We start from the raw sequence: 56,612 nt of genomic DNA, 5'->3' as shown, positions 1-56,612 counted from the left end.
CTACACCCACAGACATCTTGGAACATACATTCTCCCTCGTGGTGATGAGTTAGAAACCCACTAACATTCTGGCAGCAGACAGATTCCCCGGAAAGGGATATTTGGTTTAAAATTCATGTTCCAAAATTAAGTATTTGTCGTAGATTTATTCATTTCTCAGGTACCGTGACTAAGTCAGTAGGCCTCTGATTTTGGTGAAGTATATGTAGCAGGTAGAGAATGGCAGACACTGACTCAATGAGCAGATTAAAACAGAATATCTTACCTGGGGGTTCACGTTAGAGAACCACAGGGTACCAACAGGAGGCTTCCAAAGGACACTGGAGCAGAGCCTCTCTCACAGGGTGTAATTTGAAGTCAGGTGTGAAGAGGGTAAGTTCCAGAAGGGCCAGAGAGTAGATGGCTTTACCTCTCAGTCCAGGGTCACCCTTGAGGTCAGTAGCTATGAATTTAAAATGGTTCCAGGATTTTCAATCAGTATTGTTTGTTTGTTTGTTTGTTTGTTTGTTTGTTTATTTAAACACCATTGCTGTCTTCAGACATACCAGAAGAGGGCATCAGATCTCATTACAGATGGTTGTGAGCCACCTTGTGGTTGCTGGGAATTGAACTCAGGACCTCCGGAAGAGCAGTCAGTGCTCTTAACCACTGAGCCACCTCTCCAGCTCCCAGTATTGTTTTCTAAGGGAGAAGTAACTCGCTGGTACAGTACTTGTCCTGTATGTGCAGGATCATATGGTCAATCCCCAGTAAACAAAAAACCTAGGACTAAGACACCCACTTTGGTCACACTGTGATATCTGATATTACAGTATTATGTATGTGTGCACGTATCTAATACAATGATACACACATCATAACACGAACATACTTTTTTCTTAAAAGTCTTGCATTGAAATTACACAAGAACCCAGGGATTTAAGTCCAGAGTTTATCAAAGCAGCTAAAGGTAACCAGTTGCTTCTGCCAATCCAGGAAAACCTGAGTTGCAGTTTTCATGGCCTCAGGATAAACAGGGCAACTGCCCGAATGTCTGAACCAACCTGGGTGTAAATTCTGAAGCGGAGCCTCCACACACTCTGCTGGAACATCCTGCTTACCTTAGGATAGGGAGATCAGAAGTAAGTCCATTCTTCCTCCCCTCAGAAGGAGACAAGCAAAATTACAGTGCAGGAAAGAGACTGCACTGACAGACACACGACAGCTCTGACAGACACACAACAACCACTGACATACACACAACAGTACCATCAGACATACAGCAGGCACTGACAGACACACAACAGCACTGACAGACACACAACAGCTCTGACAGATACACAACAGCACTAACAGACACACAACAGCTCTGACAGATACACAACAGCACTAACAGAAACACAACAGCTCTGACAGACACACAACAGCTCTGAGAGATACACAACAGCACTAACAGACACACAACAGCTCTGACAGACACACAACAGCTCTGAGAGATACACAACAGCACTAACAGACACACAACAGCTCTGACAGACACACAACAGCTCTGACAGATACACAACAGCACTAACAGACACACAACAGCACTAACAGACACACAACAACCACTGACAGACACACAACAGCCACTGACAGATACACAGCAGCTGCTAGAAGCTCCCCTGCACCTCCCTGGATAGCCAGCCCTCTGCCTGCTCGGCTAAACACAACCATTATAGCATTATAGAGCAACAGTGGTGGCCAGAGCAGTAGGAGCAGCAGAGCAGTATAGGTGCATCCTTCCCCTTTTGCTTGAATGCTCCTGCTTGGCCAGGCCAGAGATCTCTGTTGATAGTGTCTTGTGCACAGACAGGCATACTCATATAAACAAAATAAATAAATCTAAGAAGAGGAGGAGGAGGAGGAGGAGAAATGGAGGGAGATGCCCTCAGATAATGGTGACCAAAGAAGTCACGCAAATTTATAGAAGGCAAGATATACTTAGGACTAACACCTCAGAAGATACAAGGAAAGACATTACATGATGTTGAAAGGCTCAATCAGCAGACATGGTGGTTTGGAATGTCCCTCATAGTCTCCAGTATTTGATGCTACCATGCTGGAGAAAGTACATCACTGGGTTTGTGATTTCTCAGCTTCCTGTTCCTGCCACCATGCCTGCTACTTACTGCCATAATGAACTCGTATTCTTCTAGAACTATAAGCTAAAATAAAAAAATTTCAGAAAGTGCCTTGGACATGGTATTTTATCACAGTAGCAGAGAAGTGTGGGATAAAAGGCTGTTTCACAGCAGGTGATTGTGGTTTGCCTCATGCTCTAGCAGGGGCATGATTTTTGCCAGCTGCAGATAGTTTAATTCTGGGGACTCTGGAGAGGGTATAAATGGGAGAGCCCTGAGACTCCTGAGGAGACTGCTGCTCCCCCTGCTGCTTCCCCGCTGCTCCAAGTTGCTATTGTTGCATTTTTGACAGGTGGTCATGAGTAAAGAGACAAGAAGAGGAAATCCTGACAACGAAGATTGGACTTGCCCAAGGAAGCCGACACCGCTAATTAGCAGTAACTAGTCTAAAAAATCTATGGCCCCTTTCCTTTTAACCTTCTTTCTCTCCTACCTAGTGTTGGGGGCTTGGAAATGTTTAAGGCAGAATAAAGGTTGGAATGGAGATGAAGCTATAAGAACTCAATAAAGTAGCTTTAAAAAATAGTGCCAACAAAGTTCAGAAAGCTGAGATTATACTAAGTATCATTTGAGCATAATGACAAGAAATTAGAATTCGAAATCGGGGGGAACCCTAGAAAATCTGAAAATATGTAGAAATCATACTCTTGAACAACCAGGGGCTCAAACCAAAGGAGAATTCAGAGAATACCTCAAAACAAACAAAAAGCAAGCACAGCACATACTGCATTAGTTATATGTCTGCTGCTGTGGGAAACACTGGCCAAAGGCCACAGGGGAGAAAAGGGTTCATTTCACTCTACAGTTGTAATCCGTCATGGAGGGAGTCAGGGCTGGAACCTGGAGGTAGAAACTGAAGTACGGGCCATGGAGGAGTACTGCTTACTAATTTATTCCCTGTGTCTTGCTCAGTCTGCCTTCTTATACCACCAAAGACCACCTGCTCATGAGGGTGGGGAGAAATCCCCAGGGAGTTTGGCCTTCCATACCAATCATTAATCAAGAAAACACATTACAGTTTGCCTACAGGTCAACCTGAAGAAGGCATTTTCTCATCTGAGTTTCCTCCTCCCAGAGGAGGAACCAACCCAACCGAGACACACACCAAAACTTAGAGGACACAGACAAAGTAGTAATAAAGGAAATTTACAGCATAGGATACCTACATTTAGAAAGAAGAAAGCTGTGTGCGCCTATAATCCCAGAACTCAGGAGGCTGAGGTAAGAGGCATGTGGAGGTAAGAGTTGAGACTAGCTGGGCTACACGCGATGGCTTCAAGGCCAGCCTGGAATATCCACCAAAACACTGTCTAAATAAATGAATAGATAAACCAAATTTATAATGCAGCAAATTACCAAAATAATAAGTTAATCCCACAACTAGTAGAAAGAAGGAAATTAAAAAGATTTCATTAGAAATAAACACAAGTAAAAGAGAAAAGAAAATTAGGTGGGCTTTTGATAGAGCCTGCTAATCTTCAGCAAATTCCCCGAAACCACACAAGGAAAGAAGAGTCTCCTCCACAAATGTTGTTTTTAACACTATGTATCTGTATTCTTTGATCTTATACCACATACAAAATTAACTCAAAAGGGACCTAAGATGTGAAATCCAGGGAAAGCTCACAGAGAAAAACACAGCGGGGAAGCTTCTCAGGTTGGACTCGACAGTGGTGTATCAGAAACGACACCACATGTACAGGCAGAAAGTACAAATACAGACGAATGGGACCACATCCATTTATTTAAAAGTCCAGCAAGGTGAATGACACACGAGCAAGCTACAGAATGAGAAAATAGTTGTGAGCAGCCTGTCTGGCAGGGTGTGTGCTGGCTTGTCCCTACTGTCAACTTGACATAAGTCAAAGTCACCTGGGAAGAAGGAATCTCAGCTGAAGCACTGCTTCAGTCAGGCTGGCCTGTGGCCATGTCCATGAGAGACTGACTCATGATTGATGTGGGAGGGCCCAGCCCATTGTGGCTGGCAGCATCGCTGCATGGGCAGGCTTGGATTATACACACAAACTAGCTAGGCATGAGTCATGGAGTGACCCAGCAACACGAGATCCTCTATGCTATCTGCTTCATTTCCTACCTTGAGACCTTCCAATGGAAGTCCATAACCTATAGGTTGAAATAAACCCTTTCCTCCCCTATGCTGGATAGTTGTTTTTGTTAATTTGTCACAAACTAGAGATACCTGGGAAGAGGAACCCTCAATTGAAGAATTACCACCATCAAGTTGGCTTGTGGGCTTGTCTGTAGAGTGTTTACTTGATTGCCAATTGATAGATGAAGGCCTAGCCCACATTGGGCGGGGCTACCCCTAGGCAGGCGGTCCCGCGTTGTGTAGAAGTGTCTGAGTGTGACCCGGAAGCAGGCTGGCAAACACCTTTCCTGCACGGTCTCTGCTTCAGTTTCAGCCTCTAAGTCCCTGCCTTTGTTTCCCTCAGTGATATATTGTGACCTGGGAGTTTCAAGAACAAAATAGACCCTTTCTTCCCCAAGCTGCTTCTGTCAGTGTTTTTATCATAGCAAGAGAAACTAGCAAACCCCTCAAGTTGCTTTGGTCGAAGCGTTTTATCATGTTAACAGAAACCAAACTGGGTCAAAGTGTTAACATTTAAAATACATACGGGATCCCTACAATTCAACGACAACAAAAATTAAACCTGGCTTTTAAATGGGCAAATAACCTAAATAAACTTCTCTACAGAGAAGGTGAATCCATGGGCAGAGCGCACACCAGCAGAGGCTGACATTGGTGGTCATCGGGAAAGGACAGGCATAAGTTACAGCATCATATCACCTCACAACTACTAGGACGGCCATTACTTAAAAGCAAACACAAGCAAAACCAGAAAATAACCAGTGCTGGAGATAATATGAAGAAATTAAGTTGTAAGAGCCAGGGGACCAAGAAGTCCACTGTGAGAGTGTGTCCAGGAGCAACAGGGAAGCTTCACCCATGATACCACAGCACTACAGCTGTCTAGACAGGTCCTGAGGGAGCACACCAGCTACCCTGGATATGCTAACATGGAAGGGAAATCCCAGGGGCCCCACCTGTAGACCAAGAGTTGCAGTCGCCTAAAGATGCCTGAAAGAGAGAGAATTAGTTTTCCTCAGGGGTCAGCCCCATGATTGATTAGGTAATACCAATTGGCAGCCCTGAAACCATAGACACACAGCAGCACTAAACAGAATGAGCAGGCTGCATTTCTACATGTACGTATGTATAGATTGTAATGATAATAATCAAAGAAAATAATTTTTAAAAATGGGGCTATGAGTTTGAGAGGGAGTGATGGGAAGACGGGGAGAGATTGGAGGGAACTTGGGAAGGAGTGGAGGAAGAAAGGGAAGGAGCTAAATGATGTATATATTTTTATTAATTATTTAATATAAAAAGGGGGGAAAGAAACTAGAACAGTTAGGAATATGTAGAATGACCCTGTCTCAGGCTGGAGAGATGGCTTAGTGATTAAGAGCATTGACTTCTCTTCCAGAGGTCCTGAGTTCAAATCCCAGCAACCACATGGTGGCCCACAACCATCTGTAATGAGATCTGATGCCCTCTTCTGGTGTGTCTGAAGACAGCTACAGTGTACTCATGTACACTAAATAAATAATTTAAAAATTTTTAAAAACCAAAAAAAGAGAAAGACCCTGTCTCAAAAAAGAAAACAAAAACTAAGACAAAAAAACCCTTAGAACAAAACCACCATAAGACCCATTAATCCCACTTCTGAGTATTTATCTGAGAGAATGAATAACACCCTGTAGGCATATATTTCCCACAACCTACTTTAATAAGTGTGCAACCTCCTCTCTAGCCCACCACCCACCAGAGGTAATGAAAAAGAAAGGTTATTAGAATACAGGGGAAGTAGACCTGTTTAGAAATAGTTCTTTGGGGCGATTCCAATCTTCATTGTTCTCAATCCAATCCAGTAGCAAACACCAAACACGAACCAGCAGCTGCAGCCCAGTCCACTCGGCAGACACCACACACGAATCAGCAAGGGCAGTTCAATCCAGGAGACACCGCAAGGCTCGCCAATCAGCCTGAGTCTGCAAAGGTGGCAAGAAGACTCAGGAACCTCACGAGAGATTCTTTGGCCAGTTTCTCTCTACTGAAATCACTCCAAGTGGAGATCAGCAGCACAATGTAAGGCGAACCAACACACGTGTATCGTTAGTGAAGACTAGCAAAGCAGAGCAAAGCCAACCAATACTGGAGCTCCCACTGTCTGTGGGGGTCATATTTACATTCTTTCTTTCTAAGAGTCACACATCCTTCCATGTGTAATTGCTGTCTAAGCCATGTGACCGTAGCAAAACATCCTTTCGCCTGTGTCTGCTTCAGCAAAACACTCTCCCATATGTCTGTTTTAGCAAAATGTCTTTCACCTATCTGCCCCAGCAAAACATCATTATAACCTAACTGAGTCCCCAAGGAAACCAGAATTTTCACTGTAACACCCCCATCACATATCTACACCCCTGAAATGATGGCAGCTTAGCTCATAATAGCCACCAAATGGAAACTGCCAAAATGTTCACTGATAGACGGATGGACAAAGAAATCAGCACGTAGATAAAAGTGGAATATTAGCCTTAAAAAGAGAGAAGGCTGTCAGGCGCCACAACGTGGGTGAACCTTGAAAGAATTATGCTGAGGGAAATTAGCCAGTCCCTGGCAGCACTGAATTTGTCATGAAGCATGAAGATGGTCGAATTCGTCAAATGAAAGGCAGAGTGGTGCCTGCAAGAGGCTGGGCTAAGGAAACAGGAAGTTGACTTTCGGAGGATGCAGAATTCCAGGCAAGATGCCAAGGTTCTACAGAAACATGTGCAGCAAGGCGCACTGTATTCAGCTGAACTCTTACACGCAGCTAAGGGGAGAGCTTGATGCTGTGTCTCTCACCATGGCGGGGTGGCGCACCAACATTCTTAAACAGAGAACAGCCTGTTGCAGCGGTGTGACCTTCATGGTCAATCTGACTGGATTTAGAACTGTCTGGAAGACGGGGAGGCATGGTTCTGTGTGCATCTGAGGGAATAAACCAGGAAGAGGTTAACACTGGACTACACTGGAGTTACCCTTTCTCTGCTTCCTGATGCACCACAACATGAACCTCTCTGTGCCTTCTGCCCTTCCCCGACATGATGGACCAAAATCCTACTGAATCTGGAGCCAAAATAAGCCTTTCCTCCTCTGATCAGTGTGTTAGGAAATTTGGCTGTAGTGAAAAGGCAGCTAATACAACTGGTCATCAAGACACATCAAATAAATCAATGGGTACCTATCGTTGACCATCTACTAGATAAGGGCAGGAGCCAACGATTTCTCTCAGTCTGACAATAATCTAAATAGATAAGACTGAAGAAAAGTAGGAACTGTCATACTCTGCTAGTGTAATTGCTGTCTAAGCCAGACTGACATCCCGTAACAATTATTTACACAAAATTAACTAGCAACGTTAAACACACTCATGCCCACATCTCGACCTCCAATGGGTCCACAGAAGCAGCCTGCAAATCTGGATAAATACGCTGTCTCCAGCTTTTGCAATCCGGCATCTCGGCGACTCATAGGAATGCAAGAGATCTGAGGGATTCCTATAGAGCTCTAAGATCAAGCTCATTCCATCAGTCACAGCCTAGGCAGAGGAGATGCATGCCTCTGCCACGGCTGGCCAACTCAGGTATGAGGAAAGAGAAGGTGGATTGTTCCTGCCGTGAAAAAGCCACATGGGAACTGAGCTCACCATCTGCAGGTCCTCTTCCTACACTGATAGATCAGTTCAATCCCTTTTCCTTTTCTGGGATTGAAACAGACATCGTTTTCCCTTGAGCAAAGGGAGCGAGGAGAAGCACTCCCCTGACATGAGAGACGCCATGCTTGACATCCAAAATCTGGTAGGGGAGATGTAATGGTCCCCATTCTGCAGAGGTGACAGAGACAGAAGTGTTGGGTGACATGCCGCTATCCCACGATCAGAACACTCAGAACTCGACAGAGCAAGATCTGGATTATTTTTAATCCGGAAGGTGTATTTTAGGGAAGAGGAGTTGTTTTTTATGTTGGATCTTGAGATGGTGTCTCTGGTAGTCTAGGCTAGTCTCAAAGTTGCTTACCTAGCTAAGGCTGACCTTGAAGTCCTTATTCTCCTGCCTCCACCTCCCAAGTGCTGGGAGAACAGGTGTGTGCCATCATACCTGGCTGCAGACCCTGGTGTTTCAGTGACTTCCCATTCTGCCTCTCAAGACATTGGAATGTGTCTTCCCAGGAACAGGGAATGAGGGGGCCTCTGAGGTTGAGGAGAGAGCAGCAGCAGACACCAGCAGAAGCCCGGAGAGTAAGCAAGATGCCACCAATGTTTCAAAGCAGACTGAGAGCAGGGTGGGAAAGGGGAGAGAGAAAGAGCAGCCGGGGCGGCCAGGAAGAGAGAAGTCCCGTGCAGAAGAGAAAGATCGGCTGTATCCATACTGGCAGGGTGCTCTGACCACCAGGCATACAGGAAGAGCAGCTGGATGGGTCACAAGAGCTCTCACAGGAGGACACGATGTAGGAAAAACTCAAATCCTACTGCAAGTTAGTGCAGGACTCTTGAGTTTTAGGAATACAAGCTATAGGAAAGGTTCCGGGGTGGGACAAAGACTGGATGTCATAAGAACAGGTAAGAAATTATAATTACTTTGAAATTATTTTGATATCTATTAAACTTCTTCCCGGAACAAGATGTTTTTAAAATACGCTATGTCTATGTCGCCAGCCACAAGACACCACGGACTGGGTGAGTGATGTGGGTGTATTGTGGTTCACGGTTCTGGGGAGGTGATGGGGTGCAGGAACTGAGTCTGGTGATGCCCTCCTGAAGTTAAGCGACTTGGTAGAGTCGCACAGCTGAAGAGCGGAGGAGTGCATTGAGCCTGAGTTATGAACGCCCACCCTCTGGCTGCAAAACGCTTGCCATCCTGCAGAAAACCAAGACATTCCGTGGCACGCGTGGACTCTGCGCCCAGCAGCGGCGGTGGGCGCAGCCGAGGGGACTCTGGTCTCGCAGCAGACGTGGGTTCTCACCGGGGTGTGAGGCAATAAGGAGACCTTGGCCCGGGGCTGATCAAGACCCCATACACACACCCGGGAATCCTACCGCGGGGAGAAGAGGTTCCGCCTCACGCTCCGCCGCAGGGGGGCGCCCCTGGCTGGCAGCTGCTTGGCTAGTGGTCCCCGCCACAGGGCGCGTCGCCTTCAAGAAGATGTCGCTGTCCGGCGGGGAGAGCCCTGCTTGGCCAGCGACTCGCCTGTCCTGGTTGCTATGCTGCAGCGCCCTGTTGTCCCCGGCCGCCGGCTACGTGATTGTGAGCTCCGTGTCCTGGGCTGTCACCAACGAGGTAGACGAGGAGCTGGACAGCGCGTCCACCGAGGAGGCGCTGCCCGCGCTGCTGGAGGACTCGAGCAGCATCTGGCAGCAGAGCTTCCCGGCCTCGGCGCACAAGGAGGACACGCACCTGCGGCCTCGGGGCTCCGCCCGCGCCAGGCCCGCACCGGCCGCGCGTGGCATGTTCTCCTACCGGCGGGAGAGCGGCTCATCCGAGGCATCCCCCGGCCCCAGGGTGCATGCCGGCACCGCCCGCTCCCTAGCCCACGCTAGCTCCTGGGGCTGTCTGGCCACGGTGTCCACCCACGAAAAGGTAAACCAGAGGTCGGGAGGTGGGGGCGGTGCGCGTCTCCTTCCCAGGACGCAGGGCAACTCGGGTTTCACAGGTGCATGGACTGTAAATGCCCTGTGAATAACGGAACCGGAGTGTGCTTGGGTCGGTCCATCCAGCCAAGTGCATGTGAGTGGGGAGGAAGGCGACGCTGGGAAACAGCCTGGTGGTTAGTGACTGAATCCCTGTATTAAGATGGCCAAAGCGATGATCAGATAAACAGCGACAAGCTGGAAACCTGGAACGCAGACAGGATCGCCTTTGGAATCACAGATGAGGCGCATCCAGCTCCTGCAGACTCGGACAGTCCTGCAGACAGGCTCTGGCACCGCCTCCCACACCAAGTGGGTGTGGAAGTAGACATTAACACTTTAAAAAAAAAATGTAACTCGGATTTTTTAGGAAGACGACTTAGGCAAAGGGTAACTGCTGGAGGAGCCGTTTCAGCTGCAATTCGTCTCTTTCGGTCTACAGAACTATATCCACATTTTAACCTGCTTCCATCCAGAATGGCATGGAGGGGTGCCGCATTCCATCAGAATACCCCCCCCCATCCCCGGAAAGCTTCTAGTTCTGTCTGGTAAACAGAGATGTGGTCCTAGCTCCTGTTTAATCTGTGCACGGAAGGGCTAACATCTTTATTATATATCACACCGCGTGGGAGTCGGGTTCTTGCCACAGCTCTGGGTCTCACTAACCCCAACTCAGTCAAAGCATCCTGCTTTCCCACCCATAAAATTCAGAAATTCGCTGGTAGGAGCTTGAAAGTTCTTTTTTTTTTTTCTTTCCCTTAAAAAAAAAATCATCTAGTGACAGCTTTATCCTAATAATGGCAACAATCTTGTCATTTTTATGTCAGAATCTAAGCCAGTTCTGTATTCCCGGGGTTCAAATAGTTCTTACATGCCTGACATATACCTTAATAGGGGACAGACTTTAAATATGAAGCTAGTCTTGGTTTACAACAAATCGTTTCAGACAATTAAAAAAAATCTACTGCCTGAAGCAAGGGACGTGGAATGATTGAGAATCTGAATTATTCAACCTCCAGAACCCGTGTTCTTTTCAGTGTTTGTTTCTCTTCTTGTTTAAAGTGCCAAGCAGGGTGTCGTTAATTTGTAATCACAGGACTGAGATGGTTGAGACAGGTGGGATCTTTAGGGCTTTGCCCTCAAGCTAGCCTAGCCTACTCTGGGAGTTCCAGGCCAGCAAGAGACTCTTTCTAAAACACAACAGTCCTGGACCCTGAAGAAAGACACCAGGAGGCCAGGAGGTTGACCTTGGACCTCCACAATTACACACTATGTGTGAGCACCACACACTCAGGCACACACGAAACAAAGAAACCCGGTGGCCAGTCAGGCTTGGTGGCCCGTGCCTACAGTCCCAGCCCTAACACAGCTAAGGCAGGAGAATCGTGAGTTCAGAGCCAACTCCAGATACATATACAGGCACTGCCTCACAGAAACAGGCACACAAGAAAAAGCAGCCACGGTCCTTGTGGTCCTTGCATCAAAACTGTTTTGACCCCCAACAGCACTCTCTCTTGTTAGCTTCCTTAGGCCTTCCCCTTCCAATGTTGGCTTGGAATCCAAACAGTAAATTCGGAGAGCGTTTGCACCAGCTGCAATCGGTTCACGGTAGCCTGGAACTAGAATCTGGGGATGATGTAATATTACCGTTTTTGGAGAACTCCATAAGTTTTCACATCTCTAAATTACTAAAGCTCTTCCTTTCAGAACCTTGCCCGGTGCTTGGAACACAATGGCGGCTTCTCTAACTGGAAGGTTCTATGTAAGGGACAAAACAGAGGTGGCAGCGTTCAGGGGAAGCTGAGACCTGAACACTGTTGCTTAATGTCACATGAGCATGGCATGGGGCCCTCCCTCATCCACTAGGTGGTCACAGGCAAAGATCAGTGTATCACACCTCTGTGACATCCATTTCTGCAAGAATGGCATCTAACGTATCAATGTCCCGTAACTTGTTCAGTTAAGGATCGTAATGGGACATACAACTGATAGATGAAGAAATGTCGCCCCAACTGAAGAAATTTAAAACATTTTTGTCGTCCCAAAGGCCAAGCAGTTTGTTAAAAAATTAATTAAATTCTATCCCCCGAAGTGAGGAATGTAGTAGTTATTTAAGAAGAGATGGCCGGAGGGGGGGTGGGGGCAGCACCGGCTTCTTCCCCAGGATCCTCTTGTCCTCTTCCTTCAATAAAATGACTGCATTCACTGTGCGAAGTCAGGGTCCAGAATAACGCTTTAGCTTCTAGGCAGAATGCCCTTCCCTACATCCCCACCCCTACCCCTGAGAAACTCTGAAACCATCCCTGGTTTAAGTTGCTTAGATTGGGGCCACGGAGCCTAAATATCCTCCCTGGGAAACCTGCTGCAGCACGCAAGCAAGGTCCAAGCAAGGTCTCGGGGAAACACCAGGTTGTTCCCAGCTTGTTACTCATAGCTCTGGCACTGAAAAGCCTTTTTGTCTTTGTTACTGTTGTGTTTGTCAGATCCAAGGACTTCCCTTTGGGAGCTGCCTGGCCATCAGCGATGGCCCCGTCCACAACAGCACAGGGGTCCCTTTCTTCTACATGACAGCCAAGGACCCTGCTGTGTCCGACCTGGTGAAGAACCCTGTAGCCTCCCTGATGCTGCCTGAGTCTGAAGGAGAGTTTTGCAGGTAGAGGAGGGAGGGTTTGTACTTATTATGGGTTTGGGGTAGAGGTGGAAGGTGGGTTGTACGGCTGTTGTCGTGGGCCCTTAGATATAAATTGACATCCTTCTCCTTAGAGTTCTACTGCAGACCAATGTGATTTGAAGCAAGCCACCTCACATATACTCATCTGTAAAATGGGAGGGTGGGTGGGGTTTTGACTTTCACCTGGGTGATATATCCAGTGAGCCTGTTTAAATAGAAATGGTTGTCAATTGGACTCTGTGAGTGTCGCAGGGTTTTACTGCAGTGAAGAGACGCCATGACCAAGGCAAGTCTTATAAATGACAACGTTTAATTGAGGCTGACTTACAGGTTCAGAGGTTCAGTCCATTATCATCAAGGCAGGAGCATGGCAGCATCCAGTCAGGCATGGTACATGCAGCTGAGAGATCTACATCTGCATCTGAAGGCTGCTAGCAGAAGACTGGATTCCAGGCAGCTAGGATAAGGGTCTTAAGCCCACACCGACAGTGACACACTTACTCTAACAGGGTCATACCCACTCCAACAAGGCCACACCTCCCAATAGTGCCAATCCCTGGACCAAGCATATACAAACCATCCCAGTGAGCTACACTTAACCTACCACACATCTCTGCTCAGCCTGGCCCGCCTTAGCTTCCGTGCACAGACCTCAGGTGGACCAAGCCTTCTAACAGAAAAGCTTATTCGGTAATAAGAGTTTGACAGTGTACTTTGTTGAACGCTGAACTCAAAGGGAAAACACAGCAGCCTTTTCTGTACCCACGGCCTAGAAAAGTGAATTCCATAGTGTGCAGTTTGCCAAATGTGTATCCCTTTGAAACCAGCATAGAGATGAAAACTTGGAAGCTGATTGTGCAGGTTGGTATGCACAATCCTGTCTACCCTACAGTGTTTACCGGCCTTGGAGGTGAGTGCTTTCTGTCAGACAAAATGTTTTTGAGACTGGCTTTCATGGAGCCCAGGCTGGCCTTGAACCTAACCTGTAGCCAAGGATGTACCACACTGGTTAATACGGTACTGGGGAATTGAACCCAGGGCCTTATGGGTACTAGATGACTACTCTATCATCTAAGCTATGTCCCCAACCCAAGGTGCCTCATATGACATCCAGGTAGACACAGTGCGCTGGGGGCTGAAAGGAGACCCAGTAGTTTGTCTCCCTGGGATGTTCAGGCTGGAGCCTATTGACTTCAACCCATTTATAGCCCCTCTCTCCCCAAGGGATGCGTGTGATACAAGCCGGCATCCTTGAATGCAATTTCTTTAAAACTCCCTAGCAGAAAAGACTTCTGAACACATTTTAAGCAAAGCTAGAGCATCCATTCATTCAGACTCTGTCATCTAAATTCAAGATGCAAACCCCCAAATCACTTGCTGCCAGGGAGACACTGCACTGAGCTCCTGTGGTGTTCCTCTCCCCGCCCCAGAGATTAACAATCATCACAGGGTGGCCTGGAGGGAAAGGTAGATTATGCCTGGGTATCAAGTCATCTTATTTGCAAAAATGGAGGTGGTTGAGAGCAGGAACTGACTTCCTCTCACCTCTGTGCCCTCCATGCCCAGCATAGAAAGCAACCAGCCATCCTGTTTGTCCTTGTGGAGACCAGTTACAGCAATGCCAGGGTACCAAATGCAGCCTAGGAAAGGCCTTGCCATCCCCTCTCCCACCATTTATCCTCAGCAACAAGAGACTCAAACTGCAGGACTTCCGCTGTTCCCCAACAGGTTATGGCCAGGGAAACAGCATTCTTTTGTCACAGAACAGTCTGTGTTCTTAGCAAGCTCACTGCTACTAGAGAGACATGCCCAGGAGAGTTTCCTAAATTCTGCACCCTAAAAGCAGTAATGCAGGAGCATGTTGCTCCCAGGACCTGGAGTGCACCTGCTCTGGAAGACAAGTCACAGCTTTCTGTTCCAGGAGCAATGTGAGGCCACACTTGGTTGCACAAGATGTGACAACCAGCAGGCCTCAAGTGGACGGACAGGGACAGAAAATCTGAGCATTGAGGAAGCGATCTCCACAGAGATTGGAAGAAGGCAGTGTCTCAGAGTGGCTGTCTCCAGCTCTGTGTGTGTGTGTGTGTGTGTGTGTGTGTGTGTGTGTGTGTGTGTGTGTGTCTGTGTGTGTCTGTGTGTGTCTCTGTGTATGTGTGTATATGTGTCTGTGTGTGTATTTCTGTGTCTCTGGTGTGTCTTTGTATATGTCTCTGTGGGTATGTGTGTTAGTTTGCATGTTTGTGTGTCTGTGTGTCTGTGTTTGTGTGTTCTGTGAGTCTGTGTATGTGTGCCTATGTTCTGTGTGTCTCTGTGTATGTGTATGTCTGTCTGTGTGAGAATGTGTAGGTTTGTGTGTATTTGTGTGTCTCTGTGTGTGTCTGTGTATATCTGTGTGTATGCGTTAGTTTGCATGTGTGTATATCTGTATGTTTGTGTTTATTTGTGTGTGAGTCTGTGTGCATGTGTGTCTATGTTCCATGTGTTGACATGTGTGTGCATGTGTGTCTCTCTGTGTATGTTTATGTCTGTGCATGTGTGTGTCTCTTGTGTGTGTGTGTCTGTATGTATGATGTGGTATGTATGATGTGCATGTGCACAAACATATGTGTCCCATGCTGAGTAAGAAATAAGAGCATCTGGCCAGAAGTGATGTCTCCAAGGTCTAGAGCACACCTGTATCCCCTACTGATGTGCAGAAACAGCCACACTCACTGGCCTCTGTGTCTAGAATCTCCTACCGAAACTCTTCCCCAGAACTGACAGTCCCTAGCATTACTTAAACTTCTGAAGTGTTGAAACATGGTATAAATTAAATTTGCCTTAGCAAGGGTCAGACTTCTGAGCAGGTGTTCTGAAGTGAAGCTACACCTTCCTGTGAATGACTTAAGTCCAGATGTGAGGTTCACCTAGAGTGTTAGAGACACTGAATCCAAGACTTGATAAGTCAAAGCCTGAATCAAAGGATAGGCACATGCCTGAGCCCCCCCAGATAATCAGGGGCCACCTGATCAGAGAGAGGCATCTGGTAGAAGCTGTTACCAGAATTACACCCCAGACAAGAACCTTGTGGAGTTTAGAAAGACCAACGACCAGGTTCCTCGGACCTGGAGATATCGCTGATAAGACCAGGGTTTGTTGTCAAGTGCTTCATGGCAATTCTGGGGACTGGGCAGGGGATTCAGAAACCTCCAGTTGTGATGGTGAAGAACGTGAGGGCACTGGCTGCTTGTGTTCAGAGAAATGGCCTTACCTTGTGCTGTGAAGAAGTGTCCTGTGGACTGAAACTTGTAGCCATGCTGTTTGTCCGTTTGGTTTGTGCTCTCTTCTCAGAGTCCCCTGCAGCTATGTGCAGTGGGAGAGTGTATACTTTTCAGGGAATACATCCTAGGGTCCCCACAGGCCTAGATGAGCCATTAGAAGAGGGACCACAGGCCAAGTTAGGAAGGGGAGAGAAGGCTGGTTTTGAACCCATCTCCCATGGCTCCTTGAGCATCGTGAGGTATGCAGTTCTTCAGCTGCTGGCCTACCATGTTTTTATCAGGGTACACCTCCTGACTCCCACAGGCTTGCTGCCAGCACAGCTTGGTGAGTTCTTTCTTCACCAATGGGACACAAGTCAGGAGAAGCAGGTCACCAGCAAACACCGCTGAGCATAGGAAGGAGGCATGTTTGGGACTGTCACGAGAGCAGACTGAACAGGTCTCTGTACATTCAGAACTTTGTTTGATAAAGCTACATAGAAAATGCATGTGCTTATTAAGCAGAGGATGGCTAGAGGAACTGTTCAACTTCATGTGGCTGTCACAACATACCTGAGAGTTTTGTTTCAAACTTCTAGAGACCCACAGTACAGTGTTAGTGTGTGCTAATCTCTGTGAGGGCCACCTGGCTTCATCACACCAAAGCTACTGGCAGGTGCAGGGGAAAGATTAAATGCTCTTTTGTAAAAGAAATGATAAGTTCTAGCTAGCCCACATAAAAGACACACAATCCAGGTATTTTGTTTACAAGGCATAAGCCTAGATTGGGCAGGTTTGGGAGATATTTTAATTTCTATCCCATTCCCTTGTTACTTGCTGTTTCTCCTGGCTACTCACTCATGGTCCATCTCCTCCCATGGAGGCTTCTTAATACCTTCATGTCATTTCTCCCTCTTTTCTCTCTACATGTGACCCAAGCCAGGTAACCAAAAACCCGCCTACCTCTATCCACTGCCCAATCACAGGCTTTAGACTTTTGTTGACCAATTAACTTGGGTGTCAAGGTTACATAGCATCACTTGGTATATGTGAGGATCTCCTCATCATCATCGTGGGGAGGGACCAGATTTTGGAGACCAGTATTTAGCATTTGAATACATAGCATCCATCACCAGACCAACCCCAACACTCTTTTATCTTAAAGATTTATTTATTTATTTATTTATTTATTTATTTATTTATTTATTTATTATAAGTACACAGTAGCTGTCTTCAGACACACCAGAAGAGGACATCAGATCTCATTACAGATGGTTGTGAGCCACCATGTGGTTGCTGGGATTTGAACTCAGGACCTCTGGAAGAGCCATCTCTCCAGCCCTTCTTTTTTCTTTTAAATTAAAAAAAAAAAAGCACTCCCTGTATAACTAGGCCACTGTGAGATTAGCATTGACCCTTTCCAACGGTGGTGCCCCTATGACCTAATGCCCTTGCACCAAATCCCACCTCTTAAAGATTCTGGTCTCTCAATACTGCTTCATTGGAACCAAGCACATGAACCTTTGGGGACCTGTTCAAACCACACCCAAACTGGAGCAAACCATTAGACCCTCTCACATATCTAAGTTTTCCCTGAGGACATTCACTGCATTCAACCACAGCTGGTCTCCCCGGGGGTTCACTCCTCATCCTTAGTTACTGGCCACTCAGATCCTGACATCCCCTCTACTGAACTCTTCCATGAGGCAAATCGACAGAACCCTCCCGAGCCCCTAATGGCCAGGCATCCTCTCCTTCTTGGAACAGATCACGATGCCTGCTGCTTCGCTTTGCCAACTCTCTTAATATTTTATTTATACCCAGCTTTATCAAATTAAAAAGTCTGACCTGAAGGCTGGTTGTGATCAAAGCTCACAGAAGTACTTTGGCAAGTAGCTACTAAACACTTTCCACTTAGTGGCCCCCCACCGCGTGTCACTCAGTATGATATTCCAGTCCATTAGCTGGCTGTGTATTAAAGGGTTCCATCCAGGGGCTGGGGAGATGGCTCAGCGGTGAGTGGTGCTGACTGCTCTCACTGCTGGGCAGTTCACAGCCATCTGTAACCCCAATGCTTTCTTCTAGCCTCCATAAGTACCTGTGTACATATGGTGTGCACCCATATATTTAAAGATCTTTGTCTAAAAGTTAAATCCAGGGGTTGGGTATTTAGCTCAGTGGTAGAGCGCTTGCCTAGAAAGCGCAAGTCCCTGGGTTCGGTCCTCAGCTCCCAAAAAAAAAAAAAAAAAAGTTAAATCCAAGTGGAAATGGGTGAAGGAGATTGAGGATCCAGGTCCCAGGTCCCGGAGTCTCCAAAACTGTAACCATGAAGAGACCGTTGCTCCTGTAAATTGTTTAACTAAAGGAGGGAGAAGCTGGTATTTCGGGAGACAAAACACATAGCTCTTCCTTCCTGTGAGGCAGATTTTCAGTGGCCCAGAAGGAGTCTTGTTATTGTTAGATTTATTGTTTGATTTACATGTGTGTATATGAGAGTATGTGCACGTATGTGTGTGCAGCTGCACATGCCTAACCATGTGAAGGCCAGGAGAGGGTGATAGATCCCTCAGAGGTAGCGTTCCAGGGGACTGTGGAACATCTGCTTGTTACCAGGGTGCTGGCGTCCAAACTTCAATCCTTATACCCATGCCCTGGCACTTAACTGCCGAGCTCTCTCTCCATCCTGGCCGAGAGCTTTCAGTGAGTTTGTAAGATGAGCCTGTGTTAAGCCACCTCACCTGGTCAGATGTTCCGCTGATTGGTTGCTGTTGGGTTGCCGTTTCTCTATTGCTTAATGTCCTAGTAAAGTTACTAAGGTCAGCTGGCCAGGGCATCCTGATTTAAGCGCTTCACCTGCTCTTCAAGCATGACATCCAGGGCTTGAGAGATGATGGTTCGGTGGTTAAGAGTACAGTTTGCTCTTGCAGAGGATCCAGGATTGATTCTCAGCACCAACATGGCCGCTCACAAGTGTGTAACTTCAATTCCAAGGATTCAGATGCCCTCTACCGGCCATTTCGGGCACTGAATGCATGCGGTACACATACATGCAGGCAAAAACATAAGTATAAAAATAGATAAGCCTACATAAAGTGACATTCAATGCTAATTACTAGATTGGTAATTTTGATGCATCCTTGTGGCCAAGAAAGTTGCTGCTGGGTTAGAATTATATATTCAGACTTCCCTTGGCTTGTAGGAGAATGTTGGGGAGGGGAGAGTTGAATCTGAGGGGTCTTTGAGTCTGTGGTTGAGTAGAGCTTTCGGTAATGAATCCTGGGTGAGAACAGTCATCTCGGATGCCGCGTATCATGCACCAGGACTGCCCTTCTGTGAGGGCTTCATCTACAGATTCAGTCAATTACAGAAAGAAGAATGTCTACACAGAGCAGAAACTGACATTTTCTAGCTTTTATCCCCTGAACAGTTCAGTACAGTGATTCTTTGCACAGTATTTATATCAAATAGGTGTTGTAAGAAACCCAAGATGATTTAAAGTCTGTGGGGGAGCGTGGGATGATAACGCAAATATTACTACTAAAATACTTCTGTTTCAGTAAGCCAGAGAGATAACTTAGCAGACATGGTTGCCTGAAGCTAAGACTTAAGACGTAAGGTTGATCCCTGGGACTCATAAGGCATGGAGAACCAGCTCCCCCAAATTGTCCTCTTACATCCATACACATGTGATAACATGCACATACATGTACATGTGCACACATACATAAATAAAATGGAATATAATGCTTTTACTTTATAGAGGGCATTAGGCACCTGCAGATTTTGACATCCAAGGTGTATCCTGAACAAAATTCCTCAGGAGTCCAAGGGATAACTGGGAGTATATTCTACAAAGGTTGTAAATTATAAAGTGCAAGCTCCCAAAACTTGAGAGAAGAAGGCCTGCCAATTGTGGGATGATGTCACAGGTGAGGCAGGCACAAGATAGAAGGAGGCCTGTCATTGGACAAGAAGGAAGGATGGGTGGGAGAAAAGTTTGAGGGGAGGGGAGGAGACTGGAACGGAAAGGAGGAAGAAAGGAGGGACTGCAGAGAAGCCGCAGTGGAGAGAACATGGAAGCTGACGTTAAGATTCCACTCTGTCAAAAAAAGAAAAGAAAAAAAAAGATTCCACTCTGTGTATTTACAGGTTGTTATGAATGTTCTTAAGGGATGAATGTGTATAGGGCTTTGAATGTGTAGGTGGGCAATTATATCTTATCAATAGGCTCAAAGGCTATTGTGTTGTGTGTTCTTTCATGTGGCGATTTAAGTTTAAGAGAGTGTGTGGCAGCTAGGACACTGAGCTGCCACAGAATTAGGATGTGTGTTTCTGCCATGGTGGCAGCCTGCCTTGGGAACTGGATGGGCAGAGAGATTGTTGCTGTCTCAGAGAGAGGCCTTTGGCAGTGTGATATGAGATGGAGCAGAGCGGGTGAGAGGCTTTGCTGACTGAGATTAAGATATCCAGCAGATATCATGGGGCACTATGGTGCCGGACCTAGAGCGGGTGAAAAGACTGGATTATGTTTTATATTTTACAACAACAGTCAATGACTTGGACAAAAGAGACTTGTTGATGGCAGCCTTATCCCTCCTTTATCCCACCTTAGGAAGTATACATGTGTATAGTCTGAAGGTGCTCTTATCATGAGTCTGACACTTCTGGAAGATGAAGAAGTTCATGAGTCTGAAATTATCTCTAGGGCTGCCGAGAAAGGCCTGTGAATAACTGTAATTTGGCCCACTCGGCAGCTCATGGTCATTAAAAAGTGAAACTAAAGTGAGAGTCCGGCAAACAGAAGAAATAGTGAACGAGTTCACATACAGGTGGAATCTAAGGGAGCTGAATGCGTGTAGACTGGTTCCCTAGAGCCAGGGAAGAGAGGAGTGGGGTGCAGGACAATGTGAGGACTCTCAGTCCTAAGAGGGTCTGGGGCCCAAATGCTCAGCACGGATCAGCACACATATGGTAAACTGAGTGTGGTAGTCATCACTCGATGTAGGCACACAGTGAGTGGTCGCACTGCATACCCCCAGTGCGTTCAGTCTGTGTTCGATAATTAAATATTTGAAATTGAAGGACCTCAGGCTCAGGAACAGCAAGGGAGGAGGGCTCTCTTCTTGTCAGCCATCCTGGCCCACACATATGTCTTTATTAATAATCATTAGTTTATTTCAAGCGCTTTATTTAACTAGTCTGTTTACATTCGGGTGCTGTGGTTTCTTCATTTAATTAATTAAATGAATTAGGGCTGGAAATCTATTTCCCAGCCCAGGTTAAGACGGTAAATTGAAAAAAACTCCATCTTAAAGAGACTCTGGCAGCCAACAGTCCTTCCTGCATCACCCTTTTCTGTCAGCACACACATGCACATATGCATGGGCAGGTGCCCAGCCCCCTGGGGAAACTTATACTCAGGCACTAGACTTGGCTGTGTGAAAACCTAATTGGTGGTGACTGTCAATAACGGCATCTCAGAGGCAAAAATTCTGTTGTAGCTTCTCCCTTTCTGTAGTACGCAGACTTGAACTGTGACCTTCAGCACTGGGTCTCATTACTGAGCAGACTAACCAGCCCTGTGGACCAGGAAGGGCCTTTTATTGACTTATGTTCTCCTGGATGGTATGGGTCAGTTTTCATTTCGATGACTGGGATATCCATGAAACCAAAAGAGTTAATGAATGCTCTTCTTGAAGTCAAAACACAGTGAAGGGAGATTGGACAAATGCTAGGAGAGCTTGACTTGATTATCATAAACAAGGTTTCAGAGGCGTTTCTCCTCTTCCCGAAAAGGCTTTTGATTAAAAAAGGGTGGTGTCACAGATGCTACTAGGGCTCCGAGCCCCTCAATCTTTCCTGGGCAGAAACAACTGAGTTAGTAGGTGCTGAATTTAATGATTCTCTTGTGAGATGTAAAGAGAGGTGCTAGAAATAACAATAACCAACGCCCACTATGACCCCTTCATCATAACATGGTGTGTGTGTGCACACTCGTGCACACACATGTATGTATGTATGTATGTATGCACACGTTTGTATGTGTGTGCATACATGTGTGCAAATATGTGTGTGCATGTATGTGCACATATATGCATGTGTGAGCATTGTATATGTATATGCACCTATGTGTGTGTATATATATGTGTACTCGTGTGTGTGCACACATGTATGTGTGTGCATACATGTATTGTGTGCATGTATGTGTATGTGTACAAGTGTGTATTTGTGTGCATGTATGTGCATGTGTGTGCATGTATCCTTGAGGGTGTGTGTATAGGTGTATGAACATGTGTATATGTGTGTATACCCATGTGTATATGTGTGTGCACTCATGTGTGCATGAGTGCATGTGTGTGCACCTGTATGTATGTATGCATATATTTGTGTGTATGTGTGCGCATGTATGTGCGTGTGTGTGCATGTGTCCTTGAAGGTATGTGTGCATATGTGTATGAGCATGTGTATATGTATGCACACCCATGTGTGTGTGTATATTATGTGTGCGCACACTTGTGTGTGCATGAGTGCTCATGTGCACCTGTATGTGTGTGTGTGTGGTATGTGTTAGCATGCATGTATGTATGTGTGTGTGCATGTGTGTGTGCACGCACAGATACATGTCACCTCCCCTTTGCCTGAACATTGCTGAGCATTCCTGGAGCTAAAGCCTTCTTAGTCACCTTTAAAAGAGAAAGCTGGATGAGTAGCTATCCAAGCTTCTCTTTTGCCTTCTGCCCATTTCTGTGTTTGTACCTCTTAGTAACCGCCAGCCACTTCCCTCTCTCTGTGAGGTTCAGACCCTGGAGTTCCCAACTAGTTCTTAATTCACCATGTTCCAGTTCCTCTGTTGTTACACTACCCTTTCCATGTGTCAGCTCCTGGTTCACAAATCGTGTTGGAAAGGTCTCCATCTTAAACAGGAATGACTTAAATATGAAACAAGGTGGTAACACCATGTATGGAGATACTTCACAGAGCACTTAACTTGTTAAGGTGAATGAAAATGTGTTATCAAAGGCCCCAAGCCCCCACATAATTATTTCTGTCTCTATGGACTTATGTATTTGGCCATTTAATTAACTTATTAAGTTATTCTGGATATCATATAAATGGAAGTCATAATATGTGATACTTCGTGAGGAATTTTTTCTTTTAGGAAGGCTTCTTGATATTTTCAAGAGTCATTATTCTACAATGTTTATCAATAATTCATAATGTTTATCAATAATCCATAATGTTTATTAATAATCCATTCCTTTTAGCGGCCAAATATCTTCCCATTGTTCAACTGTACCATGTACACATCTCTGAGTGCTTTGATGAACATTTGTCCCATGCTACAGAAACCAAGAATAATGTGGCTGTGGATATTCATGTCCAGTTTCTGGGCAGACAAACACTTCCGATCTCTTTGGTGTGTAGCTGGTGTGTAGAATTGCCAGATCACCTGCTAATTCCATGGTTAACTCTTTAAGAACCTGCCAAGCTTTCATCCTGCGTGGCCACACCACACCATACTCCCAACAGCGATCTTTGAGGGCTCTGGTTCCTCCATACCCTGGCCCATCTGGTGATTGTCTGTCTTTTTTATTCAATCTGTCCAGTTGTAAGGGTGACATCACACAGTGGTTTTAATGTGCAGTCCCTGGGGGGTTTGGTCATTTGTTCTTTTCTTGGGAGAGCTGGGTTATTTGTTTATTGTTGAAGTCTAGGGTTTCTATCTATATTCTAGCTATGATCCTTCTCAGACATTTGTAAGAATATTTCTCTCCTCTGCTTACATCTAATTTTCTTTCTATCAGTCATTGACAGAAATACAAAATTGCTAAATATTCAATATTAACATCCTAATTGCACATACGCTTGGTCAATGTCAATGTCATTCAGGTTTTTTGTTTGTTTGTTTGTTTTGTTTTGTTTTGTTTTGTTGGTGCTAGGGTTAGACACAGTTTTCACACACTAAGTAAGCGCTCTGCTTCTACACCATATCCTTTACACTAATTTTTCCCTCTTTTTTTGAGGGGGGGAGGATCTGGAATTAAAATATCTTTATATCAGCCTCCCAAGGAGACATTACAGATACACATGTGGTGCTTTCGCTTCTCTAGGTTGGGTCTTTCCCATCAAAGTAGGAGATAACTAATATTCCTAAAATAATATTGGAGAATAAAGTACCTAGAGTGTAGGTAATAAAATGTCTGAGTAAGAAAACAGACTTTGGCTAGGGATATGCAAGGCTCCAGACTCATTCCCCAGTGCACACAGACACACACAAATACCCCCTACAAAAACAGAACGTTAATTAATCAGATTCAAAAGATTTTGTGAGGGAAAATTCTTACTCCTATAATATAAAAACAGGTAGGATAATAAAACTGAGTTAAACCTTAATTGGATTTACAACATATTCAATTAAACACCTATTAGGCATATCATATTCAAAGCAACATATTAAATATTATAATTGAAGCAAGATCTTTTTCCTTCGAATGATAGTTACTCTGCACTTACTGTGTGCTTGACCTGCATGGATAAGATTTAAAGACACTCACTGGCTGTTCCCTGAGTGCTTGTCACTGGTGAGTTGACTCAAGACAGCAAGTTCCAACACCAGCCCCTGTGTGCAGAGACCCCTAGGAGGTAAACCCATGCCTCTCCACAACAGGGCGGAGAACAGCCCTAGAACTCAGACACAGTGCCCCAAAGCATAGGACTTTGGAATGAGGCTGAGGTAAGCAGCCTCAGACCTAAGACTCAGGCTGGGTGTAATTCAGTGGCAGAGTGCTTGCTTGGAACACAGGAAGTCCTCAAAGAGACAGATGCATCCTCACTGGCAAAAAAGACAGACTAAAGCTGCCTTCTTTCCTTTAAGATAGCAGGCAATTTCCTTCCAACTCACATGCTCACACCTCTAAGCAGGGGGAAGCGTAGGACTTGTAGTTCAGTGAGCAATGCAGAGGATCATTATTAGAAGATGCCCATGTCACCCATGTTAGATCGGGGACAACTCCAGTCTACTACAATGCAAAGCCACCTGGGAACTCCGTTGGTCTAAGTACACCCTCAGTGGGAGCGGTTCTGGTTCTAAGAGAAGCTAAGGAGCTGTGGGTGGTGCGAGGTAGCCAGGACTCATAGCCAGACCTGCCTGCCCAGGACAGGTTTGTCTGTGTGGGCAGGATGGGCAAGAATTAGAAGGTGGAATCCCATCAGAGTTCCCAGGCAGAGGGAACCACTGATCAGTGACCGTGGGGATGAATCATCGATATGTCCCCGAAAGTGAGCATAGGGTTCCCCGGCTTTACTCCAACTGCTGGGTTAGAACTTTTGTAGGAACAGGATGGAGACCGGCTCTGACACCATCGGTGTTGCTTCTGGAACCATCTTGTTGGACCACAGCATAAACGGAGCCGGGGCCAGTCCTTACTTTGTCCACTCACAGACGCCCATGTCTGCTCCAAGCCGTCTCTGAAGGCTCTCGAAGGAGCGGCCAGGGAATCCTTGATGCAGTTATTCGTAGAGAATGACTGAAGTAGGCGGAGGGCTTCTGATTTGTAACTGATTGATCTGAGTGCTAAATCTGCCAATATCTGCCTCGCTTTTAAGCATCTCCATTTGTCTGGTTCCCGATTTCCTTTCCCCTAAAAGAGGAATCACTGGCTGCGAGGCTGCTGTGGATATGAGCCGGTTCAGTGTGCGGCCCCTTGCTCAGTGCTAACAAACGGTAGTGGTTGTCACCAACAGCTGTTCCTTCTCTGCAGGATGGAGGATGACAGAAGCAGGGAGAAATGAGCCCCGTTTGCATAATTTCTAAGCATCACACAGGACGTACGTGATGTATGAGGTTCTCTCTAGCCGCTCGACATAAAAAGTGGAGTGGTCCTTACAAAAGGCTCATGACAGAGGTGCTGTGGGCTTTTACAAATGAGGACGCTGAGGGACCACAAGCATGAGGAGCTCGCCCAGGAATCCACATAGCAAACTGTCATGAGGCTGAGGTTCAGTCCCAGACGGCCTGACTACTTTTCTGTCTACCTGTCACGGGTCTGCAGAATTTTCATATAGTGCATCTTGGTTTCTTTTCTAGTTGCTATGATAAAATACCCTGTCAAAAGCAGCTGGGGAAAGGAGGCTTTGTTTGTCTCATGATTCCAGGTTGTGTTCTGTCGTCGCTTTGGGGAGGCCAAGTCATAGGAACTCAGAGATGCGGCAGGACATCCGCTCTCAAGGGCAGCAAACAGTGGATTAGCGCATGCGTGCCATTGCTTGGCTCCGCCTCTTTTTCTTTCATTCCAAGGGCTGGCCCCTCTAGTGCTGTTGCACTACATGTGTATTGTCATCTCAGTTAACCCAACTAAGAAAATCCTCCAAAGGCAGGCTCATTTCCAGGTAATTCTAGATCTAACAAGTCAACAATTAACACAATCACAAATTGCAACCTGGAAACCAGGGTGGGGGTGGGGTGTAATCTACCTGCTTTTCAAAGCCAACAGGCTTAGCCTCAACAATGTGCCGTAGTCTGAGTGGGGTTGTTTGAATATTATTTTCATCCCATGACTTGCACTGAAGTAATTCACGAGGTTTATACGCCCATGAAGATGCACTGGCAGGCTAGCCTAACGTTAACCCAGACATGGTTGATGCTCTCTCGTCTTCAACTCTCCCTGCTCTGTCCTCCCACCCCCAACAAATCCCTACGTGTGCTGATGGTTTCTAAACTTTTATTCCAAGCAAATACATCTCATCTGAACTCTAGCCCCAGACGCATCTGTTATCTGGAAACCTCAAGGACACCTTGGACTCAGTCTCCACTTAGATCCCCAGAGCCGCCTTCTGCCCATGTGTTCTGAGACCCCCACGTAATGCCCTAAGCTGCTGCCTCTTATATTGGGCAGCAGGATAGCCATCCTCACCTGTAAACTGCTCACGGCTTCTCTGCACCAGGTCCCCAGGGACACTCATCCTTTTTACATGTTCCAGATCAGTTTCCCTGGATCCCCACTGGCCCCCCTTTTAACCCTTTCTGCATCCTAAAGTCTAAGGATAGCTTCCAAATGGTCATCTCATTCTTCCATCCGGCTCAAACTCTCTCAGTGTACTCTCATTCAGGATAAATTTAAGACTCCTGGGCTGGAGAGATGACTCAGCCATCAAGAATACACACACTGGTATTGCTCTTCCAAAGGACAAGAGTTCAGTTCCCAGCACCCACATCAGGTGACTGGGGAATCAGATGCCTCTGGTCTCCAAGGGCACCTGTGCTCATTTGCACATAACCACACACAAATAAATACATGTACACAAAATTTAAAATAATAAAAATGAACCCTTTAAAGATATAAAACTCTTTAACACGCTCATCAAGGCCTAGGTGATCTGCTCCACTGCATGTGTAGTCTGACATCACTCTCCTCTCTGTCTTTTCTTGGTCTCAGGGGCAATATCTTACCCTTTCAGTTGCTGCAACAAAGGCCATAGACAGAGTAACTTATATAACACAGCATACATCCACTACGGACCAGTAGCTTATATACAGGTATTTACCATTGTGTTGATAAGATGAAGAGAGGGGGGATTATGTTCTGTGGAGGTTCGGTGAGATATGGGGAAAGGGGGTGCCTCATCTGGCCCATGCTAAGGCATCCTTTCCCCCTGAGGGACCAGCCACAAGTATAGAATTGTTTATTCAGGGCATGAGGAGGGGACTTAAGAGAGTTGTAGAGGCAGAGAGAGAGAGAGAGAGAGAGAGAGAGAGAGAAAGAGTAGAGAAGTAGAAGAGTAGAGGCCAGCCATGAGCCCGTGGAGAGAAGGGGGGAGGGGAATGGGGATAGAAGGGACAAAGGGGGAAGAGGGTAAGAGCAAGAGAGCATGGAGGAGGCAAGCAGCCCCTTTTATAGTATCAGGCATACCTGGCAACAGCCAGGTAACTGTGTGGGTGGAGCTTGGACAGAACGCTACCAGCCATAGACTGAATTATCTTGTAAATAACAGGTCTGTTTCTCTCAGCTCTGGAGTCTAAGAAGCCCAAGGCCCAGGCATATTCAGTCTTCCCAGATCACAGATGGCAGCTTCTCTCTGTGTCCATGAGAATTGTTGGAGCTCTCTGTCATGGCAGGAGACACTTCTGTCTTATTGCCTTCCTGTTCCCACTTCATCTAATTGGAACGAATTTCCCAGGATTCAACTGCCCTTGCCCCCCAGGACATGGGCAGGATCCATGTCTTCTAGCAAGCAGACCATTAATTGTGTAACAAGCTGGTAGCCTTTCCTGCTGTGCTGCAAGCTTCAGGGGGTACAGCTTTGCTCTTCTGCCTCTCACTAGCCCCACAAGTACATGAAGCCCTTAGCATGAAGTGATCACAGGTGGGATGTATGGAATATTTGAGGTGAGTATTAAGGAATGGTGGATTCACTTCTTGTTAACACAAACTTTGGTGCTTAAATGTAGATCAGAATTATTCTAATCTAGAGTGTTTTAGTTAGGGTTTCCATTGCTGTGAACAGACACCATGACCAAGGCAACTCTCATAAAGGACAACATTTAGTTGGGGCTGGCTTACAGGTTCAGAGGTTCAGCCCATTATCATCAAGGCGGGAGCATGGCAGCATCCAGGCAGGAATGGTACTAGAGGAGCTGAGAGTTCTACATCTTCATCCAAAGAAAGCCAGGAGCAGACAGGCTTCCATGTGATTTGGAGGAGGATCTCAAAGCCCACCCTCACAGTGACACACTTCTTTCAACAAGGCCACGCCCACCCCAACAAGGCCACGCCCACTCCAACAAGGCCACGCCCACTCCAACAAGGCCACGCCCACTCCAACAAGGCCACACCCTGAGCCATGCTTATTTAAACCAACCACCACAGTAAGTCTTACAAGGCTCAGAGGAAGGAGGTCATGGGTTTGCTCCCTTCTGAAGGCTCACAGAGAGCATCCACAGCCCTTGCTCAGAGCCCCAGACTTCCCCCACTGCCACTGCGGCTTGCTACTGTCATCCTGACCCTGCTGCCCACTTTACACTCTTCTCCTCTGTGAAAACTCTTCCTACTACATTTTTTGGGGGGGTTCTTTTTTTTTTTGGAGCTGGGGACCGAACCCAGGGTCTTGCGCTTCCTAGGTAAACGCTCTACCACTGAGCTAAATCCCCAGCCCCTTCATACTACATTTTATCTATGGGCTAATGCGTGGTCACCACTCCCTTTCAAGGTGTATAGCCTCATCTGTGGAATAAGACGCAGCACGCACACTCTGGAGGTTGGGACCTGAACCTCTCTGAGGGAGCTGTTCATTTAACCTATCGCAGATGAGGGTGCTAGTTTAAACGTGCTTGCACGTGAGGACGGAAACAAGATCATATGCATGCAGCGCCTCCCTTTGATATTTCGGGGGTGTCACCATTGTGCCTACTTATAGGCTAAACGTTTTAAAATATAGACGTCAGACTGGGAATGTGGCCCAGCAGCTAGAGTGTTTGCCACATAAGCAAGAGGACCAGTTTGGATCCCCAGAATTCACAGGCTGATAGTCACGGCAGCTTACCCGAATTTCCAGCTTCAAAAGGAGGAAACAGTTGGCTGGTGAGACTGGCCTTATGGGCGAGCGCTGAGTTTGGTGGACAGTCCCTGCCTCCAGCAGAGTAAAGGTGGAGAAGGATCAAGGAAGATGCCTGACATCATAACCCCAGGGCATCCGCACACAGGTGCACATGAACACAGGTACGCAGGAACAAAAGTGCACACACAGGCACACATGTCTCTTTGGGCACAGGGAAATAAAAGAATGAGGACTCAGATCACCTCAGTGGCAAGAAGAGACTTTTATTGGTCTGGGAGGGGGAGCCTCACACCTCTGTGGTGCAGGATCTGAGGGAACAAGGCAGTACACAGCACAGGGTCTGAGGGCAATTTCTGTAATTGGAGGTAGAGAGTGGGAAGGGCATGGCTGCAGCTGCCTAAAAACTGTATGGCCACAGTGGGGACTAAGTCAAAGGTCTTGCTTTTGCAACCTCCAGGATTCTGGGTGTGTGGTGGGGCTTAGGAATTCAGGGGCCTGACTCCCTAGAACCACAGGTCCTGTTTAAAGCCCTACTTCTGAGGGGAATTTTCCTTTGCACACAGGAAAATACATAGAAGTTAACATGGTTCTAATACAGTATTCAGTTGGTGAAGGTAAATCTTGCAGTGTCCCAAGCCTGTCAGAATGAGAGAGATGTGAAAATCCAGCCAAGAAGGGAAGCCTGGAGAAGCCTCATTCAGACAGTGACTCTCCCCTCCCCTCGCAGGAGAGTGGTTTGACCCCACCCCCGCCCACCCCACACACACATAAGTGGCTCTTCCTTCAGCTTTTCCTGCCCCATTGTGTGTGGCTGGCCAGCGTCTGTGGGATCACAAGACTTCACAGTGAGTTTCTAGCCCCAGTGAACAAGGAACTGTAAGGAAGCACAGTTTTCTTTGGATGCTTTTCCTAAGCTTCTGAGCTGCTTGATCTCACGCTGGGAAACTCGGAATTCAGTGAGAAGCTTTGTTGTTGATGGTGTTGTTTTTCTGCTAAAGAAATTGGTACACTTTCTTAGAACTTTGTATCGGTTCTTTGTGACGTTTACATCATGCTCCCCAATCCCTCTCATCCCCCTCCCCCACTCCCCTCGTACCCACCCTCCACCCTTACAACCTCCCCATTCAACAACAACAACAACAACAACAACAAGAATCTTACTGTGGAAGCTGTAGTGTGTCACAGCCTGTTCCACAGCATGACCTTTTGTCTTAGGGTTTTACTGCTGTGAACAGGCACCATGACCAAGGCAACTCTTATAAGGACAACATTTAATTGGGACTGGCTTATAGGTTCTGAGGTTCATCCATTATCATCAAGGTGGGAACATGGCGGCTTCCAGGAAAACAAGGTGCAGGAGGAGCTAAGAATTCTACATCTTCATCTGAAGGCTGCTAGCAGAATACTGGCTTCCAGGCAGCTAGGATGGGGGTCTTTTTTTTTTTTTCTTTTCTTTTTTTCGGAGCTGGGGACCGAACCCAGGGCCTTGCGCTTGCTAGGCAAGCGCTCTACCACTGAGCTAAATCCCCAACCCCTAGGATGAGGGTCTTAAAGTCCACACCCACAATGACACACCTTCTAATAGTGCCACTCCATGGTCTGAGCATATACAAACCATAACGTCTTTTGCCCACACTTCTCTGCTCGAAAATGTTCACTGCAATGACTTGCTGGTCTGGTACAAGGAGGCCTGTTTTTTGCTACTGGAACCTCACTGGGACTCCTGTCAGATATCATTGTCTGTGGAGATGCTGCAGCTTTGGATCTATAGTGCAAGCCCCTTCATGCGTTCCAACAGTCCATTCACAAAGTGGATGTCGGGATGGACCAATTCAAAGCTCTGGGTCTGGGCATGAGAGGCATCTGAGCTGGTCAGCCCGATGGCTCTCCCACTCTCACAGCTGGCTCTCGGACAACCCCACAACCAGGGCCAGCTCTAACCTGCTGCTCTGGTGAGATACAGGGTCAGCTCCTGTAGATTGCTGTCTATATGTAGGTGAAGGAAGGCACAAGATGAGGCAAGGCCTGTGAAAAAGTGAGGCGGGCACAGAGTTTTGGAGAGAAGAGAGAGGAGAAAGGAGAAGAAGAACCAAGATGGAGGCAGAGAAGGACGACCCAGATCTGTGTGGCCTTAAAGGGCCACAGATAGTTATGAATATTTTATAAGGGATGAATTTTTATAGAACAATCTGTCTTACCTAGGTGGGCAGTCTATAGCAACATTAATTGGCTCTGAGTTTATGGTGTGGACGTTTTGTGGAGTGAGAATTTACTGATATAAATCTGATTGATAAGTTACAAGCTTATTGAGTTTTGATTTTAATAGGTTACTGGGAGTTGTGATTGTAACCACAGGGGGTGGATGCTGGAAATGTCAGCAGAGTCCGCAGCAAGAGAGCCCCGAGATAGGCGGTCTCTGTACGGAACTGGCATGGCAGTGACCTGCTTTGGGAACTAGATGGATGGCAAGATCACAGCAGGGGGCAGCGTGGGATGGAAACTGGGAATTTAATGAGTTGGGTGGAGACCGTTTGCTGATTGAGATGAAAACACCCCACAGATGCCATGTGGCTCACGGGAGCCAGCAATAGCATGGGTTGGTGAATAGTTTATTAATATTTACTACTATGAGCTCCCTCACTCTCAAGACCCTGGAGCAATCTTTCTCACCACCACAGGTGTTGAAGGACAAGGGAGGGACCACACTGTCACAGCAGACAATTTATGAGGCCAGCTCTCCCAAGCTCACACCCTTGGATCCAACTCACCCATGCCCCTACAATCAGGGTCAGCACTACTGTACTGCTCAGGTAAGGTACAGAGCCTGCGGGTGAGGGGCAGGGACAGTTCTGCTCACAGGACTCCAGGGTCAGGTCTCACCTGCTGCAGGTGGCAAAAGGGAGGAGGATATTTCTTCTTGCAGGAGAGGTAAGTGGGACAGCTGGCTCTCCCACACTTAGACCCTCAGGTTGCTCACTAGGAGGTGTGAGGCCCAGTCCCCTGAGTACTGCAGCTGGTTAGGGGTGGGTCAGCTCTCTCGCTCTTATGCTCCCAGGGCCAGCTCTCCCACAATGCCCAGGGAGGGGTAGGGCTGGTTCTGTACAGGCCTCAAACAGCATCAATATGTCCTGGGTGGCAGCCCAGACCAGGGACATCTGCCTGGCCTTTGGTGGTAATAGACCCGCTGCTGCAGGGTCATAAACCCAGATATGGGCTCCTGGTGGCAGCACAGGGCGGGACCCCACCATGGTGCCAGGTGTCATCACTAGCTTCTCACATCAGTTCCTCGATACCCTCAAATCTTCAGTTCTGCATCTCTTCATTGTGCCCACATCCTTCTGTTTCTCTTTCTCTTCCATTTCTCCACCACTCATTCACTCCTCTTAGTGATGCCCAGGGTGTCTGAGTGTCTGGGGTTGTCTCAGGAGTGGCCTCAGAAGTGCTATGCCTGGCTCCTGCATTATGGCACTGGGCAGGGGTCACCTTGGGCATGGTCTTCTCTCCCCCAGGCCTATTCGGTATTAGGCTGGTAGTCATCTCAGGGTAGCCCCCTTTCTAGGTCCCATGACACTGATGGTCCAGTATTTGCTTAGGGCTTACTCCTCACCCAGACCCACCCAGGTGGCCCCTTGCAAGGGTTGTCTGTCTTGGGCTCACTCCTGCTCAGGGCTGAAGTGCCGGGTGCGGTTCTTCTAGTCTCCTGCTTTCTTCTTGCCCTGAGAACCAGTCTTGGCCTATGCAGTGCAGTACTGGACTGGTGGTTGTCTCAAATTTGCTTTTTTCAGGGAATGTTAGACTTCTAATCATTTAGATGTTCATAGGTCAGAACACCAAGTATAGACAGTCTCTCTTCTCTGTCACCTACTAACGCACGTGTGACAGAGCAGCCACACCTCCAGGGGCCCAGATAGGAACTTTGAACTTTCCGAGATGTAAACACCACAGCAATGGCCTGAAGATAACTGGGCAAATTTTCAGAGCTGGGAAAGGGTCTGGGAGAGGTGTGTGGATGGCACAGGGACTTACAGAGAGAGTCCATGTCAGACTGTTGAGAAGTGACCACCTACAGGGGAAGATGTCACCCCCAAAAGCCAGGCTTTCCCTATGACTGTGGCGAAGCCATTACTAAGGTCAGCTTTCTGGAGCTTGGGTATTTTGTAAACCAGAGTTTGTAAAGAGAAAAATCTCATCTCTTAAAAAAATTATCAATATATTAATTCTTTTTTTTTTTTTCGGAGCTGGGGAACGAACCCAGGGCCTTGCACGTGGTAGGCAAGCGCTCTACCGCTGAGCTAAATCCCCAACCCCAATATATTAATTCTATTAGATGGTTTCGTTATTCATTTATGCATAGACAGAACATCACATCCGCCTCCCCTGTGTTAGCACTTGTGCTTATTGGCTTCCCAGACAATCTCCTCTACCTTCAAGAGCAAGTGGGAGAGGTTGTATGAGGGAGGGATTATATGGGGAAGGGATTATATGGGGAAGGGGTTGTATGGGAGAGGGGCTGTATGGGGAGGAGCGTATGGGGGAGGGGTTGTTTACAGAAGCATGGGCAACTTAGCACTGGCTGTGTTGCTGAAGAAAGTGTCTCTGCCTTTGTTGTGTGACACTAGTTCTGGGGAAATGTGAACAAATGTCTACTCATCTCAGATATGAAACTGAAAATAGACCCAAGTATGGATACCACCCAAGTACAATTTAGTGAACTGACAAGTTCCAGGGTTACTTCCAGGAGTATGTTTGAAGTGTTACTTAGACAACCACATCATCAAAAGCCCACCCTGCCATGAGGTGGAAACTCCTGCTCATGAAATCTGGAAACTCGAGGTTCATCGCAAAGCTTACAGGAAGCTTGACAGATTGGAGTGTGTCTTTCCCAGGCAGCTCCATTAGTCTGAGCCTTTTCTAGGCAGTCGGACCTGCCTGAGAGACTCTTTTAGTTCTTCTGGCTTATAAAAACTTGGAGAAGGAGGAGCCTGTTGTATCTGGTTGGTTTTAGGGACTTCCTGAAGCTTTTACATGCTGAGCCTTAACAAAGCTTTTACTTCCTGAGCCTTTAGGATCATCCTGTTGAGGTTTGGTGAGTTGCTATGTATTATAATACTAAACACTGGGCATGGTTGCCCCAAGGGACAAGGAGATTCTCGCATAGATAACTTTGTTCTCCAAAGTCATCCCTGAATGGTAAATAAAGATGCCTATAGCCTATAGCTGGGTAGAGGAGAGATAGGTGGGGTTTTGTTTCCAGGGCTTAGAGTCTGAGCAGGAAACCACAAAGGACAAAGGAAGAGGGTAGAGAGAAGAGAAGACATCATGGGGTAGGTGAGTCAGGAAAGCATGGCCATGAGGGCTGGCCAATTGCAGTTAAGAGCTGCCCAGATGGAGCACAGTAATAGTAAGTCATAACTCAGGGTTATTGATAGGGAAATAGATGCTAATGGCTTAGAGGGTAGATATCTGCCCAGTCCTAGTGCATAAAGCTTATCATAAATATAAAGGTTTTGTGTCTTTTACCTGGGAACAAAGGCAGAGTCGAAACCCCCAAAGGAGATTAAATACTTAGTACAACAGCATCCCTGCAGGAGGAAACTGCTACACAATAGCCTTCCCTAGCAACCATCAACTGCCTGTGAATCTATGGAACCTCAGGGAGAGCTGGACCTCCAGAGGCCCCTGTTAGCCTCACAGTTGTAGAGTTCCTATATGTGACCAATTGCATCAGTTTCCCTAGAACAAGAGAGCACATCACAGCAGGAGCTCATGGGAGCTAACTTGTTCACCTCATGGCCAGGAAGCCAAGGACAGACTAGAGAAGGGGTACATCTCCCATGATCCCTCAGGAACCTCTCATTGAGTCCTGTCTCTCAAAATGGTTGCCACCCTGGGAACAAAGCCTTTAGCACTTGGACTACACATTTACAGAGGAAATGATCTAAAAGGACCTGGGAGAAAAATATGGGCAGATTTATATTTGTTTGCTTGTCTCGTGTCTAATTTCACAGAAGATGTGTTATTGTAGATGGTGAGCAAGCAGCTGGGTATTGGAAAGAGGTCTGTGGTAGAGGGATTAATCTGAGTCAAACTATCAAGAGGTGAGACTAAATACTGATGGGGGCTTTGTTTCTAAGAATGTGTTAACTTGTCCACACTGTCAATAAAGTAAAACTTTAGTCAGTTAGTAGTTTATCTTAATAGTAGGTTTAACAACTAACCAATTAAAACCAGGGTTTGTCCAACACACAATGCCCACAAGGTGGCCTCACCAGATGCAGCCCCTTAACCTTCTTCAGTCACAGTCAAAACAACCTCTTTTCTTCTTAACCTACCCAGTCTGCGGTGGTGTCCTGTTAGCAACAGTAGACAGACAGAAGCAGAAACCAATGTTATAAAGAGAAAAATGATGTCATGGGAGGGGCTTACAAAGTGTAGGGATGAATTAACTATATAAATGGATGGTGTAATAGCTCCAGAGTGTGGTTAAGGGGAGGTTTTTATTATAGATATTGGGGAGAGAACAGCCAGAGTCATCTGGAAGAGTCCAGAGCAGAGAGAGAGAAAGTAATAGACTGAACACGGCCAGCAGACTGGACCTGGCTGTGGGAGAGGCAGGAGCAGAGTCGGAGGCAGGGAGGAAGAAAGGGGATGGGACAGTAAGAGATTAAAAACAAGGGGAAGGGCCAAGAGAACACACAGCTGGAGTCGCAGAGTTCTAAGAAGAATGGGTAGATAGTTGGAGATCGGGGAGCCCATGAGCTGGAGACAGAGCAGGTAGGAGAGAAAGTGAGGAGAGCTGGGGTGTTACCATGGACTATGATTTATGAGACTGAAGAGGCCTAGAGGGAGCAGGCGCTTTGGTAAGCTAACAGGCACCACAGGTGGCCATTTATTCCTTCTGCCATTGAGAACCCAGCTTCTGTCTAACTACCCAGAATTTGGGGGAAATGGAGGGCTCTAGGGGAAAGGCCACTGTTTTGACTTTCCTGGCTTCTACAGCTTGTGCCCTCTGCCATACTCAAGGTCAGGAATGGCGGCTGAGTCTTTCTCACATCCTATCCCTCAACATTTCCGTTAACCTCCTTTTCCTACTTTAAAATTGTAGCCAGCTGTGATGACCTAGTTCTTTAACCCCAGCGCTCAGGAAGCCGAGGCAGGATTGGAAGTTCAAAGCCAGCCGAGGTTAGGTAGTGAGACTCTATATCAATACACCAATATTTAAAATGAGAGAAAGAGGGGGGAGCAAAAGAAGCTGGTGATTATCATGGATCTAGCCAGACAGCCCAGGGGGGAAAGATCTCCCTATTCAAAGCCAATGGATTGCTAACCTCAATTATCTCTCTCCCCACACTCCAGACGTGTGAATGAAGAAACCTTTGAGGGCTCCTTAGCCAGCCTATCACAGAGAAAGAAAATGATACCAAGAAGTTAGGGATTTAGCTCAGTGGTAGAGCACTTGCCTAGCAAGCACAAGGCCCTGGGTTCAGTCCAAGATAAGCTGGGCTTCCTATTGTGCAAATGAAGTGTTCTGTACTTACAGTAAATATAATATAATATATATATTATAAGTAATATATTATATTATACTTACAGTAAATATAATATAATATATATATTATAAGTAATATATATTATAATATATTACAGTAAATATAATTAATATATATATTAATTCTGTATGACTGCCACCAGTAGAGAAGAAAAAAAAATCCTTATTTAACTATACTGTTTTACTGGAGCGGGAGCTCTCCCAAAAGCTGTTGCCTGTATGTGGGGTATGTTCTCCTAGCTGGGCTGCCTTGTTTGGCTTCAGTGGGAGAGGAAGCGCCTGGCCTCACAGAGACTTGAAGTGCCCAGGTGGTGGGGAGGGATTACCGGGGGCCCCACCGACTCAGAGGAGAAGGGGATTGACTCAGAGGAGAAGGGGATTGGGGTAAGGATTGTCGGAGGGCATGACCAGGAGGGGAGCAGTAAGTGAGATGTAAAGTGACTAAGTAAAAAATTAAATTAAATTAAATTAAAAATAAATAATGGAGAGATGGCTCAGCCGTTAAGAGCATGACTCCTCTTCCAGAGGTCCTGAGTTCAATTCCCAGCAACCACATGGTGGCTCACAACCATCTGTAATGGGATCCGATGCCCTCTTCTGGTGTGTCTGAAGACAGCTACAGTGTACATATACAGTAAAAAATATTTTAAAAAGTAAAAAAATTAATATAAATAGATATACTGTTTTATTATTCTGTGATGACTTACTTAAGAGGGTTAATTCCAGTGCGTTCAAGGGAGATTTCGTGGAAGAAATTGGCTTTAATTGTGAACAGATGAACCTGATGACGGTCCTGTGCGGACACACTCTATCACTCGTCATGCGTCTAGAGTTGTTTCTTGTTCGCTGGTTGTATTTATTTCTCTCCCGTGTGTCTCTGGGTCCATTTGTTTGTCTTAACAACGTGCTGAGAAGATTCCATTTTTCTTGCACTTGCGTTCTGTGATTCCTTTATCTTAGCCCAGGAGAAAAATTCCCAACTCGGCAACTAGACTTTTGCCGTGTTGAAAACACCGCAGAGGATAGCCCCTTCCGGACGCAGCGCGATGCTCTCCCACGCAGCAGTTTGTCTGAATCCGTGTGCGTGGTCACTCTGTTGTTAGGACTCATCAGGCTGTGTGGAAAAGGAAAGTTTCCAGGCAGGTAGAGACAAGTCCCTTAAGTCTCAGCTAAACACGTGTGACATCTTTGTCAAGGCTTTAGCGTAACACAATGAATGAGACTGTGTGGGACAGTCACGTCCCCGCACAGCTGTTTATACCTGCTGTCAGCATTCTGAGGAGCTGACAGTGTCTGTGTGGGCAGGTACATCAGGGTCCCCAAGGCTCCACTGGTTCAGTGACTTAATAGAAAGATTTGCAACTCAAAAAGCTCACAAGTTACTGCACTGAAAAGGTACAGGTTGAGACGAACAAAGGCTCGAGGTGTGTGTCCTGAAGTCCAAGAGAAACCAGACAGAAGCTTCCAGGTGTCTCCTGCCATGGAGTTACATGGGGCAAGCTCAACTTTCCAAGTCATCATGCCTAGAACTGGGTACAAAGTACTGCCACCCAGGCTTCCAGACCTGCGTAGTCTGGGTTTAGTATACGCACACCACACCGTAGTGGCTGCATTTGATCTCAGCTCCGTAGATGTTTTAAATCCCCAGGGGACCAAATGGTGCGGTGGACCAATGTCCTCAGACATACAAAGGCAGTCAGGGCACTCAAAGGACTCTGAGTCTGTCATCCAGGAGCTAAGGGCCAGTCCTCCTCAAGATGGACCTTTCATAGATTACGCTGGGTTTGAACAACCCAGATCTTCAAGTTACTCCTCGGCTGACAGCACATTGCTGCTCTGGTCCTGCCTCAGATGGACACAATGAGTATTAATCAACGCTAAAATATAAAATATATTCCTGGAAAATAGTTACATCTGACTAAACAACTAAGTAGGAGATTTGAACCAACTGCATATCCCACAAGATCCAGGGGCTGGAGATGGCTCTGCCGTTAAGAGCACTGACAGCTCTTCCAGAGGTCCTGAGTTCAATTCCCAGCAACCACATGGTGGCTCACAACCATCTGCAACACAATCTGATTCCCTCTTCTGGTGTGTCTGAAGAGAGTGACAGGGTACTCACTTATATAAAATAAATAAAATCTTTAAAAAAAAAAAAAAAAGACCTGGAAACCAAAAGATCCAGTCACAGTCTGACTTAAATGGAGGCTGGCTTTCACCATGGTGCAGGCTGACACTATCTTCTTTGTTGTCATTTCCCTGGTGATAAACCCCAGGACATCATGTTTGATCATATTATAGATCGTGGAAATGTAAAATGTATTTTCCCATACTCCCCTGGGTTTCCTGGAAGAGGATCTGTAACAAACACAGCCAGTCTCCATTAAACCTGACTCTTTAAAAACACTTTCAAGCTTTTGTGTACCCTACTTGCACCCTGTATTGTTCATTGCCCTGCAATTTAATCTCCTCCACTGCAATCCGCCTCTGCCACAAACACAGCTGGGCCCATGTGGGGCAAGGGATCTAAAGATTAGATTTTGGAGCTGGAGAGATGGCTGAGCAGTTGGAAGCACTGACTGACTGCTCTTCCAGAGGCCCTTAACTGGGATGCTCACTGTATGCACAGTCAATTAAGAAGAGTCATCTGAGTCCTCCGACTGTCCTCTGGTGACCACCTTGGCTGTGTCCACAATAGTGTTGCTATCATTTTGGTTGGGTTTTCTGTTTCTAATTTTTGTCTAATTTTTTATGTTTTCTGTAAGAGTGGCAGCAGAACTCAAAAGTTCTATGCACCTGTGCACTCAACCCTGTCTCTGCACCTGTATAATCACCCCTGTCTCTGCACCTGTATACTCACTCCTATCTCTGTGCACCTGTGTACTCACCCCTGTCTTTGTGCACCTGTGTACTCACCCCTGTCTTTGTGCACCTGTGTACTCACCCCTGTCTGTGCACCTGTGTACTCACCCCTTTCTCTGTGCACCTGTGTACTCACCCCTGTCTGTGCACCTGTGTACTCACCCCTGTCTCTGCACCTGTATACTCACTCCTATCTCTGTGCACCTGTGTATTCACTCCTATCTCTGTGCACCTGTGTACTCACACCTCTCTGTGCACCTGTGTACTCACACCTGTCTGTGCACCTGTGTACTCACCCTTGTCTCTGTGTATCTGTGTACTCACCCCTGTCTTTGTGCACCTGTGTACTCACCCCTGTCTTTGTGCACCTGTGTACTCACCCCTGTCTGTGCACCTGTGTACTCACCCCTTTCTCTGTGCACCTGTGTACTGACCCCTGTCTTTGTGCACCTGTGTACTCACCCTTGTCTTTGTGCACCTGTGTATTTACTCCTGTCTGTGCACCTGTGTACTCACCCTTGTCTCTGTGCATCTGTGTACTCACCCCTTCTGCTTTGGGCATGGACAGGATATCAGCCTCCTGTCTGTTCAAACATGATAATGGTGCTGGAATACAGCCCAGTGCTTGTTAGACATTATATGAGACTCAGCCTTGGCTTACTGGAGTTAGACTTTCTAATAGCCCAAAGAGTACCTATGTGATGTGAACTTCTGCCAATGTGTTGGCATTCTGTTCTGCATGTTTAAGTAGTTAAACTCAGATAGAAGTGACTCATTGGCAGTATGATTCATACTACATATGTATGCACGAGCATGGAGCCAGAGAATAACCTGGGATGTGGTTCCTTGGGTGCCATGTGCCCTGTCATCTTACAGAGTGAATACCAACTCAATACCAGCTAGACTGTCAGGAGAATAGAAATTACACACCAAAACAGTTCACACAGACGCAGAAACCCAAAATAAATTGTTTGCAAGCTGTACTCACACCTCTTAGCTAGCCATCTGCTGTGCGTGACAGAAGGAAGTCTATTCATGTAGCTAACCACACCAGTAGGAACCATAAAGACTACAGAAATTATATTGCTGTGATGTCATCACTCTGGGTATTGTATGTGTTCATTTACTTAATTTAGTAGTCATGGCCTCAGAGGATGGATTTCTTCTGAGACAGGGTCTCCCTGGGTAACCCTGGATAGTCTAGACCTTCCTGTGTAGAACAGGCTGGTCTTGCACTCACGATCAGCTTGCCTCTGAACTCCAGGTGCTTAGATTAAAGGCATGTGCTACCACCACAGCCCAAAGATTAGGCCTTTAAAGATTTAGTTGTGAGCCAGGTGTTGGGGCAAATAGCTTTAATGCCAGCACTCAGGAGGTAGAAGCCGGTGGATCTTTGTTATGAGAAAAGTTCATACGGGGTGTGTGTGTGTGTGTGTGTGTGTGTGTGTGTGTGTGTGTGTGTGTGCACATGTGAGCACAAGTGTAGTGTATCCGTGCATGCTCATACAGAGGCTAAAGGCGAACAAGGTTGTCTTCCTCAGTTGCTCTCCACCTTCTTTTGAGAGACAGGGTCCCTTACTGAAGCTGAAGCTCACATTTCAGTTAGGCCAACTGGCCATTGAGCTCCAAGGATCCACCTGTGTCTGCCCACCAATGTTGGGGTTTAGGCATGCATGACCAGCTTTTACATGGATGCTGGATTTGAATTCAGGTCTTCTTGCTTGCATAGCAAGCCCCCCTACCCACCGAGCCATCTCCCTCAGTGAGAAAATTGGTATTTTATTGATATTCTGTCTGTATGACCTATTCATCTGTCTTATTTAAGAAATCCTATTTATGGGACAGGAGAGATGTTTCAGTGGTTAAGAGCACTGAATGCTCTTCCAGAGGTCCTGAGTTCAATTCCCAGCGCCCACATGGCAGCTCACAACTGTCTTTAACTCCAGACTTAAAGCTATAAACATGATATAGTTCCCATATTTCATCTCAAATGCAGTAGAGTTTTGCTTCATGTAGAAGAGTATCTTTTGTCTGTAGGGATGTGGCACCTGTCAATAATAAATTCGATGGTCTATGGCTTAGGCAGGAAATAAGAGGTGGTACATCTGGGAGGTATGAAGGATTCTGGGAGAGAGCCAGGTGCAAGAGAGTTGCCCGGGAAGGTGTGGCTACACAGACACGTTGTACCTGAGCACAGGTAACCAGTCATGTATCAGAATGTGGATTAGAATAAATGGGTTATTTTAAGTCATGATCTAGTCAGAGAAGAACTTAAATATATGGACAAGGTATTCGTAAATATGTTTTGAGTCTGAGTCTGAGTCTTATTTCTGGGAGCATGGGGCTGAGGGGAGTAGATCCAAGCCTAACTTCTACAGCTTCTCACATGCAAGTCATTGGTTCCATGTAGAATTGATATATGCACAGAATGACATAAGGATTTGGGGCTCAGGTTCCAGAAAGGATCTCACTATATAGCTCTAGCTGTTGCGAGGCTCACTCTGTAAACCAAACTAACCTAAAACCCACAGGGATCCTCCTGTCTCTGCCTCCTGAGTGCGGGAATTAAAGGTGTGTGCCTCTATGCCTGGCTTGGAATAATCTATTTCTAAAGCCTTTCTTAGACAGCCGACTTTTTCAGCACTGATTACTGAATAATAAAACTTTACCTGCTAGTTTCTCTCTTAAATATCAGGCATCCTATAAGAATGGTGTGTTTCTGAGCCTTGTCTCTCCCTTCTCCTACCATTGCCCAGGGACTGCTTTAACAAATAGGAATTCTGTAGGGGCGGTTCTGATGCTGAGGTTCTGTTCCCAATTGGATCTTGATCTGTCAGTAAAGAAGCCATGGGCCAATTACTGGGCGGAAATAATAGGCGGGATTTCCTGGTCCCCGCAGGTAGGAGACAGGCGCAAGGAAAGGAGCAGAGAGGAGAGTTTACCATGCTTCTGAGGGAGAAAAGGTGACCAGCCATGTGAGATTTTGGGCGAAGCAGCAGCCTGAGGCAGCTTCTCCAGGTAGGCAGTTGAAGGTATTTGTTTAGCTGAGGGTAAGTGGAGAGGTATGGAGATAAGAGAGTATTGATAACGGCTCGCTTCTCCATGCCGGGGAGAGTAGCGCCCAGTAATTGTACCAAAAGGCAAGTTGAAATTGAGCTCTGTGTGTGTGTGTGTGTGTGTGTGTGTGTGTGTGTGTGTGTGTGTGTGTGTGTGTGTTTTAACCATGGATTCAAGGGAATATGGGTAGGGGCTGGTAGCGAGCGCAGCCAGTTCCTGGAGCTTAGGCAGGGTAGAAAAGCTACGCGCTACAGACCTCTGCTGAGAGTCAGCATCTGGCAGAGAAAGGTCTCTAGCCTGCGGCCCTTCTTTATAGTGATGCGGGCTGTTGGACTTTTGCTATTCCGCCTAAGGTTTACACTCATCACACAGTCTGACTGGCACATGCTAAGTGCATGGTCTAAACTTAGTCATGGTGGCTGCTCCAGCATATGAATACATAAACAAACCTCCAGGACTGTTGTTTAAAGGGTGACTTAAAGGGCTGTTTTGTTTAAAGGTGTGCCTTTCACTTGAGGGTGAAGTGTCCTCCACCTTGGTAAAGACTTGGTCCCCAGAATGTAGTACCACTTTGGGATGAGATAGAAAGTTCAGGAGTGGGGCCCAGTGGAAGCAAGTGGATCACTGAGAACATGCCCTGGACAGACCCTGTTGCTGCCTTCCCCCAGCCCTCTCTGCGTCTTATTCATCATTGTGAGCTTGCTCCATCAGATGCTGCATGATAGTCAACCTTCCCTTGGGCCCAATAGACTTAGCAGACAGTGGGCTGCAACTCTGAAGCCATGACACGAAGTATTTCGTCCCTTCAACTGTTTTTGTTCAGTGAAAAGCTGTGGTTTCAAACCTGAGGCGTGGTTTAGAAGCTTTGGGAACTGTTTTGCTGGATGAATCTAGAAGTTTGAAAATGTGCTCTAGAGAAGCCGGAGAACACACTGTTGAGCTGAGCTAGGAGGCGGATTCTGGTTGACTGGAGTATACATTTGACATCAGGTGGGAGCAAGCTCTCCATTGAGAGCTGAGGGGGAGTCTGTGTGAGCTACATTGTAACAAATGTCTGTTCTGCATTTTATCCCTTCCCTGAGACTTTGTGGAAGGGTTTGCTACTTTCAAGCAGTGCAGTCGATTATTTTAGATATACTGACTGGTTTTGTGTGTCAACTTGGCACCGACCAGAGTCATCAGAGAGGAAGGAGCCTTAGTTGAGGAAATGCCTCCATGAGATCCAGCTGTAAGGCATTTTTCTCAATTAGCGATCAATGGAGGAGGACCCAGCCCATGGTGGATGGTGCCATCCTTGGGCTTATGGTCCTGGGTTCTATAAGAAAGCAGGCTGAGCAAACCAGAGCAAGCAAATCAGTAAGCAGCCCCCCTCCATGGCCCCTGCATCAGCTCCTGCCTCCAGGTTCCAGCCCTACTTGAATTCCTATCCTGACTTCCTCCAGTGATGGACTATGATCTGGAAGTGTAAGCTGGATTAAGCCTTTCTTCCCCAATTTGCGGTTTGGTCATGGCTTTTTTGCCTTAGTGATAAAATCCCTAGGTAAAACACTCGATATTTTTTATAATTCTGGGTGTTTTGTAATGAGATTTGAGAGAGAGAGAGATCGGGGAGATTTGAAAAACTTGTTTAGACAGGAGAGAAGTGGTTTTCAAGTTTAGGGTAAGGAAGGCAGCATCAAAGAACAGATTAACACCAGTTTGGGGGGGGGATCTCGAACTTTGCACCAGAAAACTGGCAAAGATGTCCTGAGGGCATCAGGAGAATTGGCCAGACTCTGTCCATTTCTGGCCTAAAGATGGAAAGGAATAAACTTGTTTGAAAGATTTGGCTTGGAGAAGAGGACTCTGGAACTTTGTATTCACAAAAGGCCTCCAAGGAAACTGTCTTCCCAGAATTCATTTCACTCTGTTCAGCCATATAGGCACTCAGAGACCACCCAGACTTGGTTCAAGGAGGACTGTCAACTGTAGGTCTGATAGCATGCATTCGGGTTGTCAGCGTGCATTCTAATTTTGCACGTACGCAGAACGCATAGGTGATGTAGCCTTGGAAGGGCACACCCAGATTTTCAAGGAGAGTTTAAAAGGCCCCAAAATATGTCATGGGACTGGAGCCACTTCCAGCAATCCTAGAGAGGGCAATGAATGAAGCTTGGAGGGTGAACCCTAAGCTGCCATGGGCACCCTGGATGTCAGAGCCCAGAGAGTAGACCTCCTGTTAAGGAAAACTACATGTAGCACATAGAGCCAACACAAAAGAGAAGCTTTGAGGGCTGCAAACATCAAAGCCACAGAATGGTGCTCACTGTGCCCCATGTGCCCAGGAGCTGGGCATGGACCTGTGAGGTTTAATGTTTACCCTGCTAGGTTTGGGTCTTGCTTTGCCTCTCACCCTTCCTTTCTTCCTTCCATTCTTTCTTTTTTCTTTTTGTAGATGTATTTATTTTATGTATGTGAGTACACTGTCACTGTCTTCAGACACACCAGAAGAGGGCTTTGGATGCCATTGCAGATGACTGTGAGCCACCATGTGGTTACTGGGAATTGAGCTCAGGATCTCTGGAAGAGCAGTCAGTGCTCTGAACTGCCCTCACCCCTATTTTCTGTTCCCCGACTCTTCCTTTTTGAACTGGGAATGTTTAGGTTGTGTCATTGCAGATTGTCAGCGTCTTTTGAATTTACAGAGGCTTGCAGCTAGATTTACCTTGGGTCTCAGGAAAAAACTTTGGACTTGAACTTTTAAGCCATTCTAGAACTATTCAGACTTTGGGGAATATTGGAGATAGACTAAGTGCATATTTGTATTAAGAGTTGACCATGAGGGCTGGAGAGATGGCTCAGGAGTTAAGAGCACTGACTGCTCTTCTAGAGGTCCTGAGTTCAATTCCCAGCAACCACATGGTGGCTCACAACCATCTGTAATGAGATCTGATGCCCTCTTCTGGTGTGTCTGAAGACAGCAAAGTATACTCATATAAATAAAACAGATAAATCCTTTTTAAAAATATGAGTTGACCATGAGCCTTTGGGGCCCAGCCAGATATAAAATATTACATACTATATATATATAGTATAAATATTATATATCTAATATTTTATATTAGATATAAAATATTCCCTCATGGACTCGTGTATGAAAACTTGGTCTGCAGTTGATAGCATAATTTTGGTGCCTGATGAAAACTCCAGAAGGAGAAGCATAGTTAGATTATGTATTATCCAGGAGCAGAACTAATATATATATATATGTATGTATGTGTGTGTATGTATATATATGTGTATGTGTATATATATGTATGTATATATGTATGTATATGTGTGTGTGTATATATATATATTTTATATATATGAGGGAGGGGGAAGGATTTATTGGAGTGACTTGCGAGTCGTGGTCCTGTTAGTCCAGCGATGGCTGTCTACCAGCAGAAGGCCCAAGAATCCGGTGGTTCAGTTCACAAGGCTGGATGTCTCAGCTGGTCCTCAGGATACACTGGAATCCAGAAGAAGTAGGCTGTAACACCACAGAGGAACTGGACTATGCCAGCAGGAGCAAGCAGGCAAAGGGAGCAGGCTTCCTTCTTCGTGTCCTTCATCGAGGCCGCCACCAACAGAAGGCTTGATCCAGATTAAAGGTGGGTCTTCCCACCTCAAAGGGATCAGAACTGAAATTGGCTCTTCCCCTTTCAAATGACTTAATTAAGGAAAATAAAAATCTTCACAGGTGTGCTCAGCTGTTAATTAATTCCAGATGTAGTCAGATTGACAACCAAGAATAGCCACCAAGGAAGTAAATCACAATCCCTAGAAAGACTGTACCTTATCATCCCTTTTCCCCGTCCCTCTCTGCTTCCCATCCACCATGGAGTGAGCAGCATCTCCCTTCCCCCCAGCCCCCTGCTCCCCATCCGCAGTGTTCAGCTTCCTTTGGACCCACAGCGATGGGTCAGCTGATGCCAGGCTGATAGCTCAAAGGCATGGACCAAAGGGAACCCTCCTCCATTAACTTGGTTCCCTCAGTGCTGAAAAGCTGACTGTGTATATTTGAACTTCTAATAAACAGCAAATCCTTTTCTTCCTGTGAGTATGACCCAGGCAATTCTTTTAACCGATAACCCCAACTGGGTTATTACATGTTAAACAGTAAGATTTAGACTTAAAGTTGGATATAAATATATAGATATAGAGACAGTGCAGAAACGTATTACATGTTTAAGTTCAGAGACAACCAAGGAGCTATAGCTAAGAGGCTACTGAAGTGTTCAATTGTGAAAACCTTATTCTGTTAATATCAGACGTCAGAGAGAACAAACAGCTACAAATTCCTTCCTACTCAGAAGATGAATTGCAAAAGCCTTTCACAAAGTCGAAGAGATGTTGCCAACCAAGGCCATTCTCAGATCTATGCCCGGGGAGTCATACGCAGCAACAATTGCCGTGGAATCATCCACAGCCAAGAGAGAATGAAAATGGGGAAACCAAAGTATAACGAATAGATAAATTTCATAAACGTTTTTACCGTAGACCTCTACAGGCAGCGCAGATCATTGGAGTAGAACCACCGCTGTCAGCACAAACAAATCTCCAACATAAATCAGGTGGAAAACATCAAGCTGCAGGGTTATAATTTGATATATATATGTACCGTGTTAAGTCTGCAGAAAGCAAGATGTTGCTTGCTGGTGCCTATAGATAATAAAATACAAAACCACTCAACTAAAGGTGACTCCAGGAAGAAAATGGCATTGAGGAAAAATGTGGAGGGCGTCACTGCTCTTACATTCTCTAAAAAAAGAAAATGGAGGAGTGGGGTAGGAGGAGAGGGGGAAGAGGGGAGGAGGAGGAGGAAGAAGAGAAAGAAGAGGAGGGAGAGAAGAGGAAGAAAAGGAAAAGAAGAGGAAGAGGAGGAAAAAGAGGAAGAGGAGAAGCGGGGGAAGAGTAAAAAAGGAGGAGGAAGAGGAGAAGGAAAAGAAGAGAAAGGAAGAGGAGAAGGAGAAGAAAAGGGAAGGAAGGACGGACGGACGAACGGACGGACAGGAAAAGGGCAAAGATTATGAAACTTAAAATCTGACAAGGTTACATGATGGGTATTAAAATGAGTCAAAAAGACTACAGACCAAGCAAGGGGAAGAAAAGTGAAGAGAAGGGGACACACACACACACACACACACACACACACACACACACACACACACCCGATGGGGGAAGGGACGAATGAATCTTTCCTGAGCCTTAGAGATTCGCTGACTGGACGGCCACACAGACACACTGTCTGGAACTGAATCTGCCTGGAGGAACACTTTTCCAGAGGCTACCAAAGCCTTTCAAGGCTTGAGAAATTCCAGAGTGACCAGTTTTTCCTCCTCACCTGAACATTCCAATGAACTGACAAAATTCAGCACCTCCCTGATGGAATCAGCTTCCAAGGGCTGAGCGGGGAGCAGCTCAAGCCGCTTAGAACTCTCTCAGTCTCACATAGCCTCGCTCTGTGGCTCTACTCCACACATAAATAAAACTGGGTTTGCTTTCCATTAACCCCATGATTTCTTGGTTTGGGTATGTTAGGGTAATTTTTTTTTTCCAAGACAGGATTTCTCTGTGTATCCCTGGCTGTCCTGGGACTTGTTCTGTAGACCAGACTGGCCTCGAACTCAGAGATCTGTCTGCCTCTGCCTCCTGAGCTGGGACTAAAGTCACCCACCACCACTGTCCAGCCTTCAGGATGACCTTTTCCTGACCTAGTCCTTAGCACATCGGCCAAACTACCACAGTAATAATGGCAAATTACAGTTCCCACGGCATGTGGGCCCCAGCCTAGAGTGTGTCAGCTGTCTTCTAACTACCCTGCTGGCATCCAGCATATGCAAAACCCACATGGCCTATGACGAAACAGTCTACAGTGGTTACGGACGATACAGAAGTCTGAGGTGGTATAAACAACATGACCACTTTAAATGTTTGACAAAGTCCTCGGTGTCTCAGGCTCTTGTGTTGCCGTTGCCTTCACATATGAACCATGTTCTTCCCGTGCAGAAAAAACATCGTCGACCCAGAAGATCCCCGGTGTGCTCGGTTAACGCTCACTGGCCGGATGGTCACGGTGCCACCGGGGGAGGTGGAGTTCGCCAAGCAAGCCATGTTCTCAAGGTACGAAGCTGCTTTAGAACTGGTTTCCCCAGAGCCAGGTGTGTTGGTGTGTGCCCATAGCTCCAGCATTTGGAAGGCTGAGGCAGAAAGATTTGGTTTGAAGCTAGACTGAGCTACATAGTGAATCCAAGGTTAGCCTAAGCGACATAGTGAGAACTTATCACACACACACACACACACACACACACACATACACACATACACACACATACACATACACACACATACACATACACACATACACACACACATACACATACACACACATACACACACATATACACACATACACACACATATACACACACATATACACACACATACACACACACATACACACATACACACACACACATACACACACACACACACACACACACACACACACACACAAAGGCTTGTCTCAAAATAGAGAAGAATAAATGGCTATCAGATGGTAGACAGGAACGCTACTGCTTGGCTTGCTCCTCCTGGCTTGCTCAGTTTGCTGCCTCTTACACCCCAGGACCAACCTACACAGGGGTGGCACATCCCACCATCATTAATCCACATCAGTCATTAATCAAGAAACTGTCCACAGGCCAATCTGATGAAGGCATTTCTCTCCATTGAAGTTTCATCTTCCCAGTTGGTCCCGACTTGTGTCAAGCAGACAAAAAACAAGTCGCTCACGTGACTCGCAATGAAAGCAAGGGAGCTTTCCTGGCCCCATCTGTGCCTCGGACATGCTCAGACATCTCTACGGAGACCACCATGGTGTTTGCTTGTTACAGACACCCGTGTGGCCTACTGTTTGGCCCTTGTCTTGTGATAATCACATCTTTATATGTGACATGGAGGAGGCTTGTATTTTTATAAAATCTTACAAGACAGATGGACCATCATGTCTGCGTCCATAGGTATTACAATGTGTTTGAAATGCAAGTGTGAGTGTAGCAGGGGACGCAGGTGGAGCTCTTTGTCCACGCTTCCCGCAGGAACGGAAATCTCGCCATCAGGAGACCACATTTCACAGCTTCACCATTCTCTTGCCTTTCCTACAGACACACACACAGTCTTTCCCTCTAGCAACCACCAGCATCCACTGAGCACTGGCTAGAACCAAATGCTATTTCTGTATACACTTCCTGTTTCTCCCCATACAACCCTGTGATGAGCATCAAAGCCTTAACTTTTGCAACAGGTGAGGAAACAGCCATAGGTGCAGCTTTAGCGTCCACACTCATTAGCAAGCTCCAGAACTGAGCCCTTAGCTGCTCTGTATAGCAACTACAGCTTCCTGCCTTCCTGGGCTCCCCCAGCCCTGGCCCCAAGCCCCAGCTCATAAGCTTCTACCTCTGGCTGGGTTGAGCGACTCTCAGCACAAATCAGGCCAACAGGTAGGAGGTCCCCGGAACTGGCTGAGGTACAGAATGGCAGGTTCACCATGCTATCCCTTTGTTCCTGCAGGCATCCAGGGATGAGGAAGTGGCCTCGCCAGTATGAATGGTTCTTCATGAAGATGTGGGTAGAACACATCTGGCTTCAGAAATGGTATGGAGGCATATCTGACATCCCAAAGGAGGAATACTTCAAAGCAGCCCCAAGAAAGGCCTGATAGTAACACACAAGTCCCGGGGCTTGCTTTAAGATGAAGCCCTTCGAAGGGCAGAAGCCAGACAGTCTCTGACTGCCATCTCTTTGTTTGAAGAGTACCCAGCTGCCCTGTCATCCTACAGCAGAATGAGAAAGGATGAACAGGGAGCCCTGGGCTAGCGTTGAGATCCATCGGAGTGGTCCTTTGCTGATCCATCATCCACATAGAAACGTTTCTGTTCACTCTGTACTCAATCCAGAAGCTCCCATTTGGAAATCGTGGTTGTCAAAAATGGAAGTGGTAGTTGCTATTCTGTTCTTTAAAAAAATGATGCCTGTATATAGCATGTCATTGCCTTGTATCGTGAGAACATTGTGTTGCTTACCACGCAAAAGCCGTGCCTTGGATGGCGGTCCATTGCTTAACAAGAGCTGAGCATGCATCACGCTGTGGCTGTGGGTTCAGGGTAAGGTGGAAGGCTTTCGGTCGGAAGGTTATTCACTATGTCACTAAATTGCTGATGTATTTTCTAGAACCTGCGGGTCACTTGGGGAGCCTTTCCCCCCACTGTAGTATAGCAAGCAGACTAAGCACATGCAGTTTTGTGCTTGGCCTGTTCTGTGTGAGCAGACTACAGCAGAACATTAACAGGAATGAGGTAGCTTTGTCATTGAGCTTCCCAGATCTCCCGCTGTTAATATTTCCTGTAGGAAGTGCCCCTCTACCACTCATGAAGTGTGGTGCTCATGAAGTAAGAGCACCTCTATCTGTGCGATGTAGCAAAGACAGAGGCAAGAGTGCAAACGAGAAAGGGAAAGCAGTGGGCAAGAGAAAGAGCCTGAGAGTCTGCTCACTGCCTAGCCTCAGGCCAGACCCTCAACAGAATCACCTCACTTAAGCCCTACCTAGTAAGATGTCCTGGCGTCTCATTCATACCCGGAGACTAGGCTAAGAGAAAACCATTCAGCATCCTAAGCTCAGGCTCCTGTGTTCACTGTACACAATGGGTGTGTGTTTTCCACAGAGGGTCATCAAGCAATGGTTGTGATTTTAAAGGACAATGACAAACTGCCCTGCTGGGAGTGCTGGGTGCAGAGGTAGGGAGCACGCTTTCAACTTTTTCAACAAATCTTTTACAAGAGTTCCTGGCATTCAGAAGATACAAAATTGAAACTGTATACATACCTGAGGCCTGACTGGACCAGAACACACACCACCAAGGCCAAGTTTTCTATCTTTCCACGATGGCTAGAAATTCTCTGTGATTGATCAGGTATGTTGTATAACATAACACATCACTAACGTAGAAAATATATACATTCTTAAAATAATTTTAACAAAGCAAGATGCAAGCTGACTTGTTAAAACATATTTAAGGGGTTGGGGTTCCTTGCCTAGGAAGCGCAAGGCCCTGGGTTTGGTCCCCAGCTCCAAAAAAAAAGAACCAAAAAAAAAAAAAAACATATTTAAGTACTTATTACTAGAAACCTAGGAGGGCTGGACAGTCCTTTTTTATTTGACATAAGCCAGTTCACGAGAGTTCCCAACAATCATTATTTCTAGTACAAAATCATAGGATGGCTTTGTTAGAGGTATTTCCTATTGCTAGAGTTTAAAATTATTGCTACTCCCAATTTAGAAGAAGGTTGGAGGACTGGCAGAACAAACTGCAGGTTATAGGTGTTCCATAGGTCAACCTCCGACATCAATCCTTGAAGCACCACTGCCTCTCATGGCTTCTTCAACATGGCTTCTCAGTCCACCTCACTGATACCTTTTGCTCTGTTAGCTTGCTGTGAGTTAGCTCCTTAAGAGTTACTGATGCTTCCAAGGCTTTGAAGAGCAGGTTGCAATCACAAACCGCAAAGAGTGTTATCAGACATTTATCAGAGTTAGAAGAAATGAAATCTGAACTGTCTGGACAGCAACAACAGTGTTGAAAGTTAATGGGCTTGAATCAGATGCTCCGTCTTCAGGAAAATTTGTTTCAGCAAATCTCCAGGAATTTACAATGAATTAAAATTTGTAGTTTTAGACATAAAATTAGAAGCTTTAGACATAGCAATAAGGCAAGAAAAAGAAATTAAAAGTGTACAGATTGGAAAGAAAGGAATAAAAGTCTCCTTATTTAGATTAACTACATAGAAAATTGCACATAATTTACATTTTTAAAGCCAGCAGAAGCTGGAGAGACAGTTCAGCTGTTAACAGCTCTGGTTGTTCTTCCAAATGATCCAGGTTCAATTCCCAGCACCCACATGGCAACTCACAACTGTACGTAACTCCAGTTCCAGGGGATCTGGAGCCTTCACACAGACACCCATGCAGACAAAACACTAATACACATAAAATTAATAAGTAAATAATATTTTTAAAAGCAGAGACCCTGACACACACACACACACACACACACACACACACACACACTAAAGTCAGGAACAGCCTTTAGCAAATGTGATGGAACATGTGGACACTCATAGTGAACCCTGGGCTAACCTCAGACTTTACATAAAAACTAAGAAGAGCTCACACTTGTAAACATAAGAAAGTGAAACTATAAGGCTGTAAAAAGAACTAGAAAACCTTTGGAGCAAGGGCTTGGCAGAGTGTTTTTTGTACTTTATAAAACACCAAAGCATAACCTATAAAAGGAAATTTTGATTAAGTTATATCTCATTAAATTTTAAAGGGTTGGCTATGCAAAGGACTTTCCTAAGAGGACAAAAAACAGGTGATGGTGACAGAAGATCTGCAGACAAGTGCTAGTGTTAAGAGTATACCCAAATTGGAGCAAAGGTGTGAAGGAAGCAGATAGTGATACACTGCTGCGGGGAACATCAACTAGAACTAGAAAACCACTTGACTCTTTCCTAAAACACTAAATAATGCACCTGCCTACCAACCAGAAATAAGAAACTGGTCCCAGAGAAATGAAAACTTACCACTCACACGAAGACTTACATATGATGGGGTCAGCAAGACGGTCACTCTTGGAATCCACTAGATGTCCTTTAATCCTTTGATCTGGTATCTAGCAATACAAACTGTGGCATTATCTATACCATAGAATAGCACTCAGCAATATAAAGGAGCTAATTACTGACACAAGCAGCTTTGGTGACTCTGTGGAAGATTATGCAAGCCATAGAAGTGTTCATATCATATAGTTCCATCCATGGAACACTCCCAATGGGGTCTTTAAGAATGAAGACTTTTCAGAAAGGAGGTCACAGAGTGAGTGAATCTTACTGTGAGTGGATAATGATGGATCCTTATGGTGATGGAGGTACGCATACCTTGACCTAAATCATTATTAAATTGGAAACTGGGTAAGACGAATACAGGATCTCTTTGTGTTATTTCTTAAAACTGCACCTGCATCTTTAATTATCTACAGCACCTACAGCTACCTCAGAGGGAAGTATTTAATGGAAAGACTCAAGTAAGACATGCATGCATCTTGCTTGTGAGTCCCTAACTGAGATGAACTGTTCCATATCAAAGTGTAGCAGAGAAGATGCAGGATGAACTGTTACCAAAGTGTAGCAGAGAGGAGACAAGATGAACTGTTACCAAAGTGTAGCAGAGAGGAGACAAGATGAACTGTTCCATATCAAAGTGTAGCAGAGAGGAGACATGGCCCTTGTTAATCACTAATATTTGCAGGAGCCTTGTAACTCTTCTTTTAAAAGTTTTCTAAATGTATTCAAGTTAATGCTGAACACAAACGACTAAGAACCTGGCAGGACCTGGAGGACAGCTCAGCCGAGCCTTTGCTTAGCATGAAACACGGGCGTAACCCCAGCACCATGAAAATGAAAATGGCATAGATGTGCCTGCATGTGCCGTACAAATTTTCTACAAGACATTTAGAAGAGATGAGTTTCTTCAAGTTTCTGGCGTACACATGTTGAGTATATATAAGCAATCAAGTCTGAAAATAAGGTTTTCTCGTTGTATTCCCAGTAATCATCCTCTAATTTGGGCAGGGGATAGCCTTCGCTAATGTATTTGCTGTGGCTTGCCACAACCATGAAGCTAACACATAGAGTGAGATTCTGCTGCTCCGGGTGCCCACATACCTTAGTGCATATTGACTCTTGGTGACCATATTCTTTTAGGATTGAAATGTGTTCTGAAGTTGTCCCCAAAAGTCTTGTATTTCACTGTTAATAACATAACTGTCACTAGTGAAGTATTTCTTGATGGCAGACTTCTCTAGGATAACCTACTGATGTTCATTCGATTGTGGTCTCAAGTCACTTATGGGAAACTTACTTGTGGTTTGTCTGTCTTGAGTAAGGCATGTGGAACACAAAGTCCATCTTCACACCAGGTATGTCTGTTTCATCAAAGACCAATTCATTCCTAGTACAGCTTCTGTGCTTGACTATGCTATCCTAACTATACTGTGTGGTTTTACATAGTCTTTTTTATGTACTATTATAAAGCATTGTTAGGTTCTTAAAAAGAGTAGAGGCTACTGCAGTACCTCTGCTGGAAACCTATCCAACAGAAAGAAAAGACTGTGCAGGCGACTCCATTTGTACTTCTTCTCTGCTGAGACTGATCTTGTTGCCTTGCCTAGGCTGGTCCCGAAACCCTAGGCTCAAGCAATCCGCCAGCATCACCAGAACTCAAGTGCTTTGCCATCGATCATGGCTGCTGTGACTTTATGAGGCTCTGCATTGTGGGAACTTTATTTGCTGACCTAGAAATCCTGTTGTAAATTCCAACCCGACTGTGGCAGGACTGCAAGGGGCCCTGCTCCTGAGGAGATGCTGTTGACAACTGAGGAGGGAGAATCATTCTTCAGGCGTGTGGCTGCTGGCTGCACCCACGGTCTGGCATATATGGGCAGCATAAATGGGCTTAGTGGGGTTTTCTTTTAACTAAAAGGCATAAAATTGAAAGATAGACTTGGAAGTAAAAAACCCAGGGGAGCTGAGGGGGAAATTGGGGTGGTGGGGTATGATGATATTTCTTTGTAAACGCATACTAAATTGTCAAAGAATAAAAATATATAAATAAAAAGAAATGCTGTTGTAGCCACACTTTAGGTTTCCCAGTCTTTTTTTTTTTTTGGTTCTTTTTTTTCGGAGCTGGGGACCGAACCCAGGGCCTTGCGCTTCCTAGGCAAGCACTCTACTACTGAGCTAAATCCCCAACCCCTAGATTTCCCAGTCTTAAAGTAGTTACCAGTTAAAAAAAAAAAAGTAGTTACCAGTTGTGTTGGTTTAATATTGTGTGTACATATACTATATATAGACATGTTTGTATATGAACATGTTTATATATGTACATATGCATATAAGTGTGCATGCATGTGTGTGCATTTACAGGCCTGAAGACAATGTCAGGTGTTCTCCTTAAGTGCTTGCCACCTCAATTTTTTTTTAAAGATTTATTTATTATATATCAGTACACGGTAGCTGTCTTCAGACACTCCAGAAGAGGGCATCAGATCTCATTACAGATGGTTGTGAGCCACCATGTGGTTGATGGGAATTGAACTCAGGACCTCTGGAAGAGCAGTCAGTGCTCTTAACCACTGAGCCATCTCTCCAGCCCTCCACCTTAATTTTTAAAGGATGTATGTGTGTGTGTGTTTACATGTGTTTGTGTTTGTGTGTATGTGTGCATATGGGTGTGTGTGTAACTGTATGTGTGTGTGACTATGTGTGTATGTATGTATGTGTGTATGTATGTGTGCATGTATGGGTATGTGTGTGTATGTGTGTGTATGTATGTGTGCATGTATGGGTATGTGTGTGTATGTGTGTGTATGTATGTGTACATATATGTGTGCATGTGTGTTTATGTGTATGTGTGTGTGTGTAGGTGCACACATACACAGATCGAAGGAGGACATTGTGTGTCCCACTCTATTCCTCTTTATCTTATTCCCCTGAGACAGGGTCTCTCACTGAACCACAGCTCGACTGGCAGCTAAGTGACCCTCCTACCTTTGCTCTCTACAGAATGAAGTTACAGGTATGCTGAGTATGGCCGTGCCTGGATTTTCACATGGGTGCTGGGGATTT

At 46.0% G+C, this 56,612-nt stretch overlaps 1 protein-coding gene, 1 long non-coding RNA gene and 1 other non-coding gene across 4 annotated transcripts; 1 reads left to right on the top strand and 2 right to left on the bottom strand.

The window, feature by feature from the left end:
- The first annotated feature begins 9,383 nt into the window (after positions 1-9,383).
- Creg2 (cellular repressor of E1A-stimulated genes 2) lies at positions 9,384-55,622 on the top strand. Its single transcript, NM_001447353.1, is given in 4 exon segments — positions 9,384-9,866; positions 12,400-12,569; positions 48,879-48,992; positions 50,442-55,622. Coding segments are annotated over 4 exon segments (867 nt in total). The 5' UTR covers positions 9,384-9,431; the 3' UTR covers positions 50,590-55,622.
- LOC134480363 (uncharacterized) lies at positions 29,624-38,888 on the bottom strand. Of its 2 annotated transcripts, none has more exons than XR_015629490.1 (2): positions 37,637-38,888; positions 29,624-30,372 (listed from the first exon to the last, which is right to left on the bottom strand). It is a non-coding gene; the product is annotated as an uncharacterized LOC134480363 (long non-coding RNA). The 2 variants fall into 2 exon arrangements; XR_015629489.1 differs by lacking the exon at positions 37,637-38,888 and adding an exon at positions 34,901-34,998.
- Positions 33,168-33,298, bottom strand: LOC120094921 (small nucleolar RNA SNORA17). The gene has a single exon (XR_015630047.1). It is a non-coding gene; the product is annotated as a small nucleolar RNA SNORA17 (small nucleolar RNA).
- Positions 55,623-56,612: the final 990 nt, after the last annotated feature.

This window comes from Rattus norvegicus, chromosome 9 (genome assembly GCF_021556685.1).
Source record: "Rattus norvegicus strain SHRSP/BbbUtx chromosome 9, alternate assembly SHRSP_T2T, whole genome shotgun sequence".
In the NCBI taxonomy this organism is placed as follows: domain Eukaryota; kingdom Metazoa; phylum Chordata; class Mammalia; order Rodentia; family Muridae; genus Rattus; species Rattus norvegicus.
Note: the sequence above shows the minus strand (reverse complement) of the source record. Positions and strands in the feature narration are given on the sequence as shown.